Here is a 72,089-nt window from a genome sequence, read left to right as displayed (position 1 = left end):
TTCTGAAGAATAACCCTCCTACATTCAAAGGGCGCTATGATCCAGATGGTGCTCAGATTTGGCTGAGGGAAATTGAGAAGATTTTCCGGGTGATGACGTGTAATGAAGCACAGAAGGTGCAGTTTGGTACGCATATGTTATCTGAAGAGGCTGAAAACTGGTGGGATAACACTCGCCAGAGAATTGAAGTACCAGGTGCTGAGATGACTTGGGAAAGGTTCAAGACGGTCTTTCTGGAGAAATATTTTCCTGCTGATGTGCGATGTAAGAAGGAGATGGAATTTCTAGAACTGAAGCAGGGTAACATGTCTGTTGCTGATTACGCTTCGAAGTTTGAGGAGCTGGTGCAGTATTGTCCTCATTATAATAATGCTGATGCTGAGGAATCCAAGTGTGTCAAGTTTGAGAACGGGTTGCGTCCCGAGATCAAACAAGGCATTGGTTACCAGGAGATTCGTAGGTGTCCTACACTGGTTAATAAGTGCAGGATATTTGATGAAGATAGCAAGGCTAGGACTGCTCATTACAAGAGTCTTAGTGAGAAGAAGAATAAGGATCGTGGTAGTCCTTATGCACCTCCGAATGGTAAAGGTAAGCAGAAAGTGGTAGATGAGAAGAAGCCAAGTGGGGGAGGATCTCCCATAGCTGGAAAATGTTTCAAGTGTGGCGAGCCAGGCCACCGTGCTGATAGCTGTACCAAGAAAGTGCTGAGATGTTTCCGATGCGGTCAGGCTGGTCATAGAGTTACTGAATGTAAGGATGCTGGTCCGACATGTTTTAATTGTGGCGAGAAAGGCCATATCAGTTCGCAGTGCTCGAAACCGAAGAAGGCGGCCACTGCAGCTCATACTACTGGTAGGGTGTTTGCTCTGAGTGGGACTGAAGCTCCTAAAGAAGATAATCTGATTAAAGGTACTTGCTCGATTAATAATGTCGAATTACTTGCTATTGTTGACACTGGTGCTACTCATTCGTTTATTTCGTATGAGTGTGCGACCAGGATTGGTGTGATTATGTCGTTCCTAGGCGGAAGTATGGTGATAGATACTCCTGCTAATGGTTCTGTGAAAACTTCTGTTGTCTGTCGAGGTTGTCATTTGACGATCTTTGGGAGAGAGTTCGTGGTTGATTTGGTGTGCTTACCCTTGCACCAAATTGATATTATTCTGGGAATGAATTGGCTAGAATTCTATGGCGTGTTTATCAACTGCTATAGGAAGACGGTGCGGTTTTCTGAAGTTGGTGAGAATGATGAGGCAAGATTTCTATCTGCTAGGCAGGTGGGGGATTTTGTGAAAGATGAAGCTCAGATATTCGCTTTATTTGCGTCTCTGCAAGCGGATAAGAAAGTGGTGAGTGTAGATTTGCCTGTTGTCTGTGAATTTCAGGATGTGTTTCCGGAGGATGTAAGTGATTTACCTCCAGAACGTGAAGTCGAATTTGCCATTGACTTAGTACCAGGTACGAGTCCGGTGTCGATGTCTCCTTATAGAATGTCGGCAACTGAATTAGTTGAATTGAAGAAGCAACTTGAAGAATTGCTTGAGAAGAAGTTTGTGCGTCCAAGTGTTTCTCCTTGGGGTGCACCAGTATTGTTAGTGAAGAAGAAGGAAGGTACGATGAGGTTGTGTATCGATTATCGGCAATTGAATAAGGTGACTATCAAGAATCGGTATCCATTGCCGAGGATTGATGATTTGATGGATCAGTTGGTTGGAGCTCATGTTTTCAGTAAGATTGATTTACGGTCGGGTTATCATCAGATCCGAGTGAAGTCAGAGGATATTGCGAAGACTGCTTTCCGTACGAGGTATGGTCATTATGAATACACTGTGATGCCGTTCGGTGTGTCTAATGCTCCAGGTGTGTTTATGGAATATATGAATCGTATATTTCATCCGTACCTTGATAATTTTGTTGTGGTGTTCATAGATGATATATTGATATATTCTAAGACGGAAGAAGAGCATGCAGGACATCCGAGAATTGTTTTGCAGGTGTTAAGAGAAAAGAAATTATATGCAAAGTTATCTAAATGTGAGTTCTGGTTGAAGGAAGTGAGTTTCCTTGGCCATGTGATTTCGAGTGGTGGGATTTCTGTTGATCCTGCTAAAGTTGTTGCTGTATTACAGTGGGAGACTCCGAAGTCTGCTACTGAGATACGCAGTTTTCTGGGGTTAGCTGGTTATTATCGCAGATTTATTGAGGGCTTCTCTAAGTTGGCATTGCCGTTGACGCAGTTGACTAAGAAGGGTCAAGTGTATGTGTGGGATGCAGCTTGTGAAGCGAGCTTTGTTGAGTTGAAGAGGCGGTTGACTAGTGCTCCAGTGTTGATTTTGCCTAATCCTGGTGAGTCCTTCGTTGTTTATTGTGATGCTTCTTCGATGGGTCTTGGTGGTGTTTTGATGCAGAATGGTAAAGTTGTAGCTTATGCTTCTAGACAGTTGAAAGTTCATGAGAGGAATTATCCTACGCATGATCTAGAACTTGCAGCTGTTGTATTTGTGTTGAAACTGTGGAGGCATTATCTGTATGGTTCCAGATTCGAAGTGTTCAGTGATCACAAGAGTCTGAAGTATCTGTTTGATCAGAAGGAGTTAAATATGAGGCAGAGAAGGTGGTTAGAATTACTGAAGGATTTTGACTTTGAATTGAGTTATCATCCCGGTAAGGCTAATGTAGTTGCAGATGCGCTGAGTAGGAAGTCTCTACATATGTCTATGATGATGGTTCGGGAGCTTGAGTTAATTGAACAGTTCCGTGATATGAGTTTGGGTTGTGAAGTTTCCGCTGATAGTGTAAAGTTGGGTATGCTGAAGTTGACTAGTAGAATTCTGGAAGATATTCGGAATGGTCAGCAAGTTGATGTCGCTCTAGTTGATCATATTACTATGGTTAACCAGGGTAATGGTGGTAATTTTGAGATTGATGAGAATGGCATCCTGCGATTTAAAGGTAGAGTTTGTGTTGCTGAGGTGTCTGAATTGAAAAAGAGTATTCTTGAAGAGGGCCATAGGAGTGGATTGAGTATCCATCCAGGTGCAACTAAAATGTATCAAGATTTGAAGAAGTTGTTTTGGTGGGCGGGTATGAAAAGAGATGTTGCTAAGTTTGTGTATGCCTGTTTGACTTGTCAGAAGTCAAAGATTGAACATCAGAAACCGACAGGTATGATGCAACCTTTGAAGATTCCTGAATGGAAGTGAGATAGCATTTCCATGGATTTTGTGACGGGATTGCCGAGGACGGTGAAAGGTAATGATTCTATTTGGGTGATTGTGGATCGATTGACTAAGTCGGCGCATTTCTTGCCGATGAGAATTAATCACTCTTTAGAGAAGTTGGCAGAGTTGTATATTGAGGAGATAGTGAGGCTGCATGGTATTCCATCCAGTATTGTGTCTGATAGAGATCCCAGATTTACTTCTAGATTTTGGGAAAGTTTGCAGAAAGCGTTGGGGACTAAGTTGAGGTTGAGTTCAGCTTATCATCCTCAGACCGATGGTCAGACTGAAAGAACTATCCAATCCTTGGAGGATTTGTTGAGAGCTTGTGTGTTGGAACAGAGTGGTTCTTGGGATAGTTATTTGCCGTTGGTGGAGTTTACTTATAACAATAGTTTTCATGCTAGTATCGGTATGGCTCCATATGAAGCGTTGTATGGTAGGAGGTGTAGAACTCCATTGTGTTGGTATGAATCAGGTGAGAGTGTTGTACTCGGACCTGAGATTGTGCAGCAGACGACTGAAAGGGTTAAGATGATTCAAGAGAAAATGAAGATTTCTCAGAGTCGTCAGAAGAGTTATCATGATAACAGGAGAAAGGCACTTGAGTTCCAAGAGGGAGATCATGTGTTCTTGAGAGTTACTCCGACGACAGGTGTGGGTAGAGCTTTAAAGTCTAAAAAGCTTACTCCGAGGTTTGTGGGTCCGTATCAGATTTTGAAGAGGGTTGGAGAAGTGGCGTATCGGATAGCTTTACCGCCGTCGCTTTCTAATCTGCATGATGTGTTTCATGTATCTCAGTTGAGAAAATATATTGCGGATCCTTCGCATGTTGTTCAGTTGGATGATATCCAGGTGAGGGATAATTTGACTGTTGAGGTGTTGCCAATTCGGATAGATGACCGAGAAGAGAAGACCCTGAGAGGTAAGAAGATTGCTCTAGTGAAAGTTGTTTGGGGAGGTCCAGCTGGTGAGAGCTTGACTTGGGAGCGTGAAGATCAGATGAAGGAGTCGTATCCGGCTCTATTTGCTTGAGGTATGTTTTCGAGGACGAAAACTCTTTTAGTGGGGGAGAGTTGTAACACCCCGATTAAAATAAGAGAATTATTTAATTGAGTTAATATTATTGTATTAATTTAATTAAATAAAGTTGAATTATTTGATTATTATTATTATTATTATAGATGTTAAATATTTTAATAATAATTAATTAAATAAAATAATTGGAATATGAAGAGTGGAAGGGTAAAAGTGGAAATGGGATAAAAGAGGCCAAGTGAGAACTCAGGTTGTTTTCACGTGTTTTGCCTGAGAGTCAGAGAAAGGGGGAGAAACGTTGAAGAGAAAGAGAAGGAAGAGGAAAAGGCCAAAGAGTGCTCAGAGCTTCCTTCAATCCAAAGAGGTAAGGGGTCTGAATCTTATTAAACGATAATATGCGAGCAATTTCGTGATATCTGTGGATTATTGATAGATTTTGGGGATTTTAGGGAGGTTAGGAAAGTTGGGATTTTTGATGGAAAATCCTCCGATCTGTGAGTTTTGCCGCGTTATATGCATTATAATCGAAGTATGTTGTATATATATGACTGTTGAATGTTGATTTTGGATTGTTAGCTACGGGGTATGAGTTGTGGCGAGTAGAGAAGCAAAGCTGCGCTGGTTTCCTTAGCAGAGGGCTTCTGTTCGCGCGCGATTCGCGGCGCGAAGCCCAGTTCGCGGCGCGAACTGGGCAGGATTTAGAGGCGTTATGTAATACATTGTTCGCGACGCGATCCTTCGTTCGCGGCGCGAACTGTGTTGTATTGGAAGAGTTCGCGACGCGTCCCTTGTTGGCGGCGCGAACTGGGGAAATGCAGAAGCTAATGTTGGTGAGTTTTTGAGTACGTTGAGTTGCGAGACTCTTAGTAAGTCGCTGTAATTATATTATAAACAATTAATAGTGATTATATGATTGTGTATGAGGTGTTTATGATGATGAGATGTTGAATTTACGTGTTTAGTTATAAATGTGTTATGTAACGATGTGATATCGTTGTAATGTTGTTGTTGTTTTGTTGAGTTGTATGTCATGCTATTAATGATGATGATAACATGACTATATGATGATGTTGTTGATATGTTGATTATGATGCATGTTTGGTGTGCATGCATTCATGAAAGGCCGATGCCTAGTGATGAACGGACTGAGTTCCAATGATGTTGTTGACTCCGGGCTTGTTGAGAGGCTTGGTTCCTTGTGGGGAACCCGGATTCTATGGCGATGAATCTGGGAGTGGTGATCCTGTAGTTGGTCACAAAATGGGTATACCGAGTCGTGTTGAGTCATGCATGGGTGTGTGCATTGCATTTGATATGTTGTTTTGTTGATGTTCATGAGTATGTTGATTATGATGATTATGATGAGCTGTGTTGGCATATGTGAAATATATTTATGTTTATATTTCTGTCGTTATATTATTATTTAATAATGTAATTCTCACCCCTTCTGCATGTGTTTATGTTCATCTATGATGAGCAATGTGCAGATAAAGAGGAGTAGCTATTGTTGAGGTTGAAGAATAAGTGTAGAGTTATTCTACAGAGTCGAGTCGAATGCTCTGGTCATGTGACACCGGGGTTATGGGATTCGATAGATAGTTGGTTATTATTTACGTTGTTTATGATGACTAAATGTTGAGATGTTTTGTTGAGAACATGTTGAGACATTATTATGAATTGTTATATGATGAATGATAATATTAATGTTGTTGTCCGCTGCGAAGTTTTAATAAAATAAATAATATGTTTTATGTTGTGATGCGTTAATTGTTATGTTGTAAGAAATGTAAACTCTTCTACATGTTGTACTCTGATAATCTATTTAAATATGAGTTTGGGTAGAAGGGTGTTACATACCGCATGTGTGGAGTCTCATTGCATAATGTATGTATGGCGTATAATATGAATGGATGTATTCCAATATTATACGTGTGTTTGTGTTGTTATGGAGTATGATTTGAGATTATACTTGTGCTTTATGTGGGTGTTGAGTATGATGTTGAGCTGATGTACTGTTACTGTTTGTATGTTGTGATTAGGGTGATTAATGTGTTAAATTACTTAACATGACATTATATTCTATAATGCTTATTATATCGATTGAGGAACTCACCCTTACAACTATTTTTCAGGTAACGAGAAATGAGTTGAGTAGAAGCGAATGCTTGGAGTCTAGTGTAGTCTCCTTAGTGGGTCGTGCTCTGATAGATGTAACATCGGGATGGGATGTTTTATGTTGTTGAATAATTTACATGTGAATGTTACATGTTTTACATGATTGAGGAGATCTCTATCCGCTGCGTTTTATGCAAATGTTTAATGTTTTGAATTAATAAAAGAGCATGACCGTTATATTGTGAATGGTGGAATATTGTGTGTGACACCCTTGAAGGGCATAATTACTCTGATTGTTATATGTTTATTATTTTTAATTAAATATTTGGGGTATTTTAGAAGGGTGTTACATTAGTGGTATCAGAGCATAGTCGGTCGAGTCGAGTCGTAATTATTCTGTTCCCCTGTACGGGATAGGTGTTATGTAACCCTATCAGTACTTATTGTTTTAGTTTGTTTGGGTTTTCAGAATAGAGATGGCTGGAAGAGGTAGAGACGATGCTGCGATTGCTGAGGCTCTGGGTATGCTAGCTGGAGTACTTGGAGAGAATCCGAATGTTGTGGGAATGGGAGCTGCTCGTCAATTGAGTGAGTTCCAGAAGAACAATCCTCCAATGTTCAAGGGAGCATACGATCCAGATGGCGCTCAGAAGTGGTTGAAGGAGATAGAGAGAATCTTCCGAGTGACTGAGTGTGCCGATAACCAGAAGGTCAGGTTCGGTACGCATATGCTGTCAGAGGAAGCTGATGATTGGTGGGTTGCTACCCGCACTGAGTTGGAATCTGCTGGGAATACTGAGATCACTTGGGTTGTGTTCAGAGAGAGATTCCTGAGGAAGTATTTTCCCGAGGATGTTAGAGGAAAGAAAGAGATAGAGTTCTTGGAATTGAAGCAGGGTAACAGGTCTGTTACTGAGTATGCTGCTAAGTTCACAGAGTTGTCAAAGTATTATACTCCCTATGATGAGGCTGCTGGAGAATTTTCAAAATGTGTGAAGTTTGAGAACGGGTTGCGTCCTGAGATCAAGCAGGCTATTGGATATCAGCGGATCAGAGTGTTTTCTGACTTGGTTGACTGTTGCAGGATTTTTGAACAGGATTCCAAGGCCAGAGCAGAGAGCTATCAGCAAAGGGTTGATAGGAAAGGCAAGAATCAGAATGATCGTGGAAAACCATATGCAGCTGGCAAGGGTTTTCAGAGTCAGAGTGGGATGAAGAGGCCTAGTGGGGGAGACTCTAGTGCTCCTGTTAAGTGTTATAGATGTGGTCAGGCTGGACATCGTGTCCATGAGTGTACCAGTGCTGTGAGGAAGTGTTTCAAGTGTGGAAAAGGTGGTCATTTGGCTGCAGAGTGCCGGTTGAAGACTGTAACTTGTTTCAACTGTGGAGAGGTGGGTCATATCAGTCCACAGTGTCCTAAGCCGAAGAAGGAGAATCAGTCAGGGGGCAAGGTCTTTGCTTTATCGGGTTCTGAGACTTCTGCAGATGATCGTTTGATCCGAGGTACGTGTTATATTAATGGCTTTCCTCTTGTAGCTATTATTGACACCGGTGCTACTCATTCCTTTATATCATTGGATTGTGCTGGGAAACTTAAGTTAGAGATATCTGAGATGTATGGTAGTATGGTGATTGATACTCCTGCGAAGGGTTCAGTGACTACTACTTCAGTTTGTTTAAATTGTCCTTTGAGTATTTTTGGTAGAGACTTTGGGATAGACCTTGTGTGTCTTCCCCTAGTGCAGATTGATGTTATCTTGGGTATGAACTGGTTGGTGTTTAACCGAGTTTATATCAACTGTTTTGATAAGACTGTGATATTTCCTGAGAGCGAGGAAGGAAAGAGTTTGTTTCTATCAGCAAGGCAGGTGAATGAGGCAGTAGCAGATGGGGCAGAGTTGTTTATGCTGTTAGCGACTTTGGAGGCTAAAGATAAACTGGTGATTGGCGATCTAGCCGTGGTGTGTGATTTTCCTGATGTATTTCCGGAAGAAGTGAATGAATTACCGCCAGAGCGTGAAGTTGAGTTCTCGATTGATTTGGTACCTGGTACTAGGCCGATATCGATGGCTCCGTACCGTATGTCTGCTGTTGAGTTAACTGAATTGAAGAGTCAGTTGGAAGATCTGTTGGATAAGAAGTTTATTCGTCCGAGTGTGTCACCGTGGGGTGCACCAGTGTTATTGGTTAAGAAGAAAGAAGGTACTATGAGGTTGTGTGTGGACTACAGGCAACTGAATAAAGTGACGATCAAGAATCGGTATCCTTTGCCGAGGATTGATGATTTGATGGATCAGTTGGTTGGTGCGAGTGTGTTCAGCAAGATAGATTTGAGATCTGGGTATCATCAGATACGTGTGAAAACTGAGGATATTCAGAAGACTGCTTTCAGAACAAGGTATGGACACTATGAGTATTCTGTAATGCCTTTTGGTGTGACTAATGCGCCTGGAGTATTTATGGAGTATATGAATAGGATTTTCCATCCGTACCTAGATCAGTTTGTTGTGGTGTTTATTGACGACATTTTGGTGTATTCGAAATCTGAAGAAGAGCATGCTGGGCATTTGAGAGTGGTTTTAGAAGTTCTACGAGAAAAGAAGTTATTTGCTAAACTCTCTAAATGTGAATTTTGGTTAGAAGAGGTTAGTTTTCTTGGTCATGTGATTTCAAGAGGTGGTGTTGCTGTTGATCCTTCTAAGATAGAAGCGGTATCTAAGTGGGAAGCTCCGAAGTCAGTTTCTGAGATAAGGAGTTTTCTTGGACTTGCAGGTTATTATAGGAAGTTCATTGAGGGATTTTCTAAGTTGGCGTTACCGTTGACGATGTTGACTAGAAAGGGGCAAGCGTTTGTTTGAGACTCAAAATGTGAAGAGGGTTTCCAAGAGTTAAAGAGAAGGTTGACTACTGCTCCTATTCTGATATTACCAAGTTCGTCGGAATCATTTGAAGTTTACTGTGATGCTTCGTTGTTGGGTTTGGGTGGTGTGTTGATGCAGAATAAGCAGGTTATAGCTTATGCTTCGAGACAGCTGAGGGTTCATGAGAGGAACTATCCAACACACGATTTAGAGTTGGCAGCTGTGGTATTTGTTCTGAAGTTATGGAGGCATTACTTGTACGGGTCAAGATTTGAAGTTTTCAGTGACCATAAAAGTTTAAAGTATTTGTTTGATCAGAAAGAGCTGAATATGAGACAGAGGAGATGGTTAGAATTTCTGAAGGATTATGACTTTGGTTTGAATTACCATCCGGGTAAAGCAAACGTAGTGGCTGATGCATTGAGTCGGAAATCATTACATATGTCTATGTTAATGGTTAGGGAATTGGATTTAATTGAGCAGTTTAGAGATTTGAGTTTGGTGTGTGAGAGTACTCACAATAGTGTTAAATTGGGAATGTTGAAGTTAACGAGTGGTATCCTGGATGAGATCAGAGAGGGTCAGAAATCCGATATGCTTTTGGTTGATAAGTTGACTTTAGTGAATCAAGGTCAAGGTGGTGAATTCAGAGTTGATGAGAATGGTATTTTGAAATTTGGTAGTCGGGTGTGTATTCCGGATATTACTGAGCTTAAGAAGAGTATTCTTGAGGAAGGACATCGTAGTGGCTTGAGTATTCATCCTGGGGCTACGAAGATGTATCATGATTTGAAGAAGTTATTTTGGTGGCCGGGAATGAAAAGAGAAATTGCAAGTTTTGTTTATTCCTGTTTGACTTGTCAGAAGTCAAAGATTGAGCATCAGAAGCCGTCTGGGCTAATGCAACCGTTGGCTATTCCAGAGTGGAAGTGGGATAGTATCAGTATGGATTTTGTTTCTGGTTTACCGAGAACAATTAAGAATTTTGAAGCCATTTGGGTGATTGTTGACAGGTTGACAAAATCGGCTCATTTCATTCCGATCAGAATGGATTATCCGTTAGAGAGATTAGCTGAGTTGTATATTGAGAAGATTGTAAGTTTGCATGGTATTCCGTCTAGTATTGTTTCGGACAGAGATCCTAGATTTACATCAAAGTTCTGGGAAGGTTTGCAGAAGGCTTTGGGAACTAAGCTGAGATTGAGTTCTGCATATCATCCGCAGACTGATGGTCAGACTGAGAGGACGATTCAGTCATTAGAGGATCTTTTGAGAGCTTGTGTTTTGGAGAAGGGAGGTGCTTGGGATTGTTATTTACCTTTGATTGAGTTTACCTACAACAATAGTTTTCATTCGAGCATTGGTATGGCACCGTTTGAAGCTTTGTATGGTAGGAGATGTCGGACACCTTTATGTTGGTATGAGTCCGGTGAGAGTGCCGTGGTTGGGCCGGAGATTGTTCAACAGACTACGGAAAGGATTAAGATGATTCAGGAGAAGATGAGAATTGCTCAGAGTCGTCAGAAGAGTTATCATGATAAGAGGAGGAAGTCACTTGAGTTCCAAGAGGGAGATCATGTGTTTCTTCGTGTTACTCCGATAACTGGTGTTGGTCGAGCTTTGAAGTCGAAGAAGTTGACACCTCGATTTATTGGTCCTTATCAGATTTTGGAGAGGATAGGGGAAGTAGCCTATCGTATCGCTTTACCGCCGTCACTTGCGAATTTGCATGAGGTTTTTCATGTGTCTCAGTTGAGGAGGTACATCCATGATCCGTCGCATGTAGTCCAAGTAGATGATGTACAGGTGAGAGATAACCTGACTGTTGAAACATCACCTATGAGGATCGAGGATCGAGAGTTGAAGCAGTTGCGGGGTAAAGAGATTGCCTTGGTGAAGGTAGCTTGGGGAGGACCAGCAGGTGGCAATGTGACTTGGGAACTGGAGAGTAAGATGAAGGAGTCTTACCCAGAGTTGTTCGCTTGAGGTATGTTTTCGAGGACGAAAACTCTTTTAGTGGGGGAGAGTTGTAACACCCCGATGAAATAAGGCTAATTATTTAATTTAAATTAATATAATATTTATTAATTTAATTAATTAATTGGAAATATTATTGGATTATTATTGTTATTATTTTGGAATAATAATTATTATTGGAAAATATATAAGTTGGAATAAGGAAAAGAGTTTCATTTGGAAAATAAGGTTTTACGTGAAAACAGAGAAGCGATCGTGAAAGAGGAAAAGGGCAAAGAGGCAGAGCAAGAGGAAGAAGGTTGGAGAAGAGAAGAGCTTGGAGCTTGAGATTCGCCGGATTAACTCAGGTAAGGGGGGTTTATCGTCGATTAATGGGTATTATGGGATAATATGTAATGGGTAGTGATAAGCCGTTGATTTGACCCTAATTGGGATTTTTGAAATGCTGAGAAATTTTGATGAATAAGTTGTGTTAGACTGTAATTGAATCTGTGTTTGGGTTAGTTGTAAATTTCCGAAAGTGTAGCTTTTTACGGAATTGGAATCGGAGGTCCGGAAGTCCTCCAACGGCGGAAAATGCGGAGAATTCTGCATTCTGCCTTGAGTTAGCGCAGGAACAGCTTCTGTCTTGCGTTAACCGGTTAACCCAGGGTGTTAACCGGTTAACACTGTTTTGAATTGTGAAAATGTGCTGTTTTGCTTGCGTTAACCGGTTAACCCAGGGTGTTAACCGGTTAACACTGTTGTGTTTGCTGAAATATTGCTGTTTGTGCTGCGTTAACCGGTTAACCCAGGGCGTTAACCGGTTAACACTGTTAAGTTTTGGGACAGGAAGCGTGTTGTGCTGCGTTAACCGGTTAACCCAGGGCGTTAACCGGTTAACACTGTTGCAGAGTGGAAAATTGGTGATTTAAATGTTGTGTGCCTATTTGAGGGTTGGCCTATGTTGGCATATGATGTAATAGGGATTAATTCCCGCTGTTTTGAGCAGTGTAGGTATTAGTAGAGTGTGCTAATACTGTGATTGATTAATTGACATAATATGATGTTTTGATGAATGTGTTGATGATGTATGATGGTATACATAATGCTATGAGTGTATATATTATGCATGTGTTGTGAATGAACTGTTTTATGGCCTCAGGTGTGAGCATAAGTCCATTGTGGATTATGGTTGATGATTTTGCATTGCTAGGTGAATTAGCATGCATATTGTAGTCTTTGTGGTGGTAGCTAATTCCCGTGGTGAGGAATTAGTGAGTTGGTGGTAGCTAATCCCCGTGGTGAGGAATTAGTGAGTTGGTGGTAGCTAATTCCCGTGGTGAGGAATTAGTGAGTGAGTCACTAAGTCTCAAATGAGTGGGACTAGTGGGCTTGGTAGCCGTATCCGTAGTTGATCGGTGAGGTTGAACTATATGTTCAAGAATAGTCGGTACCGCATGTGTGGAGTCTCATTGCATAATGTATGTATGGCGTATAATATGAATGGATGTATTCCAATATTATACGTGTGTTTGTGTTGTTATGGAGTATGATTTGAGATTATACTTGTGCTTTATGTGGGTGTTGAGTATGATGTTGAGCTGATGTACTGTTACTGTTTGTATGTTGTGATTAGGGTGATTAATGTGTTAAATTACTTAACATGACATTATATTCTATAATGCTTATTATATCGATTGAGGAACTCACCCTTACAACTATTTTTCAGGTAACGAGAAATGAGTTGAGTAGAAGCGAATGCTTGGAGTCTAGTGTAGTCTCCTTAGTGGGTCGTGCTCTGATAGATGTAACATCGGGATGGGATGTTTTATGTTGTTGAATAATTTACATGTGAATGTTACATGTTTTACATGATTGAGGAGATCTCTATCCGCTGCGTTTTATGCAAATGTTTAATGTTTTGAATTAATAAAAGAGCATGACCGTTATATTGTGAATGGTGGAATATTGTGTGTGACACCCTTGAAGGGCATAATTACTCTGATTGTTATATGTTTATTATTTTTAATTAAATATTTGGGGTATTTTAGAAGGGTGTTACAGGTGACGTATCCTGCCTGACCTACGCTGGTCTTGTTCTACTTGAGCAGGTTGCTCTTACACAACTACTTGTGTATCCTGCTCTAATTCCTCCATAGGTGTATCGATGCTTTGTGATTCTTGAATTTCTTCAAGCTCTACTTTCCTCCCACTGGTTCCTTTGGAAATAAAATTCTTTTCTAGGAAAACTCCAGTTCGAGCGACAAACACTTTGCCCTCAGAAGGATTGTAGAAGTAATATCCTCTTGTTTCTTTAGGATATCCCACAAATAAGCATTTGTCAGATTTGGGCTCAAGCTTAGTTGAAATTTGTCGTTTCACATAAACTTCGCAACCCCAAATCTTCATGTAAGACATATGTGGTTTCTTACCACTCCATATCTCATATGGTGTCTTATCAACCTTTTTGGATGGAACACGGTTAAGTGTGTAAGCTGCTGTCAACAGTGCATGTCCCCAAAAGGAGTTTGGAAGATCGGCGTGACTCATCATGGATCGGACCATGTCTAACAGGGTTCGATTTCTCCTCTCAGATACACCATTCCATTGGGGTGTTCCAGGAGGAGTGAGTTGGGATAGGATCCCACACTCTTTCAGATGGTCATCAAACTCTAGGCTTAAATACTCACCACCTCGATCTGATCGAAGAGTTTTAATATTCTTACCTAGTTGGTTTTGTACTTCATTCTTGAATTCCTTGAACTTTTCAAAGGACTCTGATTTGTGTTTCATTAAATACACATAACCATATCTGCTGAAATCATCAGTGAATGTGATGAAGTACTGAAAACCTCCTCTGGCTGGTATGTTCAATGGTCCACATACATCAGTATGTATGAGGGCCAAAAGATCATTAGCTCTTTCACCTTTTCCTGTGAATGGAGACTTTGTCATCTTTCCAATTAAACAAGATCTGCATGTCTCATATGATTCATAATCAAAAGAGTCCAAGAGTCTATCTTTATGGAGTTTGGAAATGCGTTTCTCATTTATGTGGCCTAATCGACAATGCCAAAGGTACGTCGGATTTAACTCATTAGGTTTCATCCTTTTAGTATTAATGTTATAAACTGGCATCTCAAGATCAAGGACATATAATCCATTGTTCATTTGAGCAGTAGCATAGAATATATCATTCAAATAAATTGAACAACAATTGTTCTTTATTATGAACGAAAAACCGAACTTGTCCAAACAAGAAACGGAAATAATATTCCTGCTAATTGCTGGTACATAATAACAGTTCTCTAACTGAATTATTAAACCACTAGGTAAAGTCAATTCATAAGTTCCTACGGCTAAGGCAGCAACCTTTGCTCCATTACCAACTCGTAGGTCGACTTCACCTTTTGCCAATTTTCTACTCCTTTTTAGTTCTTGCACATTTGTACAAATGTGAGAACCGCATCTAGTATCTAATATCCATGATGCAGAAGTAGATAAATTTATTTCAATAACAAAAATACCTGAAGTTGGAGTCTCTACTCCATTCTTCCTATCTTCCAGGTACTTTGGGCAGTTCCTCTTCCAGTGTGCGATCTTACCGCAATGGAAGCAGGTGCCTTCTTTTTCTATGCTTCCACTAGGCTTCAAAACAGCAATAGTGGGTTTGGGTTTGGCAACTTCCTTGCCTTTCCCTTTATCATGTTTGAGGACAATCCTCATGTTTCGGTACCAATCCAGAAAATTTATCCCAGACAATTTTTCCTTCTCAAGGTTTGATCGTAATATGTTGTTAGAGGTGTTTGTTGTCATGTTTATCTACATAAGGATTAATGAAAATATAAGTATCATTGACATATTTAATTAGGCCTTTAATTAAACATGCTCCCACTATTTTATTCAAAACAAATGACCCTCATCATTTGATTCGGAAAATCCCATTGGAAGATTTTCTAGTGGGTCGAGATCCATATTTCACTTCGTTCTAAGTCCGCGTAGGCGGATTACACAAAACTAGGTTATTTAGGTAGGAACTCCTTCCAATTGTATCTCATACAACTCTCGAAAATTTCAGTTGGGTGAATAACTCCTTATTCCAATCCATCATATGGATCATTCCCAACTCTTGCTTCTAAACATATATATAATCTTATTATAATTTGTTTAGTTAAGTTTGACCCATTGTTTTAACAGTTGGATATTACAATTATCCCATCGCACCTTACTAATATAGAACATGCACCTCGCGTAGGCGAAACCTACATTATTCGATAATAGTCTTGATGAGTGTTAAAACTTGGAAAGCATAAACTTAATATTTAATTTGAGGGAATTGCAATTTTTCTGATCTCACCGGCTTGTTTATCATATAAACCGTCTCTCACATGCATCAACATACATTCACATGCATCAACATACATACATACATAATGAAACAGTTATGGCCCCTAGCGCAATTGTTCTCCCAAGCCAATGAGAGAATCTAAGCTAACCTAACAACGATCTAAGCTTCTCCAAGCAAGATCTTCAAGGTTGTCCTCCTTTGGCACTGACTTCTTTGCTTTCTTCATATCATTACATTACATAAAAGAAACTCATTTTACATACGAGGGAGTGAGATGAGAAAAGAAGTTACATTTGGGAAATTAAGAGAGAGGCACGACACGCAGGTCGTATTTTAAAACCCAAAGCAGAATAAAGGAAAACTAAGGCCATAATCGATCACCACAAGACAATAATAAACACTTTATTATTATTATTAATTCCTTTAATTAATTAAAACTAAATTAAATTTCGACGACCGATCACCACATTTTAATGAACAATTCATTTAAAATCGATGTCGCTTTTCGTATCAACACTTGATACTTTTAAAGCACTGAGTTAACCGAATGGGTGAATTTTGCCTTGCGTTAACCGGTTAACCAAATGCGTTAACCGGTTAACACTGTTTGAAATCTGTTCAAAAAACTGTTTTCTGCCTTGCGTTAACCGGTTAACCAAATGCGTTAACCGGTTAACACTGTTTGAAAATGTCTTGGAAAACTCTTTTCCGCCTTGCGTTAACCGGTTAACCAAAAGCGTTAACCGGTTAACACTGTTTGAAAAACTCAAAAAATTTTATTTCGTATTGCGTTAACCGGTTAACCATACGCGTTAACCGGTTAACACTGTTCCAAAAAGTGTTTAGAAAGCACAACTCTTGTGCAGTCAAACCCCAATCACATAACTCTTTGACAACGCAACCCTTGTGCCGTCACTAACCCTGATGCACCAATTTCAGACCGTCAAACACATCTCGATGGTTAATTCAGTATGATTGATCAATACGTCATTGCTTCACCATACTAATGTCAGATCAAGAAGCAAACGACCATTGATCGCTCAAAGGAAAACAATCATTGAGTGTTTGAATGAACGAAACGAGAACACTATATCATATATAATGTATTTTGCATCAGGATTACATATATCATATATATGTAACTTGATCGATCTTAATTTAATCTTTGATTCATTCTGTCTTTAATCATATTAATACAGAACAAAAACAGTTATCAGATTCATGGTTTCGTAAGTGGCTCTGATACCACTGAAGGAGAATTGCCATCCAAGGCGCAGCGGAATTTAAAAATTTCTCCATTTAGTGATCCTTACGAATGGGCATGATCAGTGATAGAATCGTTACCTCTTGTGGCGATTCAAACCTTTGGTGCAGATCTCTTGTAACGATCAAAACCTTGATACAAATCCACGGAGCGATCACGAACGTTGAACGATGACAACGTCTCTACTCAGTCCACACGAACGGGTTCCTTCAATCTCAGTGCTAGCTGGTACGAATGAAGGCTTTGAGTGAGAGAAAGAGAGATACGAAATTCCAACTCTTCAGTTATGTTGTATTCCCATACAATGCTTCTGCATAAGAGTTCTATTTATAGAACCACTTGTGTGGGCTTCAAGCCAAAAAGCCCACTTAAGTATATTTTGGCCCATATCTCATAATATGCCAAAATCACTTAAGTATTTGGTACCTTACCATACTTCGTATTCTACTTAAGTACACCGTACCTTACGATGTTCCTTAGTTGCTCTATCTCTCATCAATCCGTCCTTTGTGTGTGACCCTGTAGGTTTTTGCGACGTTGGCAATTATATTAAATCACGCATTTAACATAATAAATAGTGAGCGGTATCTAGCAACACATCACTGCTACCCAAGACACGAAAATATCATGTGATCTGACAAAACCTCCTGTGATAATAATTATGTGTATAATTACCCCTTTGCCCTTATGTCTATATTGAACACAAGGTATAGACCGTGTCACCCTTGTCCAGTTCAATATTGGGCCCATAGACATTTATCCTGTTATGCAGGATGGGCAAATTCCATCTAGGACACTCATGTCCCTCAACATGCTTTGTGGAGTACCCATCAACTGTCTTTATGGTTATCCAGTTACGGACAACGTTGGATCAGCAACAAAGCACTCGACTCTACATCTAGGATCCATAGTGGTTTCAGGTCGAAGAGTGGTATACACTATTATCACCATGAGAATAACTTATGACACTTTGCATAACTTTCTATATAGTATTCTCATAGCGGGTCAATCCGGTATAAATATTACTCCTAATATTCATACCTATGTTTAAGACTTGATAACTCTTTATCCATGATCCATGAGATGTGATCATCAGTCTACAAACATAATAGTCTTAATGCTTTAATGTTATCCCCTTCACACTAAAGCTCGACTACAGATACTTTAAGAATAGTGTCCTTATGTTTAATGTGCTCTCATGATTAAGTCACACTTAATACATTAAACGGACTATCTATTCCAGGGACTTTATTAATCAACCATAATAAAGAAAATGCCTTTTATTATTAATAAATAATTCGATACAAGTACCAAAAATATTGGCCTCTAGGGCTTACACCAACAAAGGGGAGGATCGTAATTGATTTTTATATATCTATATTCAAGAATCAGAACAAAAACATTGTTTAATGTTTCTGCTAACAACTACTTTGAAGAATAGTTTGTTAAGTGTTTTGTAGGGATAAGTTCAAACATGCTTTTGAAGTTTTTCAGATCAGAATATAAGTTACCAGTTCATGAAGAAATGGTCTACTCTCTGAGTCTGAAGCTTTAACGTTGTTTGAGAATGATCTTTACTAGGAATCAGAACCAAGCACTGGGTATTTAAAGAATTAAAAACTAGGCTCTAAACTTGGAAATTGGCATCAAGTTTTTAAGAATTGAAAATTCGACATCAAGTTCTGAGGAAATGTAAATTCCATGGTAATCAGACTTGTCAATCAAGCTTTTAAGAGGAATCTGTAATCAGGTTCTAAAATCTCTTTTCAAAGAGATTTTTCAAAGGTAACTAGACTCTGAAAGAGAATTTCAAAGAGAACCAAACTATGAAGTTTCTTCAAAAGAATTTAACTAAGCTTCTGAAGTGAAGTTCATCAGAGTGTTGAGTTTGACAACCAATGCTCGGGATAAGTTCAAGCAACTTCTGAAGACAAACCAGATTCTGATGGAAGATCATTCTGGTACTTCAAAAAGGTTAATCAGGGAAGTGTTCTTTCATTCGGATTTTATCCTTTCATGATTATACATCTCAGGGGTAGCTTTGTGCTTCTGTAAGATGTATCCTTCTGTGATTACCCTGTACAAAACTATTAATCAAAATACATATTTTTGTCATCATCAAAAGGGGAAGATTGATAGAACAAGATTTGGTTCTGCATCTATACCTTGAGTTTTGACGATAACAATGTTGTATTTATGTGAGAACAATTTTGGTATCATAATGGTTAATTATCGTGTAGCTTTAACAACCAATTCTAATTTTGAGTATATGACGTGCAACGTCATCAGATTCTGAACATTGCATTCCAAATCCCGCTTCTGCGCTAATCATGAGAAGTTCTAAAAGATGTTCTAGTTGTTGCTGCAATGATCTTTCTGCTTCTGTGCTGATTCACTCCTGAGAAGCTTCTGAGGAGACGTTATGTTACTGCTACAACGTTCTCTCGGTTTGTGCTTTTGGACATGACTCTGATCGTTAAACTTTTGAAGAATGGCAAACTTCTGAAGTTTTGTTACTTAGCTACAAATTCTGAAGATCTCAAGCCAGACGTTGAGGTTATCAAGGTTCTGACTGAAGAGTCTGAAGATTCTGAAGATACTGAAGATATCAAGTCAGATTGTTGACTCTGTCAAGGTTCTGACTGAAGATTCTGAAGTTTATGAATCCCGCAGTATGTTTCTTCATTCCATGCTTCATCAACTTTTATCAGAATCTAATGACATGAAGATAAGATCAAATGGATACGTGATCAAATAATACATAGTACAAATTAAATATTCTTTCCACTACCTAATATTATGGGCAATGAGAGTACTATACATCACACCTGTCACTGAATTTGTTGGCGAAGGATAGTATGCAGTATCACTCCTTTCACCATCCAACAATGAACAACCGCTCTATTTGGTTTCCCCATTTTACCCTCAAATGATCTTCTTCTTATGCTATATAAGTAGGACTTGGATACTTGAAGAAAATGTTGAATGCTGAAGCGCTACAATATTTGACAAGTCTATTTCTTTGTGAAAAATCATCATTTTTATACACAATTTTTTCATTAAGTATTTGTTTATCATATATGTAAAATCTGCTTGTGTAGAAGCAACTTATAACACACAAAATATTATTCAAACTGTTTATTTGATTTTCCTTAAGGAGACTAGGGTATAGTCGGATCCTTGAAAAGATAAAGAAGATTGTTCTTTGTGATTCCTTAAGGAGACTAGAGTATAGTTGGATCCTTTAGAAGACAAAGAAGGTTATTTTTTATGATTATTATAATCAGTTGATTATAGTGGATTAAATCCTTGTGTATAAGGAAAAGTCACTTTGGCGGGTGGACTGAAGTAGCTTTGAGTTTAAAGCGAACCACGATAAAAATACTTGTGTTTTTATCTCTCTGTTATTAACGTTTAAGTGGTGTTCTTGAGTTGGTAAAAAAAAATTGTTTTTAAAACCCAATCCCTCCCTCCCCCCCCCCCCCCCCCCCCCCCCCCCCCCAATTTCTTGCGTTTTCACACCTTCAGTTACATCATTTATTAATCAAATTAACAATAAGAGAAAACAAATTGATTTTATTAATAAGAAAATACATTATAAAAAGATAGAAGATCAACTTCAATCTCCAAGTATTCAAGAAAAAGTTAAAGATATACAAAATAAATTTATAAAAGATCTTTGTTCAGAACAACCTAATGCTTTCTGGAAAAGAAAAGTTCACACTATCTCTTTACCCAATGAACCTGACTTTAAGGAAGAAAATATCCCTACTAAATTCAGGCCAATACAAATGAATAAATAACATTTAGATTACTGTAAAAAAAAAGATTTATTGGACAAGGGATTGATTAGGCCTAGTAAGTCTCCTTGAAGTTGCTCCGCTTTTTATGTTATTAATGCTTCTGAGTTAGAAAGAGGAAGTCCTCGGTTAGTAATAAATTACAAACCTTTAAACAAAACATTACAATAGATTAGATATCACATACCTAATAAAAAGAATTTGATAAATATATTATATAATAAAAGCATATTTTCAAAGTTTGATATTAAATCTGGATATTACCAAATACAATTAAAAGAAGAAGATAAATATAAAACTGCTTTTATGGTGCCCTTTGGTCAATATGAATGGAATGTCATGCCATTAGGATTAAAAAATGCTCATTCTGAGTTTCAAAATATTATGAACACTATATTTATTGATTACTTTCACTTTACCATGATCTATTTAGATGAAATATTAGTATTTTCAGATTCTATAAATCAACATATACAACATATGAACCAATTTTATGAGATAATTAAAGAGAATGCGTTAGTCTTGTCTGAAACGAAACTTAAAATATTTCAATTTAAAGTAGAATTTTTGGGTTTTAATATTTCCCAAGGTATGTATATCCCCATTAGTAGGTCTTTGGAATTTATTAATAAATTTTCAGACGAATTAAAGGATAAAATCCATTTGCAAAGATTCTTAGGTTGTATAAATCATGTGGCTGACTTCATACTCAACTTAAGAACCATTTGTATACCATTATTCAAGAGACTTATGAAGAATCCTCCTTCTTGGGATGACTCAATGACCAAAAGTGTTTTGCAATTAAATAAAATAGTTAAAAAAATTATCCTGTTTAGGAATAGCTGATCCTAGAGCTAACCTTATTGTTGAAATTAATGCCTTAGACACATGCTTTGGGAGAGTTCTAAAACAAATAATTATGGGCATGAAAAAGAAACAAGTTGTCATTTATTATTCTGGAACTTGGAACCCAGCTCAATTAAACTATAGTACTATTAAAAAAGAATTTTATCTATTGTTTTGTGTATTACAAAATTTCAAGATGATTTGTTTTCAAAAACATTTTTATTAAAAATAGATTGCAAAGCTGCACAAAATATTTTACAAAAAGATGTTAAAAATTTAGTTTCAAAACATAAAACATATATTTGCTAGATGGAAAACATTACTTTCTTGTTTTGATTTTGAAATCGAGCATATTCAAGGAATTAAAAATTCATTACCAGATTTTCTAATTAGAGAATTTTTATAGGAAAAACGTGAGTAAAAAAGCAATTGACCCAAAAGATGATTATGGTCCTCCCATTAAAGATAAAAAAGATAATAAAATCATTTTAGGTTCTCCATCTTTTATTTCCAAAGTAACCTCTCATATTACTGCTACTCATTTGGCAACTATTAAGCCTACATTATTAACTTCATTAGCTTTTACCTCTCAAACTACCATCCCATTATCTATACAAAAAGCTCACCTCTCTAAATTAGCCTACTATACACCTCCTTATTCCTTACCAAAATCGACCTTTATTATCAAAGATTTTTCTATACCAATTACCTTTATAAACGCTTTACTGTCCTCCAAACTCCTCGTTATTAAAAAATATTTCAAGAATTTTCTCCCCGGGATTTTTGTTCATTCCTAAAGACCAAACAAAGACCAAAAAATTATACGAGTTTATCATAGTAGATTCTGAGTCTATTACTCTTATCCCTCAGACAGATCAAAATGATAAATCTAAAATTAAGTTCTCTAATTTCAAAATTAATAAGGTATTGTCTCCTTCTAATTGGAAACAACTTCCATCAGAATTAATTTTTTTCTAAAATCTTTACTCCAGAATATTATTCTTACTTTGATTGGTTCAATTTTTTGCCTGTTGAACCTTTCAACCACACTTGGTTTATATGGTTCAACAAGGATATTTCACTTAGCTTCCCTAATTGGTTTATCCATTGGTTCAGAATTGTTGGGTCAATTTTAGAAATATTTGCTGATTATGCCTCAAAGGCATTTAACAATTTAAAAAAAAAACTACTTGTCTTGATTACAAGTCTTGGAATTTCGTGGATTTCATCCTGAACCTTTCAACTAAACCATTATGGGAAGGGTCATCTTCTACTCAATTAGTCAATAAATTTTCTATTAAATGATGGCTAAAGTTTAATTCAGATTTGCTTTCTCCATCAAGATTAGATTCTTGGTTCAAGTCTCATCCTGGTCTTTGCAAAGAAAAAACCATCTCTCTAAAAGATACTCCCTCCGACCTTATTTATAAGGAAAAGTCTTCTAAATTTTTTGACCTTAAATATAAGCAAATGTCAACAAATCTAGGTGCATTTAATGTTTTTATTCCAAAAGTATCAATGCATTAATTATTTAATATTGTTAGTAGAAGACAATTTAATTGAGAGTATACTAGTAATTGTGTTGTCTCTCTCACATAAAATCAAGAAATTTAAATGCACTTAACTATATTTCTTAAAAATCGTGAAATTTGTCTTTTTTGCTTATAAATTAGGTTGAAGTAGTACATCTTTTTTTGTTAGATAGATCAAAATTACTTGTCTCTTTATCTGCTGCTTCGAATCATAAAGAATTCTTAAACAATATTAAAGATAAGATTATGAAATCATAATGAAGATGATTGTTATGGAATCATAGACCTTTAAAAATAATAATGAAGATGATTGTTATGGAATCATAGACCTTTAAATGACAGAATCATACATTCATTATTTCGAAGATAAGTTCAATTATAATGAAGATAAGATTATGAAGATTTCTCTTATTAGTATTATTTTGAAAACAAAATTAATTATGATGAAGATAAGAAGTTAAAGATAGTAATGACTTTGATTTCAATTATCTTTCGCTTAGAAGTGTTTTTGAATTATTTATTCAACTTTATTAAAAAAATGTTTTATTTTAATTATTTAAGCCATGTTAGCCATTATCTTTTATAAAAATTTATGTTTAATTTATTTTAATTTCAAATTCGTGTGAATCTTTCCTTATAAAAGGATAATTTGTGTGTTGATAAAATTGGACAGAAACTATCTAGTATTAAATATATTTTTGTTATCATTACGAATTTAATTTCTTTCCTACTTTAAGACTCCTTTAGGTATCGTCTCTAAATAATGTGCATTAAAGTTTATTGTTGTCATTTCTATTTTCCATTTACAAATTGAGGTTAAAGATAGTGTATTGTCGTGTAAAAAAATATTACAGCGATATTTGAGGTCTTTGTGTGCTGACCTGATCGAGCGATGGTTGGTGGGAAGGTCCGGCGGAAGTTCCAGCGATATTTGACAGATGTGTCATCATTTGTTCCCAATATCCGGAGGGGCTCTGGCCAACGGCGCTTCCATAATGGAGTTCGGTGCCCATGTCATCGTAGTTAGGTCGTTGGGGTTGGGTGGATTAGGGACGGTATAGTTGCCTTAATTGGGTCATTGAATCATTTTGGACACGAAGCAATGGTTTCTGGGGCGTACTATAGTTAAACAATGGTTGGGTGTTATGTTGATGAGATGTTTGAGTGGTCATTGGTGGGGGGCTACGATGAAGTGAATCATATGAATCATCTGGGCTATAGACGATTGTGGTTGCAAGGTTTGATTCTTGATATTGTGTTTGGGTGGGTGATATGAATGGATTGCGATGTTGGATGGTTGGTTGTTGGGTGGATGACATGAACGAGTTGCGAGGTTGGGTGTTTGGTTGTTGTGTGTATGTGGTAGGTTGATGTTGTGAGGTCGGTTGTTGGGTTTGGGTGGGTTGACATTGGTGTTGGGTGGGGAATTGTTGTGGGGCGTACGATGACGAAGCAAGTTGGCGTGGATCCATCAAATACCGCGGCTCAGATACAAATTGTTGAGTTGTTACCGACCTAAACCATACCATATATTGTTGAGTCGGTCTTGCACCATGGATGACTGGTTCGTTTAAGATGTGTTGTCGTCGATTCCTCCATTGACGATACATCTCTTTTGCAAAGTTTCTCCAGTCAGAATAATTCCATTGTGCATCAACCCTTTTTTGATGCCAATTCCCCAAACACGTGGGAGATTCTGGAATCTGTTGTAGCATGCCGAACTGCAGTTTGACCCGATCACTTTGGTGCATTTCCACCGTAGTGAATCGGATAATCGGTGTCTTCGCTGTCCAAACTACAGCATCGTCATGGTTCACATCATGATCAAGACCTAGATATGGCCTCTAGATAAACTGTAAAACAATATGAAACGATTAGATGAAAAATAATTTGATAAGTATTTTTAAATTAAAATATAGTTGTGTAGGAGTATTACATCGTCATGTCCAATGTGGTCCAATAGATTGCGATAGACTACAATAGCGTGCTTTAGACACCTATTGTAGTTCATCCCCCTTAGTGACCACGTTAGATAAAAAAAAGTGAAAAATATAAAATATAATTAATTAAACGGTAAAGTGTTAGACTTACTTAGTTGCATACGGGAACACGAATGGGTTCTCGTTTATCGGGTCGAGCAACGACATTCTTGACCAACCCCAAGCTTGTAGCAAATACGCATATTAAAAAAAGTACAAGTATTATTTTTTGCAGTTTTACACATTGCACTATATAGATGGGTCAACACAGTTGAACCCCAACTATATGTGTTTACCTTATTAATGTTGCGTAACAAAGGTAAATACATAATATTTACTGAATTACTTGTACTTTCAGGAAACAAAAAATTACCATATAAAATCATAATATAACACCGAGCTTTAATTATTTTCTCGTACTCGGTTGAATCTTCGGACAATACTATACTGGCATAATATTGTTTAAGGTATTTTAAATTTATACCTTTCCCCCTTGCTTGACCGGATGTCTCTCCCTCAGTTCCGTCGTCTAACAAAGGGGCACCCAATAATTAATTGCAGATAGAGTTGTCTTGGTTAACTCTACCATTCACGTCCTTTCCATTTATACGGAGATCCAACAACATGTACACGTCCTCAAGTGTGACGGTATAATCACCAATCGGAAGATGAAATGTGTGGATCTCGGGTCTCCACCGCTCCAACAAAGCAAGAATGAACTTGTAGTCTACCGAGTACGAAACAATGTTAAGGAGATTTCCAAATCCACATCCTCTAATATATGGTTCTATTAAAGGATCCTGGGGTACATATTCATGTACATGGCATCTAAAACGCTTCGGATCCTAATAACAAAAAAAATAAGAAATGCAATAAGAAGAAGAAATACATAATACAAACATAGATAACAAAGGTATACGACTTAAAAACGAAATAAGTAAAAGGAGAGTGATAACATACAAATATCGAGATATTCTCGAGTGTTCATCTGTGTTCATCACCCATAGTCAACAAAGACATGATTTGATGTTGCAGAGCTTGAGTGTGGCAGAGAAATAATGTGGCAAAGAAAGATTATAGATGAGTAGTGTTGGAGATGATTTGATATTGTGATATGAAAGGCTATTTATAGATGAATAAGTTAGTATGTTTGCAACCTACGAAGCATGGGATTGGTTGCATGCAATGGCAAAAGTAGACTAGCCTTTGTCTTTGTCTTAGACGCATGCATGTGAAGAATCACATGCAAGGAAGAGGCGCCCTTCCTCTTGGCGCCTGCATGTGATTCTTCACATGCAAGGAAGATGCGCCCTTCCTCTTGGCGCCTAAGTGTAATGGAATGGAAGGGGCACCCTTCCTATTGGTGCCTTAGTGTAACTACATTGAAGGGGCACCCTTTGTAACACCCTTCTAAAATACCCCAATAATTAATTAAAACAACAAAATATAAATCAGAGTAGATATGCAATTAAAGGGTGTCACACTTGACACTTCACACCATTCACCAAAATAGTTTGTCATGCTCATTTATTAATCAAAATAAAATATTGCACAATTCGCAGCGGATATGCAAACCATGTAACACATTACATGTAAAATTGTCCAACAACAAAATGAAAACAAGTAAAACATCCCGTCCCGATGTTACATATACCAGAGCATGACCCACTAAGGAACTACACTAGACTCCAAGCACTAGCTTCTACTCAATCACTGCTCGTTACCTGAAATATAGTTGTAAGGGTGAGTTCCTCAATCGATATAATAAGCATTATAAAATATCATGTAATGCTAAGTAAATTAACACATTTCGTCACCCTAATCAGATCACACATTCAGCAACGACAACATCAACTCAAAATCATAATCATACTCAACCCAACACAAAACACACGTATAATATTGGAATACATCCATTCATATTATACGCCATACATACATTATGCAATGAGACTCCATGCATGCGGTACCGACTATTCGTGAACACATAGTTCAACCTCACCGATCAAACCCAGATACGGCTACCAAGCTCACTAGTCCCACTCATTTGAGACCTAGTGACTCACTCACTAATTCCTCACCATGGGAATTAGCTACCACCATAAAGGCCATGCTATGCACGCTAAATCACCTAGCATGCAAACATCAACAACAATCCACAACAACTCACTCACTAATTCCTCACCATGGGAATTAGCTACCACCATAAAGGCCATGCTATACACGCTAAATCACCTAGCATGCAAACATCAACAACAATCCAAGATAGACATATGCTCACACTCTAAGCCATAAACAGTCCATTCACAACTGCATACATAACAAATACATTCACAGCATTATGCATACCATCATACATCATCAGCATATTTATCACAGAATCATATCATGCCAAATAATAAATCACAGTATTAGCACACTCTACTAATACCTATACTGCTCAAAACAACGGGAAATGATCCCTACTATATCATACATCAGCTAATTTACATCACTCAGCTGAAACGACCAAAAAATGCACAACAACAGCTCAGAAAAATCCCACTTCTGCCCATACGCGTATGACTCATGCCCATACGCGTATGGCACATTTCCTTGCCAAGCCCATACGCGTATGGCCTGTCTCATACGCGTATGCTACGCGTACCACTTCCCCATACGCGTACCAACAGAGACAAAACCACGTTTAAAACATCATCTTCTTCATTCATACGCGTACCACTCACAGGCTACGCGTAATACACGCGTATGGCGCGTATCAGCGCCAATCTCCTCCCCTCCAAGCCATCTCATACGCGTATTGCCTAGTGTCATACGCGTATGGCCACATCTCATACGCGTATTGCCTAATGTCATACGCGTATGGCCAGAAACCAGAATTTTCCAGATCTGCTATGGGTTTTCTCTGCTACGAGATTTCTCAGATCCAATCTCCCACAGTCAAATTTTTACACAGCATTCGTTCATGTTACCTAACACAGCTCATACCCATTCAATTTCACAATTTCTAATCTTATTACATCTAATTCCTACGAATTTTCTTCAATTATAGATCCATATCTCATTCGTTCATAAGTTCAAAATTTCAGCATTCATCATCCAAATTAGAGGCAATTCAATGGTTTATCACTACCCATTACATGTTAACCCATAATACCCATTAAACGACGATAAACCCCCCTTACCTGAGTTAATCCGGCAAATCCTTCAACTTCAAGCTTTTCCTTTCTTCAACCCTTGCTCTCTTGCTCTTTTTCCACCTTTCAGTCACTTCTCTGTTTTCACGTGAAAAACCCTTTTTACCAAATGGGACTCTTTTTACTGATTCCAACTTTATATTCCCATAATAATAATCCAATTTATTTAATTAAATTAATAAACATACTATTAACTTAAATTAAATAATTATCAAATTTTATCGGGGTGTTACACCCTTCCTCTTGGCGCATATGTTGCTTTATGGCGCCTAGGGAATGGGTGCCTGTTAGGAATATTAGGGCTCAGAGATTCCTTGTTTCAGAGATTCCCTGGGCGCATGTGTGTTCTTGTCATTCTTGTCACTGCATGTGGATTCTTTTCACTGCATGCATGGTCAAGTCTGTACAGACGAACCAAGTGATTAATGTGTTTAATGTTTACGCTATTTAGGCCGTACAGATGAACAACTTAGCAATGCATTCAATTTCAGTAAAGAAACTTAGATTTGTAAAAAATGTCTTCCATACAACATTACATGATCAATGCCCATGTCGAAGGTGAAATATTTGATCATCAGTTGTTCGATTTTTGTTTTCGAAACACAGAGGTAACTCGATTTACAATAAATCGACGATCAAAATTTTCACATCTGAAACAAAGAATAGAAAATAAATTGTAGTACAGTAATGTGGGTCATATCATCTATAAAAATCCAATTTGGTTTGCTGAAAACCAGATGAAATTTTATTAGAAGAAGATTCGAGATGACGACGATGTTCAGCATATGTTTGTCAGTCACGAATAATCCAGTTACAACGATATAGAGTTGTATATATTACCACATCAACAATAGGTGTCTCAGTTCATTAATCAGTCACAAGTGTTTTGTGAGACTGATGACAAACAAGCTGAGGTGAATGTTTCAGATGACGAAGAAGAAGAAGCCGAGATCATGGTTGATTCAATGGTGAACGCTGATGAGGAAGAGGAGCCAATGCCAGTAAGTCATGTATAATGTCCACCCTAACACATGACAAGGTTGAATTTGGGTTCCGATGAACCTTCATCAGATATATGGTACAATCCTTATGTGCAAATGCAAGGATCTTTGAAACAAGGAGACACATTTCGCACAACAGAGGAATGTGTAAAAGCCATTAAGAAATTCCAAATGCAACTATCAGCTAATTTCAGAGTTGACAGAACTGACGCATTGAGGTATAAAGTTTATTGTCTGAATGAGCACTGCCTTTTTAGGTTGTTAGCTTCGTATCAGAAGAGGAGCGTGTCTTGGGAGATTGGATCAATGGGTCCAGATCACACATGCATGCTGACAAACCCAATGCAGAATCATCGTAAATTAAGCTCTCAGCTAATATGCGATGAAATATTGTCTGTCATTGTCGATAATCCGTCGTTAAAGGTGAGTACAATAATCTCGCATATTAGGGCAGAGTACGACTACACTCCATCATATAGGAAGGCATGGATAGCTAGGACAAAGACTGTTGAAAAAGTGTTTGGAAATTGGGAGGAGTCTTACAAACAACTTCCAAAATACATATTGGCTCTAAAACAATATGCTCCCGGGACTATTGTCAAGTTGGAAACATTGCCCACGTATACACCAGACGGGACGTGTGCTGTTGGAAATGGAACATTTCACCGTCACTTCTGGGCGTATCAACCATGCATCATAGGTTTTTCTTTCTGTAAACCAATTATACAAATTGATGGTACATGGTTGTACGAGAAATACAAAGGAACGTTACTGATGGCAGTGGCACAAGATGGGAACAACAACATTTTTCCAATCGCCTTTGCCCTAGTTGAAGGGGAGACTGTTGAGGGATGAAGTTTTTTCCTAAGAAATCTTCGATTGCACGTTGCACCTCAGCCTAACTTATGTTTGATCTCCGACAGACACCCTTCAATCATCAGTGCATATAATAACATTGATAACGGTTGACAAAATCCTTCTTCGACGCATGTGTTATGTATTAGACATATTGCTTAGAATTTCATGTGGGAAATCAAAGATAAGACGTTGCGGAAGAAAGTTGTCAATACAGGTTACGCATTATTAGAACCTTCTTTCAAACACTACCGTGAGGAAATAAGATTATCAAACGAAGATGCAGTGCGGTGGATCGATAGTATTCCATTGGAGAAGTGTACTAGGGCATACGACAACGGTCAACGTTGGGGCCACATGACAACAAATCTTGTGGAATCAATGAACTCTGTCTTCAAAGGCATCCGTAACCTACCTATAACCGCTTTGGTGCAGGCAACATATTTCAGGTTAGGGGCGTTGTTTGAAACCAAACGCTCAAAATGGAGTTCAGTGTTGCAATCTGGACAATTGTTCAGTGATGCTTCAATGAAATTCATTATACATGAAGTTGCCAAAGCAAACACACACGTGGTTACAGTCTTTGACCGCACTAAAGGTTGGTATAGTGTTGTCGAGTCCATGGATCACAATGAGGACATGCCGATGGGACAGTACAAAGTCGAACTAGATAGAGGTTGATGCGATTGCGGAAAGTTCCAAGACTTTCGTACCCCCTGCTCCCATGTAATTGCGGCATGCTCAAAGGTTCAAAGAGATCCGTCATACTTGCTGTCTGAAGTTTACAAAGTCGCCAGTCTTTCAAATGTTTATAAAATTAGTTTTTTCGTAGTGGCAAAAGAGGATTATTGGCCAGAATATCAAGGAGGCATCGTCTGACACAACAAAGTTATGCGAAGGAAGAAAAAGGGTCGCCCAAACAGCACCCGAATTCGAACCGAAATGGATACGGCGAATAAAATGGTTAGACCATGTAGTCCATGCCGTCAGCCAGGTCACAATCATAATAACCGTCCTAGTGTTGGAACGAGCACAACCAGATAAATTCACGTGTACCTCTATTGCAATATATGAAAAACTAAATTTATTTCATATTAGACGTCTGTGACGAAAGTACCATTACATAAACAGTAACACAAATAATTATAACAACTACAATATACACTACGCCAAAAACTGGAATAGACAGCGCACCTTAGAGGGCGCTTTCTTAAAAAAGCGCACTCTAAAGTGAAGAGAAAAAATAAGGAGCGAACAACTGGAATAGACAGCGCACTTTAGAGGGCGCTTTTGTAACAAAGCGCCCTCTAAAGTGAAGCGAAAAAATAATGAGGAAATGGAGGGACACCAATAGAGGGCGCGTTTATGAAAGCGTCCTCTAAGGGTACCCTTAGAGGGCGCTTTTTAAAAAAGCGCTCTCTAAGTCCATGTACATTTCCAGTTTATAAGGCGCTTTTAGAAAGCCTTAGAGAGCGCTTTTAGAAGCGCCCTCTTAGGCCCCCTTTAGAGGGCGCTTTTTTTACACAAGCGCCCTCTAAGGTCCCCTTTAGTAAACATTAAAATTATAACATATACTGCATGTCTCTTTATTTTCTCTCTCTATATGCTATTTCGTTTACGTAATTGGGTTTTCTCTCTACTGCGATTACTCTCTACTGCGATTACTCTCGTCCTCCGTTCGTTCTCCCTCCCTCACCGTCGTCGTCGCCGTCGCCTTTTTCTGCTGCTGCGTTCACGTTCACTGAGTTATCTGCGTCCACCGTCGCTGTTCACTTTCTTCTCCATCGTTACCGTCACCTTGAAGGTATTTCTCTCAATAGTTTGTATTTTCAGGTGTTTGATTAGGGCATTTTCTAAACTGAGTTTTACATTTTGTGCATTATGTTGATTAATGTTGTTTAGGGCAAACGAGCACTATATGGTGTTCATGAGCACCTTGTTGTAAGGTTTTTTATTTCTGATTGAAAACTGATGTCATTTGGAGTGTGTTTGAGCTTGTGCTTGGAAGTTTGATGATTATGGATGCAAGTTTGTTCATGTTCCAAACACCATAAGTTTGCATTGGTCTTTTGTATGCAGTAGGTGTGTGTGAGTTTGTATTCAATAATGATGAAAAAAAGAGAGAGTTTAGATTGTTGTAACATGAGAGAAATGGAAGGTATATGAATGTGTTTTTTGTGTAGCTTCACGAATATGGTCATTGTCTTACTTGGGTCTTATTGAATCATTTCTATATTACAGATAAAATGGCTAGTAACCAAGACGATACCCATGACGCGAGTGGATCACGTAACAATGTTGAAAAAGAAATCAAACGAGGATTGACTGTTATGAAGTCAATCATTCGTGCAAGAGACAAGGGTGAAAAATTCGAAGTACATTGGAGTGCTGAAGACCAACTAATTGAGCCTAACGGTTCAATGTTGGCAAGTTACATTAGTTTCCTTGTTCGACAACATATTCCGATTACATGTGATAATTGGAGAAGTCCGGAATTGAAGGTTGGCAAAGAAAAAATATGGTCTGAGATACAGGTACTTACCATATATTGTTATATGTTTTTTTTGTTGACTATTTGTTGACCATATATTGTTATAATATTACTTATAATAACACACTCCATGTGTATGTTTTTTAGAGATCCTTTCACATCGATGAAAGCCGGCAAAAATATTGTATTCAATTGGCCGGAAAAAGACTCCGAGGATTTCGATCCTTTTTGTCCAACAAATTTCTCAAGGATGAGGAAGGAAAATTTGTTGAAGCAGAACGGCCAATGAAGTATGCGGAGATTATTTCAGCCGAAGAATGGGATAACTTTGTCGCCAAACGAAGAAACGAAAAATTCCATGTAATGTCTATTAATTATGGTATTATACAATTGTTAAGTTACTTGGTTCTGATATGCCTTAAACTTTTTTATCCAGGAAGTAAGCGACAAAAATCGGAAAAGGGCATCAAAACCCGCGTATCCGTACAAAAAAGGGCGTACGGGATATGCACGGTTACAACAAAGAATTGTGAGTATATTCAAATGCTATGAGCTTATACATTGTCACAATATGTTATAATTGATGATCTTATAATCTGATTCAATGTGTAGCTAGCCGAGGAGAAAAGTGACGCAACATCTCTTCCGGAGCACGTATTGTGGAAGGCTGCTCGGGTTGGGAAGGATGGGGCTGTCGTTGAAGCGGTTCAAAATGTTTATGACGAATGTGTAAGTATATGTAACATTATTTCTTTAATTATATCGAAAATTTTGTTAGACATATAATTCATTTTTAATCTCCTCTAATAATATTTCAGGAGACTTTATCCCAAACCTTACCTTCAACCGAGGTCCAGGATTGCAGGAGCGTACTTAGTCGAGTACTAAATGTTCCTGAGTATTCCGGTCGTGTGAGGGGTAAGGGTTTTGGTGTGACTCCGTCGTCATTTTATAAAAAACCAAAAACAAAAAATCCTACCAACAAAGAGGTGATGGAGACCTTGGCGGAGTTAAGGGCACAAGTACTCGAACTGCAAAAGGAGAATGCAAGGTATAGAGAGGAAAGGTGCGGTTCCGAGGCAAAAGATACTAGTGACCGAGCTAGTATCAATTGTCAACCGAAATTTCCCGAGGTAATTATATATGTTATTATGAAATTAAAATAGCACTTTTTTACTTGACACATATACACGTTAACAATAACATTTATTATTGGTTTAGGGCATTACACCTTGTCAGCTGTATCTATCGTCACCAACTTATCGCATAGTTGGCAAGGGAAAAGTGCACAACACTTCGGGTGAATTACTTCACCATAATCCCCTCCCGGTGGGATATATGAAAGTTTCGGTTGACCTTGTATTAGATACGGACGCGCTTCTACCATTACCTGACGTTGTTTCAGAGACAACGTTGATGCGAGATGCAGTCGGATCCTTTGTTGGATGGCCGTCAGATCTAATTTTCCCAGATGCCGAGGTATATATGTTCTAAATGATTATGAATATTTAGTATTCACATTTCAATTCAGCTACAATTATGATATTTAATCAATCCTTATTACATGGTAATGTTAGACTCCTACAAGACCCACACATAAAGCTGGTAAAGGGATTTCAAGACGCATCGAGTCGGTTGCATCTCAAAAAGAGGTACAAATATATATACCCATTGAATTATATACGCAACGATTCTGTTGCATCACAAAAAGTCATGATTTAATTTATATGAATTTTTAGGTTCCCGGTCGACAGTTGAAAAAAGCTGGTAAGGATATTCCAACGACGTCCGGGACAAAATCTCAAATTATGATGCGTCTTGAGAAAATGGTGGAAGAGTCAGATATTATGCACGGCGCCATCCGTAGTGTAGATATTGATGAAGGTGTTTTCGAAATTGCTCATTCCGAAATAATTGCAAAGGAGGACATGCAACAACTTTTTGAACACGAAGAATTGGGCATCGCTGTCATTCATACATACATATGGTACTCCGATCAATCTATTATTTACTTAGTTGAACAATTTATTTACACATTTCAATGAGTAGTCTAATGTTTATTATGTTTCTATTTAAGGTATATGTATGACACATTGATGCGGGGAACTGAATTGTGTAACCGATTCAATTTTATTGCTGCTTCCCGTATCAACACAACGTTAATAACGAAAAATTCAACATCCGTAAAGAATGAACTAGTCGATAGATTCATGGCGGCCGGCGATAATACTACACCCAGTTTGTATTTTTTACCGTTTAATTCTGGCAACGGGTTAGATTTTCTTTCTAATAATTTCATTCTAATCTATGTATATCTTTTACGTAGAAAATTTTCATGCATCTAAATTTTTGTTTTATTTTACAGTGGTCACTGGGTGTTGGTTGCTATGGATCTTTCGAGACTAATGGTGTATTATCTCGATTCGTTATCGGGTGATTGGAGTAAATATCCGAGTATGAAGAAGACGGTTGACGCGTAAGTTGAATTCCCCTAAATATTCGTGTGTATTTGTATATTTAATTATGTCTGTCAGATTGATCTCAATATACGTTTTTATTTTGTTAGGGCAATACTAAAATTTAGATCGAAAAAGAATTATCGTAATAGGAAGGACATTACCTGGGTCAGAGTTCAGGTATATATTAAGTTTCTTATTTTTGCTTATAATAGTGTTTGTTTTTTGCTTATAATAGTGTTTGTAAGAAATTAACTATATATATATATATATATATATATATTGTTTGTTTTTCTGTGTAGTGTCCTCAGCAAAACAATTCGGTCGATTGCGGATTTTTTGTATTGAGATTTATGAGAGATATCATTGCGTTGAATCGTATAGACATCCAAAAAATGGTATGGAATAATAACTTAGGGTTTATTTTAATATTATCGAATATTTCATCTAATTTGTTACTAAATCATGAATATGTTTTATTCTCTTAATTGTAGTACTTTGACGAATACAAATCTTACTCAAGAGCTCATTTGGATGAAATGAAGGATGAATTGTGTCAATTCATTATTGATCAAAGAATCATATAGGTTGTAGTTGTTGTACATATATGTATGGAATGTTGTTGTACATGCATGAATATCAATATATTAATGTTGTATATATGGAGGATTAATGTTGTATATAAATGGATTCATGTTGTATATATCAATGGATTAATGGTGTATAACATTGGATTAAAGGATGAAATCAATATGAATTTTACACTTTTGCAGCATGCACAGGTTCCCAATTAAATCAATATGGAATAATAACTTAGGGTTTATTTTAATATTATCGGATATTTCATCTAATTTGTTACTAAATCATGAATATGTTTTATTCTCTTAATTGTAGTACTTTGACGAATACAAATCTTACTCAAGAGCTCATTTGGATGAAATGAAGGATGAATTGTGTCAATTCATTATTGATCAAAGAATCATATAGGTTGTAGTTGTTGTACATATATGTATGGAATGTTGTTGTACATGCATGAATATCAATATATTAATGTTGTATATATGGAGGATTAATGTTGTATATAAATGGATTCATGTTGTATATATCAATGGATTAATGGTGTATAACATTTGATTAAAGGATGAAATCAATATGAATTTTACACTTTTGCAGCATGCACAGGTTCCCAATTAAATACCCACTGTTTTTCAAACAATTTTTTTTAAAATAACTAACACTTTAGAGGGCGCTTTTTGTAGGAAGCGCCCTCTAAACACTTTACATTGACAACTTTAGAGGGCGCTTTGTCCAGAAAGCGCCCTCTAAACACTTTACATTGACAATTTTAGAGGGCGCTTTGTCCAGAAAGCGCCCTCTAAGGTGGCCCTTTATGGACCACTCTAGAGGGCGCTTTTTTCTGAAAGCGCACTATAATGTGGCCCTTAAAGGGCCACTTTAGAGAGCGCTTTCTCCAGGAAAACAAAGCGCTGTCTTTACCTATGCCAGCGCCACTTTAGAGGGCGCTTAAAAGCGCTGTTATAGGCCAAAATAAGCGCCCTCTTTTCCCTTATTTGGCGTAGTGATAAGAACTATGCGATTACAACCATCAAAATAATTTTAAACATGTAATGCATCATCCTACGAGCGTCTTGGTCGGTCTTAGTATCCACACATTCACACACTTCTCCGTTTTGGTTGAATGTGGACACAAGCTATTGTATTCTTCTAATCCTTTCACCTTCTCCAATTTCTCCTTCTAACCAACTGTACAACGTCCGTTTAAGACGTTCAAACGTATCAGTACCGGAGCCGCAACGACGGAAAATATTACATCAGCATTTCGTTTCTGAATGTATGCAGACATTGTTAAAACAGAGAAACTTGAAGGTGATTGGGGTTGAACTAGAGAAAAATGGTATTAGGAGATGATTTTGTGTGAAAAATATTGCATCCAAGGCGTGACTTTTATACGGAGTGTACATAAAATGTATGCGCCAAGAGAGTTGACGCCCACATGACATCACATGCAGGCGCCCGAGGGATTGACGCCCACACTACAAATAGCACTAAGGCGCCAGGAGCATTGACGCCTCCTCATGAGGAGCCCAATGCATGCGCCAATGCTATTGGCGTCTCCTCTTCATGCTTAGGGGGTGCGCCATTTCATCTGACGCATCCTCTTCAAAAAGTGATTATTTTGATATTTTTTTTGAATTATTGATTATTTTCGATTTTTTTTTGAAAAAATTGATTATTTTAAAAAAAAATCACAACTGATTTAAACAATAACTTTGATCTCATCCAATAATATAAAATTTCACACGTGTTTTTATGTAAAATTTCTTTTTCATATGAACCATTTGAATATTTGACATGTGATGCATCATATAAAATAAAATAAGAAAAGGAAACCAAAATATTCATGAATAAAAGCCCCACATCTCTCAAACAAACTTGTCCTTTCCAAGTTCCAACCATAGCCACCATTGTTTTCTCCCAACATGTCCGAAGAACAAACTCCATCATCACCCTTTCTCAAAGCACCACTTCTACCTCTTCACGAACCAATCCAACAAACATCTAACAATTCCTTTACAATCACATCATCCATTTTCAACCTTAAAAACTTTTATATAATCTTAGGACCTTTATTATCCTTAGTTATTTGTCTCCTAGTGAAGCTTGATGCTCCTGCGACAAGCACAAAAATGCTTGGTGTGATTGCATGGGTTTTCACTTGGTGGATCAGTGAGGCTGTTCCACTTCCTGTTACTTCCATGTGTCCTTTGTTTTTGTTTCCTCTCTTTGGAATTTCTTCAGCTGATGCTGTTGCTCATTCTTATATGGATGATGTCATCACACTTGTTTTGGGAAGCTTCATTCTTGCTCTTGCTGTGGAAAGATATAACGTTCATAGAAGATTGGCTTTGAATGTGAGTAATAATGTTTAATTCCATAGTATTTCACATCAACCCTACATCAAAATTAAACCCAATATTATCAAAGTATATGATATGTTGTAACATGATGTGAATCTTACTTAACAGGTAACCTTGATATTTTGTGGCGATCCATTAAATCCAGCAATGCTACTACTAGGCCTATGTGCAACCACATTTTTCGTCAGCATGTGGTTACACAACGTTGCAGCAGCGGTTATGATGATGCCAGTGGCGACCGGAATCTTACACCGGCTACCGCCGGCACATGAACAATCGGAATTGATGAACAAGTTCAGTAGAGCAGTGATTTTAACCGTGGTTTATGCTACACCAATTGGTGGCATAAGCACTTTAACAGGAACAGGTGTGAACTTGATAATAATTGGAATGTGGAAAAGTCTTGCTCCTCAAGCAAAACCAATAAGCTTCAATAATTGGTTTTTCTTTGGGTTTCCTGTGGCTGTTTTTTTACTTATCTGCTTTTGGATTATACTATGTTTGCTTTATGTTCGAAAAGGGTCGAGTAGGGTTTTATCTGATTATTTGGATAGAGCTTATTTGAAGAGGGACCTTGAAGCTCTTGGTAAGTTTTTGCTTAACATATTTGCTTTTTGGTCTATTTAATCTTAAATATTTTGGTTTTAATTTTGAAAATGTTTAGATAATTCTTAAGCTAATATGTATCGTAAAATTTGTCTTTTTGAACTTAAAATATTGTATAAATAATAAATGTGATACATAAAAATTAACTATTTATAAAATCTAATAAAATTCATCTTTAAATTGAAAATGTTGTATAAATAATGAATGTGATACATAAAAATTAATTTCTTATAATATTTAATATTATATAAAAGTTAATTGCTTTTTTTTCTTCGGAAATTAACGGAAGAGATCAATTAGGATAACGAAAGTGAAAGTGAAAGTGAAGTTAAGAGACTAACTTACTTTAGAAAAACGAACGGAACATTAAATTAAGTTAAAAGATTGGGTGATTAATTATGTCTTTAATTTTCAATGCACATTTTTTAATTTTATCTTTAATTAATATTATTTTTATTTGATAATATATATTTTAATACTATCTCCGATTCTATTTATAAGAACAAAATTATTTTTTAAATTTATTAAATAATCAATACATTTGTATTATATAATCTACAAATACATCAATTATTCAATAAATATAATTTTTTTTTTCTTATAAATAGAATAAGAGGTAGTAAAAAATATCATTCCTTATTATTATTATTATTATTATTATTATTATTATTATTATTATTATTATTATTATTATTATTATTTATAATTTGTATAAATGATCAATTAGATCATTGATTGTACTGGAGGAAGAAAAGAATAGTTGATAACATAAAAGTGAATTGTTTATTAAAAATTTCTTTGTCAATGTCTGGCATACATTAAATTTAATCATTTTGTAATATTGATTAATATATATTTTAATAAAATAAAAAATAATTGATAAGTTACAATTCACGTTATCAAATAAAAAACATACTTAAGATTTTCTTGATAGGGTTGGCAGCAGAAAGAAATAAAACAGAGAGGAAATTTTTCAAAAGGAAACCATAAAAAAATGTCTTTTCCTATCCATGTTGCTTCCTCCATATCTGATTCTTTGTCATTTTGGTTCATTACTTTTATTTTACTTTTTTGTTATTGTTACACCAAATTAACAAGATTGTTTAAACAACATCTCTTTAACTTTACTTTAAAAACATACTATTTTTTAAGACCATTAAAAATATAAAAAAATTTAGAAACTAAACCTAAATTTAAGTAGGAGTTAATAAAAAAACAAAACAACTCTTCATTATAAACATTTACCTACAAATAGTGTAGCGCTCCTAGAATTTTTATTCAGAGAAATAATATATATATATTAAAAAATATTACGAATGCAATATCCGACCATTGTATCTTCTAAATACTTAAGTCAATATTAACAATATCATTGATACATTGATTCCTTCCCGATAAATTAAAGAGATAATCTTCTTAATAAACTCAATATAATTTAGTCATTTAATTTTTAAGTGTTATATAATGATAAAAGAATTTTAACAAGTAAGAGTAACCAATAGAGAGTCAATCTCTAACTACAATAGATATCAATATCTGAAATAAACAATTTCAATAAAGATGTCTCATTTTATCTAACATCCTAAAAATATACATTAATTTCATTTAAATAGTCTTCATTTCTTAATTAGAAATGACAAAAATATTTTTATTTTCTCCTAAATTGGATGCAGCTGTAACTCGGTTCCTGATTTTTGCAGGTCCCATGACTTTTGCTGAAAAGATGGTGTTATGTGTTTTTGGGGTATGTCTAACTACAAATTTTAACTATTTTATCTTTAACAGATTAATTTATTAATTATTATGTCAGTCTAAATTTTTTTATTCTATCACTATATCACAATCATTAATCTAATTTTATAGATAATTATGATAAAAGTCAAATATTCATAATAATAATAATTTGGATGTCAGTTTTAAACCAATTCGACGTTGATCAATAGAAATTGGAATTTCTAGCTTCTCACATCAAAAGCAAATTGAGACGTTAGGATGTGATTTTAAAGTAGATTTGATTTTCTAATAGGTGATTGATTAACTGTGTAAAAATTGTCATAATTATGAAGTAACTTAGTTTGTTAATAATATAGTTATTGATAATATTATGGATGACAAGAAGAATCTCAGATGACTTACCTGGATGGGGAGTTTTGTTTCATGGTCTTGTTGGTGATGGAAGCATAAGTGTAAGTTTCACTACATTTTCTTAAAAAAACATGTTTGAACCATTACACCAACAATGTCTTGCAATGTAGGTTTTGGCAGCTGTGTTATTATTCATAATCCCAAACATGAAGCAAAACGGAGAAAAACTAATGAATTGGAAAGAATGCAAAAAGTTACCATGGAACCTAATTTTGCTCCTAGGAGCTGGATTTGCCTTAGCCGAAGGAGTACAATCTAGTGGTTTAGCAGATGTAATGTCAAAAGCCTTAGGATTCTTAAAACATGTTCCATACTTAGCGATTGTTCCTGCTGTTAGTTTACTATGTAGCATTATCACTGAATTCATCACTTCCAATGATGCTACGGCTACACTTGTTGTTCCACTTTTGTATCATATAGCTAGAACTATGCATGTTCATCCACTTCTTCTTATGATCCCGGGTGGTATAGCGACTGAATTCGCATTCTGGCTTCCGACATCAACACCTTCAAATGTTGTTGGATTTGCTACTGGACATATTGAAATTAAAGACATGCTTAAAGTTGGTTTGCCTCTTAAGGTTGCTGGAATTTGTGTTTTGTCTCTACTCATGCCAACGCTAGGTGAGTTCTTATCGTCTTTGTTCTTATCTCTAAAGATTCGATACTTTTTAATAGGCACCAGACTCAGACACGACACCGTGAAACTGACATATATGTGGTTTCTAATGTCTAAGGGTTGGTTTTCTAATGTCTAAGGGTTGGTTTTGCAGGAACCATTGTGTTTGGAACAAACTATGGTACTCAATAGGTGGCACATGCAAACTTTCATTGGTTACTACATAGTTTTCTTTTCCAAATTATATGGCATTAGCATATGATTTTGAGTGAACGCCTCTATATATTTTGAATATTTGTTGAGTTCTAAATTATATTCAAGTTTTTAAAAATCTTGTATATTCTTCAAGTTGTTGTATATATTTTTTATAAATAGTCAAATTCTAGTCATTTTGGTGGTTTTTTTACCCAAATAACCCACTTTTTCAAGGAAATTTCCAAAATACTCCTAGTTTCAAAAAAATTCTCAAAATACCCCACTTTTAGGAGGAGTCGCCAATTGAATTGGAGACTCCTCTTAAAACTTGAATGAAGACGCCAATTGGATTGGCTAGGGCACCTGCCCTAGCCAATCCAATTGGCGCATATGTGTAGGTTTTAAGAGGAGTCGCCAATTCAATTGGAGACTCCTCCTAAAATGCATTTTTTTGTGTTTTATGGTATAAGTGAAAGATAAATTTGATATAATACGACTTGATATTAATAGAGTTTGGAGTTTACACAAAGAAACCTAATGGTGATGACCGAGATCACCTAACCGACCTCCGGTCCCACATCCTCTAGCTACCCTAACCCTTGGCCCTAACCCACGTTGACGATTCTGCACCGGTGTTTGATCATCTGAGGGGCTAGGAGCATCACTACCAACTACAGGAGAAGGTCCGTTGAGGTATTCAGACAAGTCAACATAGTCTTCAATATGCATTGATGGTGTACCGCCGTAGCTGAGCTCATGACCCATGCCAGAGAAGTTGGGATGTGGTTGACTCATGGATGGGCGACCGGGACGGTTGAAGGGAGACATGGGTGTGAATGATGCGTCGAGGAAAGGTTGGAAAGGTTGTTGGGGTGTTTGGTAGAGATAGGGTTGTTGGATGTTTTGGTTTTGTGATGTTTGGGCTTCTTGGCTACGGTAGGAGGAGGGGCGGTTGGTGTTTTGGCTAAGGCGACTTTGGTAGGGTGATGGTGTGGGTGCGAAGCGATGTTGGGTCTCAGGTTGATGGTCAATTTGTTGGGGGTGGTATGGGGTATGCTCTTGGTATTGGGGTTGGGTGAATGACATGTTTTGGTTGTATGTTTGTGGAACGGAAAGTTTGACGGATAGGGGGTTGTGAGTAACCGGGATGAGAATGTTGTTGGTGGTTAGATGTTGATCCTTCTTGTGTGTAACTTGCCTGGCGTGGGTCGTATATGTACATATCTTCGGCGATGAACTGAAAACCAACCGATCTGTACCAAGCCATATAAGTACGACTTGGTTTTACCTCAGTTGGCATGACTGCGTCAGTTAAGACATGGTCATGACTGTGCTTCCATTTGCGACACTCCGATCTTGCGAAGCTTTGCCATGGATTGAAGTTCCATTGGTCGTTAACTTTACGCAGATGCCATTCTCCTAGGCTAGCTGGGGGATCTGGGATATTCTGGACCATACCGAACTGCAGCTTCACACGATCGATGTTGTGCATCTCCACAATTGTGAACCGTATTATCGGTGTGCATGCAGTCCATACGGCTGCGTCTTCAGCGTTGACCTCATGGTCATGATCCAAATTAAGGTATGGACGCCAAATGAACTGAAATGCTAAAGAAGATAGGATTATAATGAATGTAGAAAAAGTTAACAAAATATAACGAAATAATTAAGTTATTTTGCTTACTTCTGTGGGTCGAAGGTGATCCAACAGGTTGTGATACTGAGTAATACAGTGTCTCGGACATCTGTTGTAACTCATACTACGTGTCGACCATCTACACCAAAAAGTCAAAAAAAATTAGTTTGAGGTAATAAACTTTAAGGAAGTAAGTAAAGATATAGCAATTTAAACAACTTACTTTTGTGCATATGGAAAAGTGAAAGGGTTGTTATTGACCGGTGCTAGAGACGGTAGTCTTGACCAATCCCATGCTTGTAGCAAAACAGCACATCCAGAAAATGTAGATGTATCTTTGTGGGAGTTTTTGCACAACGAGCTATAGAGATAGGCTAGACAAGCAGATCCCCAACTGTAACTTTCTATTCTATCTACATGTCTAAGTAGAGGTAAGTACATAATATGCATGCTAGAACCACTACCTTCGGGAAATAAAAATGGTCCTATTAACAACATAATGTAACACCTAGTTTTTATTATTCGAGCATCTTCGGTAGAATGCTCATCTAAGTATAAACTATTATAATATGACTTTAGGCGTGAGAGTAGTATACCTTGACCTCTAGCATTATCATCTAACAAATCAGTGTCTAAGAGCTCCATGCAAATTGAATTTTCATAGTTGGTCTTACCATTAACAACCTTGCCTTCAATGGATAGTCCTAAAAGCATGTAGACGTCTTCTAACGTCACGGTACACTCACCGGTTGGGAACCAAAATGTGTGTGTCTCTGGTATCCATCTTTCGCATAAGGCTAGAATGAATTTGTTATCTATAGACCAAGACAAAATCTGGCTAATATGACCAAAACCGGCGAGTTCAACATAAGGTTGAATCATCGGGTCCATATGGACATATTCGTGGACCCGAGTTCGAAACCTTGATACATCATATAAAAGAAAGAATAAAACACTTGACTAAGTTGGTATGTCAAAATAAAATGGGGTTGGTGAAGATGAAAGATAAAAAGTTAACAAAAGAAAAAACTTACATATGTTGCGATGTTTGCAACCGTTCCTCTATGTGCTTCGCCCATTGCGAGTAAAGACATTTTGTTGGGGGGTTGGTGTAGGTGAAACTAGAAGATGTTGTTGAAGATGAAATTGTAAAAGAAGTATTGTAGAGGAAGTAGTGAGAGTGATGGTGTGGAAGAAGTGTTGATGGAGTGGATGAATTTATAGGCAAATGGATGGAAGCATGAAAAGTTGTGCTTGCATGGTGTCTCTACATGAATTGGCGACCATGTACAACCTTTAAGAGGGGTCGCCATTCAAATTGGAGCCTCCATAGGGACATGCATGCAAGACCTAGGTCTGATTGCTTGGTTTCGAGGTATGAATGCATGATGTCTCCACTTGAATTGGCGACCATGTACAAGGAATAAGTGGAGGCGTCAATCCATTTGGAGTGTGTGTCTGCATGTATGACATGTGGCTGTCTTGTCTCCTGCATGCTGAACAAGTCACTTCTTGATAGCTTGCATGGTTGACACATCATCTCAGAGTATCTTGCATGTCCGACACGTCATTTCGGACTAGCTTGCATGTCCGACACGTCACTCCGAACTAGCTAGCATGTGAGACACTTCACTCATCTATTTAAGTGTCTTACTATCAACATCCAAGACACTACACTCACATTCATCTGCAGTAAGAAAATAGTTTTCATCTGCACAATGTCATCTTCATCATTATACAGTGTCAACGTTCACTGCAACGGTGAAACATACGAGTCTGAGCTACATGGTTTTTGTTTTCGAAACACTGATACCATTAGAATCACGATCAAGAGAAATGCAACCTTCTTGCATTTGAAAAAAAGAATACAATCCTTTATAGGATCGGGTATTGTGTCAAAGATCACATATCAAAATCCAATATTTTTTTAGAATGGTCAATGCAAGTATTTCCCCCTTAAGGTACGAGACAATGAAGATGTTGAATACATGTTTGTTAGTCATGAACATTCAGGATGCAACTGTATTGAGTTGTACATTACTCTTCAACCATGTATATCATCTCAACAGTCTCAACTAACCGGTGAGGATGAATCTGGTGAAGATGATCGACAATGGTTAGATGACGTCAACCCAGAAGCAGAGGCAGAAGTGGATGTCGTTGATGAAGAAGAAGGGGAGACCGAGATACAGCTTGATCACATGCTGAACAACGATGATGAAGATGATGATCAACCACCACCAATACCTCCTAGTCATGTCTACAATCCACCTCAACATATGACAAATATAGATCTTCACGACGATGAAACATCCAACAGTGTTTTCTATAATCCGTATCCGAGATCAGAAGGCGAATTAAAGGTGGGAGACATGTTTCGTACCAAAGAAGAATGTGTTCTGGCAATCAAAAAATTCCACATGAACAACTCTGCTGACTTTACAGTGAAACACACTGATTCTAGAAGGTATGTTACCGAATGTTGTAACATGCTTTGTAAGTTTCGTTTGGCTGCGTCTTACAAGAAGAAAAACGACTCTTGGGAGATCGCTTCAATAGACCCACCGCACAGTTGCATTGCAACTAACGTTGAACAAGATCACCGTAAACTAAGCGCAACTTTGATATGTCAAGACATTCTGCCGTTGGTTAATAAAGACCCATCAGTGAAGGTGAGTATAATTATATCCCATATCAGAACAACATATAATTATACTCCATCTTACAAAAAAGCCTGGATTGCGAGGACAAAGGCTGTTGAATAGGTTTTCGGCAATTGGGAGGATTCATTCAAGGAATTGCCACGGTTTTTATGGGCACTAAAAACATATGTCCCATGAACTGTCGCAATTATGGAGACAGTGCCAGCAATGATGCCAGACGGAACCTGTGCTACAGGTAATAGAATATTTCACCGTCTCTTTTGGGCATTTGACCTGTGCATCAAAGGTTTCGCATTCTGCAAACCTATTATTCAAATTGATGGCACTTGGTTATACAGAAAATACAAGGGTACTTTGCTCATGGAGGTTGCACAAGACGACAACAACAATGTCTTTCCCATTGCCTTTGCTCTTGTTGAAGGTGAAACGACTGGTGGATGGGGTTTCTTTCTTCGACATCTCAGAGCGCATGTGGCTCCACAAGCCAATCTCTGTTTGATTTCTGATAGACATGCTGCCATTGAGAGTGCCTACAACAACCATAACAACGGATGACATGATCCTCCTTCTACACATGTCTACTATATCAGACACATTGCACAAAACTTCATGCGTGCTATAAAAGATAAGAATCTTCGCAAGAAGGTGGTGAATGTTGGGTATGCTTTAACTCAACCGTCATTTCAATATTATCGTGATGAAATTAGACTGTCTAATGAAGACGCATGGAGATGGATAAATAACATACTAGTAGAGCAGTGGACAAGGGGAGTCTCCAATTGAATTCCCAAAATACCCCACTTTTAAGAGGAGTCTCCAATTGAATTGGCGACTCCTCTTAAAACCTACACATAGGCACCAATTGGATTGGCTAGGGAAGGTGCCCTAGCCAATCCAATTGGCGCCTCCATTCAAGTTTTAAGAGGAGTCGCCAATTCAATTGGAGACTCCTCTTAAAAGTGGGGTATTTTGGGATTTTTTTTTAAACCAGGGGTATTTTGGGAATTTCCTTGAAAAATGGGTTATTTTTGTAAAAAAACCCATTTTGATGGATTGAATATAAGGTCTCTGTTTTATTATCCACATCTCTACATTTGTAGCTACTTGCCTAGTTGACAGTCTAAGTGTTTGATTGTATCTCTAGGCACCTTTTAAATTTAAAGGTTTATAGAAGAATGAGTTTGTAGAGATAAAAAAAATTGTTTAAAAAGAATTTAATAACTTTTTTAGAAAATGAAAAAAAGTAAGAAGCAAAGATGGTGAAAGTAAATGAGAATCAAAGATGGTGAAAGTAAATGAGATATAAAATAAGAAACATCGTACCAATGTTTATCAAGATTCAGTCTAAAACCAATAATATATATATGTTAAGTATTTAAAGAAAAACACATTGAAATTTCATTATAATCACATTTTAACACATGTTAAGTTCACAACCTTTACAAATTATGAGCTCTCTTCAAATAAGAGTCTCTATTCAAGAGTTATCACTTCTCTTGAATTATGGATCAAATCTAAAATATAATAAAAAATTACACGAGATTACACACCTAGAAATGAAATTGCACAAGTCTAATATCAGCTTATTTTTTATTTTGATGTCTTTTCTTAGTAAAATTTAATGTATAATTGAGTTCCTCATAAAATCCTTCATTCACTCTTGATCTGAATCATTTAAATCATTTTACATTAAGTTTGTGCTATTTCTCAAGCACCAATTTAAAGTTTTTTCTCATTTTATTTCAAAAGCACATATCATATACTTAGTTTTATTGCTAGAAAAATTCTTCATCTCTTACAAATCAAAATTTTCATCTTGTATAAGATCCATCAATATTTGTGATTGTGTGATGAGTGTTCGTGAGGAAACCAATTAAATTACTATTGTATGCTGAAGTTTGTAATTTTCTAGCTTTTGAATTCGTTTGTGGAATTTATGAATTTGATTTCCATTGGAAAAAAAAGCGGGTTTCTCCATTAAAGTGGATTTGTTGCATCTATCAAACTTGTGAAGAATAATTTCAAGTGAAGATTGTTGAAAGTGTGAAGATTGAAGTTTATCAAAGGATGAAAATTGTGATCAAGGTTTTGGTCTAGATTATAGTAGTGTTTAGTTGTGTTGCAGACAAAGATTAATTAAGAAAGAAGATAAACTTAGCTATCATTAAGCATATTTATCTTAATTGCTTTAAGTGATTTTGTTGTGACTAAAAACTAAACCAAAATCAAATAGTGAAAGAACTTTTTTTTATGGTTTATCATCGGAGAATAGATTAGGTGCATGCAAGGGAGAAGCACCGAACCAATATAAATCTTGTTGCACTACTCTCTCTCTCTCTCTCTCTCTCTCTCTCTCTCTCTCTCTCTCTCTCTCTCTCTCTCTCTCTCTATATATATATATATATATATATATATATATATATATATATATATATATATATATATATATATATATATATATATATATATATATATATATATATATATATATATATACACTAGATTTTTCTTATTTTACTTAGAATTGCATGTTCTAGGTTTTCCTGAATTCATTGCGTCTAATCTTGTAAAAAGTTAAGTATGATTAGATTGATTTTTTCATAGGATCTAATTGTTGATTAAGTTGTTAAATTGTAATTCTAAATTGTTTAAAGTTTGATTAATAAAAAATACTCCAAATTTCTTGATTGAATGATTGAAGGTTAATTCGCATATTACACTCTTATCATCTATATCTTATTGGTGTTTGTATCATGACATTCAAACATTCAAATGACATAATTTATTTTTAAAATATATTTTCACCATTAAATTTTTTTCTAAGAAACTCTGATTTTAAAAATAATTGAAGGAAATTGGTCTATTTAACCCCCCTTCTAGACTTTTGACCTCCATATTCAACCAACGATTGACATCAAGAGTTGATCTTTTGATAAAGTTTAACAACATCAAAAATTATTATGAATATGATGCAAATTGATCCAAATGGAGCGTACAATAGAGCCTCCACATTCACTGGTGAAAATTACGCATGTTGGAAGGATTGCATGTACATGCACCTTATGCTTGTGGATTATCAATTATGGGTTTCTATTGAATAAGTAACATGTATTCCTCTAAAGGCCGTTGATGGCATATTCGTTAAGAAACCACCAAAGGAATGTAATGATAATTAGATTAAAAAGGTATCTTATGATTTGAAGGATAGAAATATACTCATCTCCAATTTCTCAATATCACATTGTAAGACTGCTAAGGCAACATCGTACACTCTTCAATTTCTCCATGGGGGAACTAAAGACGTCAAACAATATAAAATTAGCACATTGACAGAAGAATACAAACTTTTCCGCATGGAGCCCAGAGAATCCATGGCCTCCATGCATATGATATTTTCACACATAATAAAGAAATTAGCGAATTTAGGCAAAACTACATCTAATCATGATTGTGTGAATACAGTTCTGAGGTCCATGTGCAGAGAATGGGAGCCTAAAGTGTCTACTATCAAAGAATCTCATGATCTTTAGTCGTTCAACATGTCAACACTCTTTTGAAATCTCACTGAACATGAGCATGAGTTAAAAAGGCTTGAGGTAAGTGAAAACATTACAAAACATAAGGAATAGAATAAAAATGAGAAGAAGAACATATCATTGAAGTCTTCAAGCTCCAAGGATAAATTAAAATATGATGAAGATAATACGAGTGATGACTCTTCAAAGATGTAGATATGAGACTATGCGTGAGATGCTACAACAAATACATGAGGAAGAACATACTCAAATATCCTGGAATGAATTCAAAGAAGTCCAGAAAATAAAATCCTCTAAATAAATGATATGATAAAAAGAAGGAGGAAAAACAAGTAACAGGTTATGAGTGCGGTAAATCCAAACACTACAAAATCGATAATCCAAGTATGGTGAAGTGCAAAGGCAAACAAATGTTTTACAAAACAAAGGGAAAAAATCCCAACGGTCGTAAAGCGTACATAGCTTGGGAAAAAGATGAAGAATACTAATTTTCTGATAACAACTTAGATGAAGATGAAATATATCATCTATGTGTGATGGCGCGTCACAAAACAAAGATTACAAAGTAAGTGATTTTGTTTCATGTTCCATACCTTCTTATACTGAGCTCTCAAATGCTTTTCACGAAAAGAATGTTGAGGTCTTAAGTGGTTTTAAGAAATTCTCCATCCAAAGAAAAATAATTTTGAAACTTGAGGAAGAAATATGAAAATTGATAACTTGAAATAACACATAACACAACTCTCCAAAAAACCTTTGTTTCCTTAAGAAGTATGATATGAAGGATACTAAGATCTCTAACCAATAAATTCAAATCTTCTCATTGACAAAGATGAAATGGGAAAAGAGACTGACATAACCAAATACCAAGGTATAATCGAATCTTTGCTTTATTTAACTGAAAGTCATCCTGACATTGTGTTTAGTGTATGTATGTGTGATATATTTCAAGCTTCCCATATAAAATCACATTTTAAGACCATTAAATGCATTTTAAGATACCTTAGTGGACTTCAAACAATGGTGTTTGGTTCCTTAAAGGAAGTGAATTCACTTTCGTAGGCTTATCTGATTCTGATTTGGTAGGGTATAAATAAGTTATGAAAAGCACAAGTGGCACATGCCACATTTTTGGAAATTGTTTGATCATGTGACATAGCGAGAAGCGATATATCGTTCCTCTTTCTACCACCGAGGCAGAATACGTAGTCGTTGATAATTGTTTTGCACAAGTTGTTTGGCTAAAGCAATAATTATTGGACTTTGATTTAAAATTAGGGTGCATTCAAATCAAATGTGATAACACTATCACGATTAATTTAAAAAAAAATCCCATTTTAAATTCACACACTAAACATATTAATACTAAGCATTATTTTCTTTGAGATCATGTGGAAAAAGGTAATGCAGTTTTTGAATATGTGGACACCAAAAATCAGATTGCTACTATTTTTACCAAAATGTTGTATGCGGAGCCTTTACATAATTTTCTAATAGAATTAGGGATCCTAGATCCATCTTGTTTTGAAAGAGCAATGATCTCTGATTTTAAATTTTGTTGCATTTTTTTCATTAAGCTAACAGTTTCTTGTGTAGCAATTTTCAAATTAAATCATCAACTATTGGTATGATCTCACCAATACTCTTTCTCTCTCTTATTTTTTCCCCATATCTGAGTTAGTTGAATCCTTTTATTCTAACACATTTATGTGATGTTGAACAATACTCATTCTGAGCCATATTCTTGATCAAAGCTTTCACCTTAGTAGTATATTTCTTTAACATGGTGCCTCTAGTTGAAACATCCAATAGAAAACTCATTTCTCCTATAAGTCCTTTTGTAAAATATTTTACCTGCACCAAATCATCAAGGTTGTGTGAGGAACATCATTTAATGATTAGTTTATACCCTTTTCATGCATCATGGAGAGATTCGGTCTCTCTTTGGTAAAATCTAGTGATGCGATCCATCTTGTCTATAGATCTGTTCATTGAATAAAACCTCTATAGAAATAGTTTTTCAAACTCTCCCCAAGTATATATCATTTCACCTGGTAGAGTTTCTATCCAATTTTTAGCACTTCCTGTAAGCGTTAATGCAAATATTGAAACATCTTTATGCTCTCATTGATTCCATTTAGGTTGCAAACAAACACATCTAATTGAATCTTGTCAAATGGTCGTAGGATCTATCAGATAATTTACATCAAATTGAATTTCTCTCAAACGTGAAAGCACATGATTTATGATATTAACAAAATATGGGTTTGTCAATTACATCGAATTAAATGTCTCTCAAACCTAAAAGCACGTGATTTTGTATGTCAAGGAAACATGAGTTTTCCTATTGGAACCTATAAGTTAACTCTTGGTTGACTATTTTTCACCCAAAATCTCCTAGAGTACGTCTAGGAGAGTAATCAAATTTCTCCTTTTGTTGTTTAATTACACAAATTATTTTTCGAATTAAACAAGGTTAAGACGATTAATTCGAAAATAACTTAAAGAATTAACCTTGTTTCATTCGAAAAGTAATTTGTGTAATTAAACAACAAGAGGAGAAAATTGATGACTCTCCTTAAAGATGCATCATTGGTCTCGTGCTTGAAGGGTTATGGATCTTTATACATTACTATAAATAATATGACAAAACTTTCACCCCACCCTATCAAAAACCGAGGTAAAAGCACAAGGCGCGTTATGTTTTATATTATTTTTTAATAAATACCACATATTTCCTCGATTTCTAAATAAAACCGAGGGAAAAAATATTTCAGGACATGTTTCGAATCTCAGCATCAGCAGTTTATATTTTTATTTCTTTAAAAGTGGTGTCTTTCTTTTTATTTTATTTTTAATTTTTAAATTAATGATTTATTCCTTCAGGTATATTTAATAACCGAGGGATTAAATCATCATGTTTTACTATAAAAACACTCACTAATCAGATTTTACCATAAACCTAACTTATATGTAGCCGCTCCAAAGTTTTACGCATTATTCTCTGAGATGGATTGTAAGATAAAAAAAATCTTCAATGTTCTTCAATATTGAACAAAATATTTTTCTACCATTGCAGTCTATCTCACATAATGATGTTGATGTTGTTATTGAATTTTTATAATCAACTTCATATGTTGTCAATAAAAGAAAACATTGAGAAATTTATTGTTTTCATCGGTTGACAACATTGAGAAATTTATTCTTAAAAATAATCATTTATTTCTCTTTCACATTCTCTTTCATGTTCTATGTCATGTGAAAGCATTTGCCATGAAAACATTTGCTCAAGATATGAAATCTCTCTGAGATGGATTGCAAGTATTGTGATGAAGTTATTTCATCATTGAAGAAAGGATAACAAAATGGAAACGAGAAAGAAAACTTCAAAAAGAGAGAATCATAGCTTCATTGATTATTCAAGTGTGATAGTACAACTCTTATATAGTACACTCCTATCACATAATAGCCAATCAAATGAAACTAACTAACCAATAACCACCTAACTAACAATAGCCTTATCAACTTTATTAATCAACTAATCTAATCCAATGATTAAAGTAGCTAATCTTAACAGCCCCTTGTCGCAGTCTAAAAAATATAGTATGCGAAAAAAACAACCGGCGAGAAAGAAATGACATAAGAGTCGCCACCGTGCGTTATTTATCCCAAAGGAGGGAAAGGAAACGCTCGAAGTAAACCTGGAGAAAGGAAAGGAAAAGACAAGGTTTCGCAACCAAATCTTGGGTTCGGGAGTCGATTATGCGAAGGAAATGTATTAGCACCCCTACGCATCCGTAGTACTCTACGGGATCCACTCTTGTTGTTCTTGTCTAAAGGGTGTGTGTTTATCTAATGTACTATTTACTAAAAGAAATGGCCAAAGAAAATGACTCGCACAGATGTCGCATCCACTGCATACGTATCTCATCTGAATATGAGAATCAGAATCTTCATAGCTCGGCTACCTATGGGTTAAGGATAAGTGTGCTCGCTAAGACATCGCGTCTTATGCCTACGTATCTCATCTGGAATGAGAATCAGAGCAGAACGTAGTTCAGCTAACTACGGGAACAAGGGTCTCGATTGCAACTAGGGTAAGAGAAAGGAAAGGTCTCGATCGCAACGAGGGCGAGAGAAAAGAATCGCAACGAGGGCGAAAACAAGCAAGGATTAGTTGTTAGTTGTCAGTTAAACTCGGCAAGACATCGCATCTTGTGCCTACGTATCTCATCTGAACATGAGAATCAGAGTTGTCGTAGTTCGACTACATAGGGATTGCCATCTGAACATGGACTTACAAAGGAGGACACCAGTTGTGTCAAAAGAGAGTGGGCAATGTGTTCACGTCCTAGCAGCAGGTGTCGCAGCTCGCTGAATCGAGTCTTAGGCAGTTACCTCTTTGCAATAGAACGGACTACATGCCACAAGATCGAAGACACTCGGAAAAGGTCTAGAAGTGGGGGAAGCTCTGCCCTAGAGTTGTCATGCAAATGTACTTAAGTGTTAGGATTTACAAATGGGAATATCTACCTAATGTTAGCATGCAAAGAATAAGGGAAATCTACCTATGTTATCATACAAAAGAATATGGGAATTCTACCTATGTTATCATTCAAAAGGATATGGGAATCCTACCTATGTTATCGTACAAAAGGATATGGGAATCCTACCTATGTTATCATACAAAAGGATATGGGAATCCTACCTATATTATCATACAAAGGGTTCTATCTAATGGGTGCTACCTAATCGGAACAAGAATCGACGAATGGAGCAAGGAGAGGTGCTAGGGATAAGGGTAGATGGCGATGCATGAAGCAATCGACTTACAAGGTTGATGGCGATGCATAAAGCAATCGACTTACAAGGTTGATGGCGATGCATAAAGCAATCGACTTACAAGGTTGATGGATGAATACGTGCTGGTTCTGTTAGGTTTTGAAAAATGATTACTCGACGTTGGATCGAGGTTTTGATCTTATTTTGAAATGGTTATCGAATGTTCATTTTAATTCTTGTATTAACAGATGAATAAAGAATGAAAGAATAAACATTATACATTTCATGGGAGAGGGATACATTTGTTATGAATGGGGATTGTTCATGGCGATCAAACAAATAAGAATAAATGCCTCATACATCATACAAGTAGGCCACAATTAATCAAACAAGCAAGATATAAACAAGTATATAATCAAATCAAATAATCAAAGAATGAAATAATGAAGCATTAAACAATGTATGAGAAGTATAAACATATTAAACAATCAAACAATAAAGACATGGATGAAAGAAACAAGTATAAAAAATATCAGATGAATAAGACAAGTGAAATTATGCACACAAAGAATCAATGAATAATTTAATCGGGAAATGATGCAAGGATCAAATAAAATCAAGATGAAAGGCCTCTAATATGTGGCATATGATATGAACAAGGGAGGATCAAAAGATCTCTCCAATTGCCCTAAGCAATCCCTATGTCAAACATCAATCATAGAAAAGTCAACCGAAAAGTCAAGTCAACTCAAAATATGTCAAATAAATAGTAAATTAATCACAAAAATTATGAAAAATTAAAATAAGTTAGGTGGGGTCAGGATATCATCATCCCCCAAAGATATTTAAAAAATAATGAAAATTAGTGTATAAATTAATTGAAATAAAACAGAAGTCAAATGAAAAGTCAACCAAGCAAACTAGGTCAAAAATAAATCCAAAGTAAATTAAAAATGGGAAATGAAATTCCAATAAAAGGTCAGGTTTACCATGAGACATTGGTCAACCCTCATCCCAAAAATCAAGAATTAAAAATTATTTTAAGTCATGAAAATAAAATAAATGAAAAAATGTGTACCAAAATGAACCATTTGGAATAAATAATTGAAATAAAATGTTAACATTAAATAAAATACGAAAATAAAAAATTAAATAAATTAAATAAAGCATTAAGGAAAGTAAAAAATATTTTTTGGTATTTTTATGAATAAATAAACTATTTTTATTAATTAAAGACAAAACAGAATAATAATAAAAAAAGAATAAAAAATGGAATGGAAAATACAATGTGAATAACAATGGGCCTAACACAGGGGGGGTGGATAGCAGTATGCTACAAGGCCCAGTCCAGCGAAAATAGGCATGTGACAGCCAAATAAAACATTTCATAAAAAAATATTATGTAAACCAACATCAACTGGTCAAGCTGGGTTTTAAATCACTAAAGACAAAACCAAAAAATGGACGGTTGTGATAAGAAGCAAGGCACGAGATCGAAGGGTTGTACAGTGCCACGTCCCAATCCTTCATGCAAACGTGAAAACGGCAGCAGCATGCATGGTAATTTCGCGAAAATGCAGCACATCACGTCCGTTTTCCAGCCAGCATAACTCGAGCTACAATGCTCCAATCGAGATGATATAAAAAGCAAACTTCGAGTACAAAATGAGAGGAACATCATGGTATTTTATTTTATGCAAAATAGTGACTCTAGCATGGTGAAAAGTGAACGACAAGGTAGGCTCATGCAAGGATATGGCAAAAAATTTAATGTTGCAAAATCAAAGTTTAATGAACATGCTTCAATGAAGGGTCCATAAGGCAATCATAGCATAATATTAACATGTAAAATAAGCACGAAAAAAGCATGGCAATAAATGAAAAATACATGAAGTATGGATGGACATCATAAAATGAACATGGAAAGTATGATGAACAAGCAAAGTATTCATGACCATGGAAGGTTGGAATAAAGAGATTACCTAGTGGAGAGTGTCCACTGCTTCTTGTTAGTGGAGGAATGGAAGGAAATGAGATACTTTTCAACGGTGCTTCAAAGTTTGTGAAATAGAAAAGGAATGCAACATGAAATGAACCAAGTTTGCCTTGCCCCAAAGTTCTGCAGCCACTACCTCTCAGATTAGGGTTTTTAGAAGCTTTAAATATGTAGGGTTTGAAATGCTTAATGGGCTTGAAAGATTTGTTTTTGATTATGTGCATAATGAACAAAAAATGTGTAAAAGTGAGGTGTATGAGTAAACTCTAATTGTAGCAAAACTTAAGTGAGTGAACCAAAAGCAAATGGCCAAATGGGGTAAAGAGTGGTGTGTGGGTCGTTTTTGGCTTGACTTGATTTTCTAGTGCAGCACAAAAATGGCCCAATAGGGTGACTTTAAGACCTTGTATCTTGATGAGAACATGTCCAAATGGCAAGGCAATGCAAACAGTAGAAAGAGGGCATGGAACTTAACATTTTTTATGTTGAACACATCTTGAAATGGCGAGTGGAAAGAGGTGAAAAATGGCCATAAAGTTCAGGTCTCATGGCAGCAAAATGGTTGGGCCAGTTTGGCCTAAATGCTGTAAAACAATTAGCCTATGATACCAACTTTAGATGAGTGTATCTTCCAAACCAATAATCCAAATGGGGTGGTTCCAAAAATGTGTGAAAGAGGGCATATCAAGGTACAACTGTCATGAATAAAGTGTTTTCAAAAGATGCCTTGAAGTGCAAGAAATCTGGCCCATAAGTCTTGACAAATTTTGCAAATTTTGGACTTAGAAAAATTTCTAAGTATTCTAAAATAATGTCTTACTTTGACCAAGCCTAACTTTCTCACTTTTAATCCAAATGAAACAAACTTTATATCTCTAGAAAGCTTGAAACAAGAGGAACAACTTTCATGTTGAATAAAAGTTCAAATGGAGCTTGCATCTTGATGGAATATAGGCTTAAATTGGGTGCAAAAACCATAAAAACTTGCCTTAAATGGAAAATCAACTATTTCCAAATTTGGTAATTTTTCCAACTCCTGATTAAATGATGAATCCATGATCCAACGTTGATCAAATTTCACATGTAGGCTTCCTTAGGCATGAATTTTGAGATTCCACTTTCAAAATGTCGGGAGTTGACTCTTCTGGCTCCATAGTTGACTTTTCCCAATCTATCTGGTTTCCGATTCCATTGATCAATTGAAGCACCTCTGGCTCAAATAAAGAGCTGATTTTTTGTATGTAGACCCTTGTCCTCATATGGAGGGCCATGGAAATGAGTTTCACCCAAAGAATCAGGAATAAACCGATTTTATGCAAAACCCTAGTTTTAGGGCAAAAATGACTAGGAACTGATTGCACTGATTGCCAATGGATCTTTCTATGATAATTGTGGATCTTCTTAGGCCAAGATGCCTATCCAATCATGATATGAATGAGCCCTTTCACTTCCAACCAAACCTTGCCTATTGCAGATAGCCATGAAACCCTGATTTCTGATTAAATCCATATGCACACTCTGATAACTTTGAATCCTTCACTGATGAACTGGGGACCATAATAAGACATATGGAAACCCTTGAGACCTGTATGCTTGGAGAATGAAGTTCAATTCTCGATCTTGCTTTGTGTGGGCTCCTTCTGGTAAGGAGGGAGCAATCAAACCCTGATTTCCCAAGTCACTAATGCAGTATGCAATGAGTATGACCTAGTATGATGCTAATGCAATATGAAACAATATCCCATGCTTCCATGAAAAAGTTAAAGGTAAATTTTGGGGTATTACACCCCTCTCAAGCTAAGTATGGTGAATGTTGATCGTGTCAAGCTTGTAAATAAACTTGTCGAAACTTGAAGTTGGTAATGCTTTAGTTAGAAAACCAGCAAGTTGCTCATGAGTGGAAATTGGTAGGAGCCGAAGTAAGCCTTGTTGTAGTTTTTCACGGACTAAATGGAAATCGATCTCAAGATGTTTGGTTCGTTCATGAAATACCGGATTGGACGCAATATGCATTACACTTTGGCTGTCACAATAAAGGACAAGAAGTTTGGTACATGTGATGTGCAGCTCATTCATAAGGACTATCAACCAAAGCAATTCACATGTGGCAAATGATAGCGCCCGATACTCAGCCTCCAATGATGATCTGGAAATAGTATCTTGTTTCTTTGCACGCTATGATATGAGAGAAGGACCAAGGAAGAAGCAATATCCTGAAATGGATCTCCTTGAATCAAGGCACCCTGCCCAATCAGAATCTGAGAAGCCAAGAAGTTGTAATTCAGCATTCCTGCGAAACAGAATTCCTCTACCAGGGTTATTCTTCAAGTAGCGTATGACTCTACAAGCAGCATGGTAGTGTGCCATTGTTGGATTGTGAAGAAACTGGTTGAGTTGCTGAGTGGCATAGGTAATGTCTGGATGTGTGGTGTTAAGGTACAACATACGACCTATTAATCGTCTATAAGCTCCAATGTCTTCAAAAGCTTTGCCACTATCAGCATGTAGCTTAACTGATGGATCAAGAGGTGTGGGAGCTGGTTTGGATCCAAGCATACCAGATCCCTGCCTTTGAATGAGAAACCTCGAGGCCAAGAAAATACTTAAGTATTCCCAGGTCTTTGATGCTAAAATTTTCATCTAGAATGAGTTTGATACGATCAAATTCAGACATAGAGGTTCCAGCTAGGATTATGCCATCAACATAGACTAAAATAGCTGCAAATTGAGCATCAGTTTTCAAAGTGAAAAGGGAATAATCAGAAGTAGATTGAGTGTACCCTTGTTGAAGTAAAAGAGTTGTTAGCTTTTCATACCATTTGCGACTGGCTTGTTTCAGACCATATAAACTCTTTTGGAGTTTGCATACTTGATTGGGCCTGTGACATGTAACACCTTCAGGTATGGTCATATACATATCTTTCTGCAACTCCCCATGTAAAAATTCATTGTTAACATCAAGTTTATGTAAGAACCAATTGTTGATGGCTGCAGTTGCAAGAAGAGTTCTGACAATTGTAAGCTTTGATACAGGTGAAAAAGTATCAAAGAAATCAAGCCCTTCAATTTGGTTGTAGCCCTTGGCAACAAGTCTAGCTTTATACCTCTCTATTGTGCCATCTGCTCTATGCTTTACTTTGAACACCCATCTGTTACCAATTGGTTTGACATATGGTGGCAAATTAACTATATTCCAAGTTCTATTCTTGTCTAATGCATCTAATTCAGACTTCACGGCCTTGATCCAATGTTCAGACAAACATGCTTCTTTGTAGTTCTTTGGCTCATGTGTAAGAGTGATATTGGATGCAAAGGCACAATGAGATGCAGACAGAAAATGCAATGAATCATAATTTGAAATAGGATAAATAATTTTGGTTGTACCTGATGATGACTTGACTGTTGATGCATCAGATGTATTGCACACATAATCTGAGAGATAATGAGGTGTATGTTTGGCTCTAACAGGCCTAGATTGAATGTTGTCATTTTCAATATCTGATGTATCATGGATAGATTGAATGTCATGGTTCTCATCATTTTCTAAAGATTCAGGGTCAATGTTAGAATGGTGCAGTGTGTCAGTGGTTGTGTTAGGATTGTAAGACCCCAATTTTTGCCCTAAGATCCCTCATGGCTCATATCATATCATATCATAGCCTCAAGGATCATTGCATGCCCTAGCTTCCCTCCTAGTGGGTGGGTATCTTGTGAGTGTGATTCTTGATCACCAAGCATGTATTGCTTTTGTATATCATTGATTTTCATTTGTTTACTAACCAAAAGTACAAAAATATTGTCATCTAACCATGTTACTTGCAGCTGAAGCAATCATCAGTCAAATCAGTCAAAGCAAGTCATTGAGCTAGATGGTGACCATCCTTGAAGAATTTGGGCACCATGACCATTCATAAGAGATTCATATGACTTATGGTATCATTTGGTATCAAGATCTCAAGAGAAAAAGACTTGAAATTCATCAGAACATGGCTCAGTCAACCAAAACCCTAGAAAAGTCAACTGAAGTCAACTATGGTCAACTGTGCATTTAATCAGGAATTTGAAGGTGTGAGATGGTTGTAAAGGTCTCATTCATGTCCATATAAGCCTCATTTGGCATTTCAAAGATCAAGGTTGAGGAATTTGAAGTCAGACAAAAAGTTTCCCAAAATGGAAATGACCTGTAATTCTCACCTGCCCAAAATGGAAAGTTATGCTCCTCAAAATTACATCATCATACAAGCTTCAAATCAAAATTTGTCCAACATGAAAGTTGAAGATCTTGTTCTCACCTTTCCAAAAAGTCCAAGAACACTCAGTTCCCATTTATGGTTGGCAAGTTATGGTCCAATCATTTTCAGAAAATGCCTAAATTCAAAGTGGCATAACTTTCACATGGAAAGGCCAAATTGGATGGTTCTTCTTTGAGCAAACCACATTTGACATGAACTTTCATAATGCATCATCACATTTTACCAAAAAACTTCACATAAAAAGGTCATTTTTCAAGTGGACCATTTAAAAATTGGTGGGAAAAAAGTCCAAATTTCAAAATACAAGGAATTTTCACATGGGACCAATTCCAATAGCTTCCAAATGCATTTTATGATTTGCTCAAGGTGAAAAATTACTGTTACATTGGTTTAAGTCATCCAAGGGCAAATGGGTCCAAAGTGCATAAATGAGCTCATTCACTAATCATCAAAATGGTGCTAATCATGATTAAAGCTTGGATTAACATGAAGTATAAAAGGTTAATTGTAACAGAATTGAAGGGGAATAACCATTTTTCAGATCAAATCACAAAAACTCACAAATTCTCTCACTTTCTCTCCAATTTTCACATACACTTTTTCATCAATTCATCAAGAATTCACCAATCTTTGTGCTAGTTCATTGTTAATTCATCATTTGCAGGTAATTTGCAAGGTCTGTTGAACAAGATTGAAGAGAGAATCGTGCAGGAACTCTCACTGTTGCAACATCACACTCCAATGGCAGTTGCAAGATTCACCTTCCTCATGCACTTTTGAGCTGAGAATTCATCACCAATCATCTTCATAACCATTATACTTCATCTGTTTTCACAAATTAAGGCCAAAAACACACGGATTCTCGAGCTGCACTTCAAGAAGGTAAAGATTCGAACTCTTTAATTCATGCAATTGCCACGTGGTTTAGATAGATCCGTTGACATAGAGTAGATTGATGCTTGAATCGTGCAATTCCATCCATTATTCATCGAGATATTGTGATTTAAAGATTGTATGCCAAAACTATTTTCGATTGGATCTTTTTGTATGTTAACTTCTGGACAAATCCATGGCCATATTTGTGATCCTGATTGAATGCCGGTTCCAACGGTATATGGTTTGTGCGTTTTGGTTGAGAAATGTGCATAACGGTTTCTGGTATTGAAGAACAACGATGAAGCTCGCGAATTCTGGAAAATACGTGTGTTTGATCTTGCTTTGGTCCGTTCCCAGTTTGAATTATGTTTGGCGCGCGAATGAGTGAATCACACGCCGCCACCACATTAAGTTAAACGATGCGTTTTGCATCCTGGCCTTGGTATTTACGAAAATGCCACCCAGCCAATATTAATTTCATTTTTAACTTCAATAATTATTTCAATTTAAACCAAAACTTACAAAATTCATAATTAATCATCCTTAATCCAAATTGATTGGGAATTTTTTTGTTGGATTCAGAATTTCCTCTAGTTTTTTTTAGGCATAGTAACTAAAGTTGTGCCTGGTGATTTTTTAGATTGGTCTAATGATTTTTGACATGTGTGCATTATATGTATGTTTCACCATATTGATCATAAAATGACAATGCATTATCCAAAATGAATGAAATTTCACATGCTTGTTCTTGACTCTCCCCTGGTGATTTTGATATATAGTTTGTAATTTTTGGATCCCTGGATTGCTAGATATGATATAATCTTTTTGAGTGTGACAATATGTGTCACACTATGCTATGCTGTGTTCATGATTTAATTTTCCATGCTTACACTAGGCCTATGGCTCTGATTTTTTGCATGAGATATCTTGTATATGTCTAGTTTCACCATGATTTTTTGTGGATTTAATTGATCCATTTCCCATTTGATTGGGATTTTTGATTGCTGTTTAGCATTTTTAGGGTTTTGCTTGAGTAGCAAACTTCCATATCTTGTGAAATGCTCATTTCTTACCATATGAAGATGAAATTTGGTGGAGTGGTTCTTAACATGTTTAGCTTCACTTTGGCTTTGGTCCCATTCATTTCTCATTTGTTTTCACTGTTTTACAGTTGATTGATGTTGACATAGGATTTGTGACCTAGTTTAGGTTGATTTTTGCATACCATGACTTCCTGATTTAATTCCCCTACTTCCATTTATCCAAATGCCATGAAATTTGATATGTAGCTCATTGAATGTGTTCTGTTTGAGCTGGAATTTTTGTGGAATTTATTGAGCTGTTTTGGTATTGGTTTGAGTGTGATCATTCTGTTAGCTCCAATGTGATCCCAAATTGCATAGTTTGACATGTTTAGCTCATGAAATGCAATTGGTGAATGTTTTGGATATGGGACCAGCTGGAATTTCTTTTTGTTTGATTTATCTTGGTTGTGATCATTTTTCACTTGCTGTTTTAAAATTTTTTTTCTCCTTTTGACCCTAGGCTTGTCCTAGTGGTCTTACTTCTCACCTTTGAGTTGTTTTTTCAGGTTATGAAGCAAAAATGCTTTAAGGAGATTTATGCAAGTTGATTGAGTTTGGTTTATGTACTTGTTATGAACTAACTTGGTTTATTTTGTAGGATGCTTGGCTCACTTGAGTTGATCGTGCTTTGCACATTGCATTGTTTGATTGTACATTGTTTGTTGATTCTTAACTTGTCTGTTTTGATTTTATGATGAGGATACTGATTATATTTGATTGATTTCAGGTACCCTTAGTGCTCAGTTCTCTTAAGAACTTGCATTGCTTTGCTTGTATAGCATTTGCATTGAGGTAGACTCTCTTGTCTCCATGTAGTCTGGAAGACCTGGCTTGTTATTTAGCCAGGCAACTGTCTGAAGTCTTCCTTAAGAGGCGATGTTTGTGATTGTTTAAATTTGTCCCCAAGCAGGTAAAAGACCTCATATGAGGCAATTGGTAGAAAAGAGATATGCAACCTATCTCCTACTATTCTGTGAGTCGCTCACCTTGCTCACACCACATGTGTTGACGCATAGTGAGTAAATACCCAAGATCTATCGAGTCTAATTTGTGGAGAGAGTTCCATCTTTCTGAACTCCCACACCTTCTGATATTCAATGCTCTCCCTGACCAGGGATAAGAGTGATGAGGCACACCCATCATATCCTTTCATCCGCTTCACCTTAGCCCCTCAATGGCAAGGTTAAGAGCAACATTAACCCTATTCCAGTTGGCTTTAATGCCTTACCTTTGATTGAGCCTAAATTGTATGGTTATAGCGTGTGCTACTTGAACTTGTTTGACTGATTATTTGATTCATTTGAACATGATTGCTTACTTGCCATGGTGCATTCATCATTATTGATTGTTAATTCTTGTATGATCATTATTGCATATCCTTGTGATCTATGTTTGAGTTTACCCATTGAGGACAATTGTAAGACCATATTGATTGGCCATTGTTCCTGTGATATGGAAGGATAGAGTGTAAGACCTCATTGGTCACTCATATCTTCTTTGCTCTTGTTTGTTGTATGAGAGGATGCAATTGTAAGTCCCTGTGATGTGGCATTTGTATTCCTATGACCATACTTTGGAGGTTGGTATAAGTCCAGATAGATTGGCATCCGACTTCCAAGTTTTGTTTTACCTTAGGAGGTTGGTGTAAACCCAGTTATTGGTATCCGACATCCGCTTCTTGCTTTTGTGAGATTGGTATAAGACCATTGATGGCATCCGGTATCATTGTTTTATTTTAGGAGGTTGATGTAAACCCAGTTATTGGTATCCGACATCCGCTTTCGTTGTGAGATTGGTATAAGACCATTGATGGCATCCGGTATCACCTTGCTTTTATTTTACTTACTTGCTTTGTTGCCTCACTCCTAAGGACACACTTGAATCATCTTCTATATGATTTCAAGAGGTGAACTTCTAAGAAGTTTTACACTTCTTCATCCACACCCTTTTTGTTTCAAAATCCCTTTTTCACTTGTTGACTTTTAAAAACTTGTAAATACATGTTGTGCAAACATTCTCATCTCTTTTCAAATTAGAAACTTGGACCCTAAGTCCTTGACTCTTCAAACTTCCTTTCATAACACTTCTTTGAATCAATCTAACCATACTTTGACCATCCTTTTGTGAATAATCATAATCCATTAATCCAACTCATTCAATTGTTTTGTGGCTTTGCCCATGCTTGTTAAGTTTTCATACATTAGCCGTAGGTTTGATTTATCCTAGTTGGTTGATGTTAATCTCACCTAGTTGTCCTTAGTTGATTGAATTGTAAGTCTTCCTTGCTTATTATAGGGTTAACCCCTCACTAGCAAGTGGAAGCTTTTCTCACATGGTGGACTTGTTGTTTCATAAGGTTGAGTTTTCTCCCGTGGATAACGTAAAGCCTTAGTGCTATTGTTTTAAAATGAACTCACAAATGTTTTGGAAATCTTTTAGCCGAACTACGGCGTTTTGATCCTTACCTTTGATGGAAGGTACGTAGGCAACGGGTTCATCCGTTCAAACACAAAAATAACTAACTTGTACATTCTTTTCTCATCATCCCATTCATGTTTGCACAATATGTCAAAACAAATAAACATTTTTATACAACAAGTGTGAAAAGGGCTCCCTAGGAGTACCTAGGACGTGATGGGTGCCTAACACCTTCCCATTGCGTAATTTACCCCTTACCCAGACTCTCTGATCTTTTTATTAGTTTTCTACGTGTAAAACTTCTTAGGTTTTTGTTCGCTTTTTAACCAGTCCTTAGGATAAATAAAAGTGCGGTGGCGACTCGATTCATTGTATACTTTGCTTATGGTTTAATCAATAAATCATATAGCGACGAATACACCGCTACAGAAAAGTGGCGACTCTGCTGGGGACAACATTAGACCTTCCCTGGTGGTATTGCCTACTTTTCACCCTTGTTGTATGATATTGTTTATTTGTTATTTGACATATTTTTGTACAATTTGGGATAACTGTATTGATTGTAATGTTTGAATTGCTTGATATACAATTGCTGTTTGCTTTGGTGATCTCTGTGAGATGAGTTCTATACCCGAACTCGAGTGCACTCTAGGATAGGAGAATGGCATAGTCTTGTTGACTGGTGTGGAGTATTCTTTAGCCAGTTGACTTGCGAGTCCATTCACTTGGTGGAGGTCATGTTGGATTAATAATGTCACACAAGTTATTTGTGGTTAGGCATTATTCTTTCAATCATGTGCCTTAGAAGCCAAGGACCTTAGTTTACCAAGCCCATCTTGGCCTATTTTTAGGACGTAGTGCGGAGGTCGTTCAGATGTAAGATCTGATGCGATTGTTACGCGATACTACACTCATAAGAGTCTCTGTTAAGAATATTTTTGGAATACGAGTATTCGTTCCTCCGATAATATCCGAGAGATGGGACGATGATTATGGGAACCTCTGGTAGAACATGTCTGGCAGGTTTAAACCCTAGTACACTCCCTTTGGGTGGTTCTTAACCGAGACTCCATGCTCGTGACTCTCAGCAAACCCGTGATTCGTGGTTGAGTCGTTCAAACATCGTTAATATCAATGGAACTTGGGCGTTGATAAGGTGCAAACCATAATCCGCCAAAATGGATTATTGATATTAAGGATGTTTGAGCCGGTTCATGTACCGTTAATATCAATGGAACTTGGGTATTGATAAGGTGTAAAACCTAAATCTACCAAAATGGATGATTGATATTAGGGATACAATGAGCTTTCCCACGACCTTTGTTTGGTGTGACTTGCTTGATCCTTGAGTGTGATTGTTGCATTCATGCATTCATGCATTCATCTGCATCCATATCATCAGATAAAAAGAAAATTTTCAAGGAACTCAAAGGAGTTTATTTGCAAAAATTTAAGACATGGAAAAAACCGGAAAAATTTTTCACCTGATGTATCTGATGAGATATTCTCATATACGATTAAAATGCTTAAATATTTCAAAGTTTGCAAATAAAACCCTCGAGTTCCTTTGAAACAAAAAACAAGCATATGCACAAACACTTCATGCATCATTTGCATAAGCGGGTGTTTTATTCCGGTCTCCCGTCCTGTGGTCTGACCCTGGGATCTTCATTTATTTTGGAGACGCACTTCGCCGGTACTATACCAGAGCCAATCTCTGCTAGATTGATGGATCATCTTGGGCAAGATAGCTGTGAACTCAAGGGGGAATTTGCCAGACTATGCGCTTGTGATGGATTTATTCCTGGTTAGCCACTTGTCTTCCTTCATTGATGCCGAGGATGAAGTTGGAACTCCATTCCAAGCTTTATCTATTGATGAACCAATCGAGAAGAAGTCTCCTTCATTTGCTTCCTACCGTGATGCGAAACTGGCCATTGAATGTGGTGCAGTAGCTGGTTTAGGGAAAATGATTGAACTTGAAGATAACAGATCCCGGGATGGCATTGGCTACTATTCTGGGGCATTTAATGAGCAAGGTTTGTTCACGAGTGGAGGATTCATCCATGATGATCAACCTGAAGAAGCTGCTGCTATCTTGGAAGAGGATGCAGAGGACTTGAACAATTTCGTCATTCCTGGTGGTGTCTGCCACAATTGGGTCGCTGTAGATGTTCCTACAGTCATCCATAGATCAGAGTAATTGTTCACTTTGTTCAAAACCCTTCTCCCATGCCAAAAGGAGAAGCGATGACATGGTTGGCAGCATTTTAATACAATGATGTTTTCATTCAATTAATGCATTGTTAAACATTTGTTTTTCCATTTGTTTTCACTTTTTGCTTTTCGCATGAAATCAGTGATCACAAAAAACCCTGAAAAACAAGAAAACAGCTTTTTCATCTGCATAAATGATTTGCTTGTTTAAATTCAAAAGCTTTTCATTATCCAGAGTCATTATGCAGGGATTTCTAAACCCATTGAACATAATGATCCGACGCCATCTCCCAATCTTGAATTCCTTGTATTCGAGGCAGAGGAAGATGATGTTGAAGGGGATTCCTGACGAGATTACCCGTCTTCTGGAGCACCAAAGGAGCTCATTCAGCTGTATCATGAGAATCAGCAAAATAGTCAAACTGGGGAATTACAAATGTAATGTAAAAAAAAAAAAAAGAGAGGGTGAAAAAAATAAGGAAAAATCAAAAATCAGGAAAATTTTTTCAAAATTTTTTCAAAAGAAAAAAGAAAAAATTATACCCTCAAGTCCCTAGTTGATTGATGCTGAATGGATTCAGAGTCGTTATGACCAACTGAACCTGATTGAAGAGAAGCGATTAACTGCCATGTGTCATGGTCAGTTATATCAGCAGAGAATGAAGAAAGCATTCGATAAGAAGGTCAAGCCTCGTGTGTTCCGAGAAGGTGACCTTGTGCTTAAGAAAGTTTTGTCTTTCGTGCCCGATTCCAGGGGCAAGTGGACTCCAAACTACGAGGGTCCATATGTTGTTAAGAGAGCCTTTTCAGGCGGTGCTTTGACGCTTACAACAATGGATGGGGAGGATTTCACTCGTCCTGTGAATTCAGATGCAGTCAAGAAATACTTTGCCTAAAAAAAAAGTATATGCAAATGAAAAACAGAATAGCTCGATAAGTTGAAAACCCGAAAGGGCGGCTTAGGCAAAAATGAGCGTCTCGGTGGATAACCTGCAAAGGTGATCCAGGCAAAAATTAGAGACATAAAGAAAAAGTATATTTGCATCCCGCTAGATTGAGTACCTCACCCTGGGGCAATCTAGGCAAAAATTAGGGATTCGGCAAGTAACTGCATCCTGACAAGACTTTCTGCTCCACAGCTGTCTATTCGTCAGAGGATTCTCGATTCGTCGTCAACTGAAGCTTCGAATACATCGAGATTCAAATTGGTAGAGAAAGGATCATTATGTTCAATGTAGCCCTCTTCCAATATATATCACTGATTTCAAATTTGTACAGATCTATGGAGTCTTGCCATTTGCAGGCTACCATTCCATCAAATCAATTTGAGCTTTTTAGCCAATTATTTGCACTCTTATTTGTTTCAATTCAACAAATGTTTTGCATGTTTTAATTGGTAAAATGTCATTGTTTTAAACAAATAAATTTTTCAAATTGTTGATTTAAACAAAGTGAATGTTCACAACGACAAAAGGATACTCAGGAATGTCTCAGTGCTCTCTCGAGGGTGGTATGATTCCCAACAGGTAAGACATTGGTTCATATTCCTGGCATTTGATTGTATCCTCTTTCTCCCGCTTTGTTGTTGGGGTTGTTCCCCAAGCAGAGGTGGTTGTTGAAGACTCAGTTTCTTCTCCAGCAGTAATATCCCCAACATGTTTGTTCTCCTTGTGGTAGATTCAGTGGTTGGTGGATTGATATCCTGGTACTTTACCGCTTTCCTCAGCATTGTCGCGAGCAGAGCTGTTGGTGGGGTTGTTCCCCAGTATAGTCGCAAGAAGAGATGTTGTTGAAGACTTCGTTTTCTTCTCCAGTAGTAATCTCTCTCCAGTGCAGTTGCCAGCGGAATTGTTGTGTCTCTCCTCAGCATGGTTGCTTTCCATTTTTCCAGCTTAGTCTGCAGAATGGTTGTTGTGGCAGTTTCTGCCTGTTGAAAGCTATCTCAATCCCCAGTAGGGTCGGTTGGTAGCTCTAGCATCCCAAAGATTGGATTAATTTCCTGATTACTTTTGATCCTCAGTAGAGCGGCTATTCGCAGAATCTACTTGTGTGATCCGTCGGATGTATATTCTCCCCGAGTAGAGTGGCTTGTTGCAGAATCTCCTCGTGTGGTGCTTTATCCTTCATTGGTTTGTTCTCCGAAAGGATAGCTAACGGATTTCCCCAGTAGAGTTGCTTGTGCAGTTAGATTCTACTCGGATGATTCTCCTTCAGTGGGTTGTTCCCCAGAGTTGTTTGGAGTTGCCTTTGCGGCAGTTTTTGGTTGAGCCATGAACTCTTGTTTCTCAGTTGATGCTGGGATCCCCTACAGATATCCTCAGGATTCTCCTGATCCCCTGCAGTACCCGCGGATCTTTGCTTTATAGCATGAAGATCTCTAGCAGATTGGCTTTCCAGTTGGTTCTCCCCTGGAAGTATAGTACCGGGCGTTTGATTCCTGGACTTGTTTGTGTTAGAATTGTCTGTTTTGTCAGCATTCATCAAACATAAATCACGCATATTCATGCATATTCATAAAACATTCAGATATTCATGTTGCATTTTTTGCCATATATCTCTTGTTTGTTGTTCTCCTGCTATGGGTGATATAGATCTCTTTATAGATCTTTCCCAAGCAGATGTCGGGTGTTTAAATCTCTCCATATAGAGTCAGCCCATAAGCAGAAAGTGTCTGTCTTTCCTTCTGCAGTTCCCCACTGAGATATGTCCTCGTGGATGACGGTTTCTTCCGTTTCCTCCCAACACATATATTGGGATGGATTTTCCTATTGAGTTATATCCTCATAGGACGTGTTTTGATTCAGTCTGTCTTTTCGGATCAACCCCGAATTGGCGTTGTGTCAGCTGTTTCTGGTGCTTCCCTGTGGAAGAAATGAATGGTTTGCCCAGTAACCGGCATCAATTCATTTATCCCCAGCGGAACTTTTTGGGCCCCTACCCAGTAACTGGTAGTTGTAAGTCCTATGTTCCTTGCTTCTTGGCGGAATTTGTGGTTATATACCTTTTACTCCTCAAGCAAGAGTTGTTGGTCTTCTACCCAGTAGTCGGTAGTCGTAAATCCTGTTTGCCTGCTCTCCAGCAGTTTGTGGTTTGTTGTAAACCCTATTTTGTTTCTCGTGCGGATTTGTGATTTTTTCCCATCCTCACGTGGAGTTGTTGGTCTTCTACCCAGTATTCGGTAGATGTAAACCCTAATTTGTGGTTATTCCCACCAGAGTATGGCTACTACCCCGTATTCGGTAGTCGTAAGTCCTATTTCTTTTCCTCTAGCAGAGGTAACCTTTGTGGTTCGTTCTGGTTGGTGGTGGATTTTCTGTTGTTGTGGTTTTTATCCCCAACAAAGTTCGCGTTTCCCTGTGGAATAAGTTGAATAAGTGCTCAGTATTTAGCCTTCATTCACCCTATCCCCAGTGGAGTTTGTGGTCTTCTACCCCGTATTCGGTAGCTATAAATCCCATGTTGTGTGATTGTTCTCCCCATCGGAGTTTGTACCTTGTGGTACAGGTGGATAATTGCCGGTTGCTAGCAATTTTATCCCAGCTGAGTTGTTGGTTTCTACCCAGTAGTCGGTAGTGTTAACCTCTTGTTTCCTCAGTCAGATTTTTGGTATTCTACCTCGTATTCGGTAGTTGTAAACCCTAATTGCTCTCCTTTGCAGAGTTAACCTTGTTGTTCATCCTAACCGATGATGGTTACTCTTTGTGGTTATCTTCATTCGTTGTTCGATGATTGATATTCCTCTTTGCTTGTGGATAATTGCCGGATGCTAGCAATTTATCCCCAGCAAGTTGTCTTCTGGATCATTGCCGTATGCTCGCAATGTTATCCCTTTTTGAAGTTGCCAGTGGGTCTTTTCACCGTTTGCTAGTGATTTGTTCCCCGGATCATTGATTGTTTATCAATGTATCCCTAGCCAGTCCCTGTGGATAATTGCCGGATGCTTGCAATTCATCCTCAGCGGATCGCCTTTCATTTACCCGTTTGCTCGGTAATGATTGTTGCTCCCTTTGATTGGTCATCATTATATACCTAGTTTCGGTATCCCGATGCCTTTCTTTTCGGTCGATTTATCCTTTGTTAACCCTTATACCGGTTGTGGCTAATCTTCCATGCGAGTATGTTATCCACGTTCTGACGGTAATGGATAATATATCTCATGCGCTCTTCAGTCGAAGCCTGTTGTGTTTCCCTGGTCGAGTAAGATTCGTTGTTTCCCTTGGCGGAGTCGAATAGTTGTTTGGATAATTGCCGGATGCTTGCAATTTATTCCTTTGAGTTGTCTTTCGTTTACCCGGATGCTTGGTATCGATTGTCTCTCTTTTTGGTTAGTCACCTATTATATACTTCGGTATCTCTGGTGTCTTTTCCTTTCGAGTGTATTATTCACGTTTTGACGGTAATGAATGATATATCTCTTTCACTCTTTGGTTGGAATCCTTTGTTGATCTTCCCCAGTAGAGTAAGATTCGTATTCTTTGTAGAATCGAATGCCCATCCTTTAACCAGTTTGTGTTTTGGATGATGAGTGTTTTGGCATATATACCAATTCACGTTTTCGGTAGATCACCTATTATATACTTCGGTATCTCTGGTGTTTCTTACCATTGCGAGTGTATTATCTACGGTCTGCCGGTAATAGATAATATATCTCATGCGAGTATTCTTATCCACGTTCTGACGGTAATGGATATTGTATCTCATGCACTCTTTGGGTTTGTGTCCCCAGTTGAGTAAGATTCGTTTTCCTGTTGTGGATTCGAATGTCCATCCTGTAAGTCGATTTGCTTTTTCAAGCCCTCCTTTCGGATGATGAGTGTTTTGGCATATATACCAATTCACGTCTTTGGTAGGTCACCTATTATATACTCCGGTATCTCTGGTGTCTCTTCCCTTTCGAGTGTATTATTCATGGTCTGCCGGTAATGAATAATATGTCTCATGCACTCTTGGGTCAATCTTTTGATTGTTTTCTCCAGTTGAGTAAGATTCGTATTCCTTGTAGAATCGAATATCCATCCTATAAACAAGTCTGCTTTTCTAGCTTTCTTCAGGATGATGAGTGTCTTGGCATATATACCAATTCACGTTTCGGTAGGTCACCTATTATATACTTCGGTATCCCTGGTGTTCCTCCTTGTCTGCTCCCTATTATGACCT

At 37.0% G+C, this 72,089-nt stretch overlaps 1 protein-coding gene and 1 long non-coding RNA gene across 2 annotated transcripts; both read left to right on the top strand.

Moving 5' to 3' along the window:
• The first annotated feature begins 34,783 nt into the window (after positions 1–34,783).
• On the top strand, positions 34,784–35,454 carry LOC127076859 (uncharacterized). The gene is made up of 3 exons (XR_007786900.1): positions 34,784–34,986; positions 35,077–35,146; positions 35,269–35,454. It is a non-coding gene; the product is annotated as an uncharacterized LOC127076859 (long non-coding RNA).
• Positions 35,455–37,385: 1,931 nt separating this feature from the next.
• LOC127076850 (tonoplast dicarboxylate transporter) lies at positions 37,386–41,664 on the top strand. The gene is made up of 6 exons (XM_051018643.1): positions 37,386–37,899; positions 38,014–38,491; positions 40,212–40,255; positions 40,602–40,697; positions 40,767–41,280; positions 41,430–41,664. The coding sequence occupies exons 1-6, from the start codon at positions 37,468–37,470 to the stop codon at positions 41,465–41,467; spliced, it is 1,602 nt and encodes a 533-aa protein (XP_050874600.1). The 5' UTR covers positions 37,386–37,467; the 3' UTR covers positions 41,468–41,664.
• The last annotated feature ends 30,425 nt before the right edge of the window (positions 41,665–72,089 follow it).

This window comes from Lathyrus oleraceus, chromosome 1 (genome assembly GCF_024323335.1).
Source record: "Lathyrus oleraceus cultivar Zhongwan6 chromosome 1, CAAS_Psat_ZW6_1.0, whole genome shotgun sequence".
Lineage (NCBI taxonomy): Eukaryota > Viridiplantae > Streptophyta > Magnoliopsida > Fabales > Fabaceae > Lathyrus > Lathyrus oleraceus.
This window is presented reverse-complemented; position numbering and strand designations above follow the sequence as displayed.

Coding starts and splice junctions, on each gene's coding strand:
- LOC127076850 (XM_051018643.1), top strand. CDS start 37,468: ATGTCCGAAGAACAAACTCCATCATCACCCTTTCTCAAAGCACCACTT. Junction 37,900..38,013: donor ATAGAAGATTGGCTTTGAAT/GTGAGTAATAAT, acceptor CTTACTTAACAG/GTAACCTTGATATTTTGTGG. Junction 40,256..40,601: donor TGGTGTTATGTGTTTTTGGG/GTATGTCTAACT, acceptor TTAATAATATAG/TTATTGATAATATTATGGAT.